Below are 72089 nucleotides of genomic sequence, written 5' to 3'. Positions count from 1 at the left end.
GCGTACATACGAGGTATTTTTATTAAAATATCAGCATTCCACAATAAAAAGAGGAAAAAACAATTGGATGACATTACCACAGAACTGAGAAGTCTAGAAACACAACAAAAAAATAACCCATCATTTCTTACCCACCAAAAATTAACTCATACCAGAGACAAACTCAGATCCTTACTACTATACAAATATAAACATAACTTAACTAAACTCTGTATGAAATACTATAGCCTAAACAATAAAGCCAATGCTTTCATGGCCAAAAGAGTTAAAAATATACAGATGAAAAATAAAATTGCCCATCTGATCTCACCGACCACATCTAAGAAAATTCTTAATCCAAAAGAAATAGCAGATAATTTGAGAGTATTACTCATCATTATATAACTTAAAATCTGACCCTACAATTTCACAACCAACTACTGAAAATATTCAAAAATTTCTTGACAAAGTCAATCTTCCTACTTTATCCAACGATCAACTGAATAACCTAAACAAACCAATCACAAACGTAGAAATTCTTAGAGCTGTCACAACACTCAAAGGATCTAAAGCCCCAGGCCCAGATGGCTATACAAATGAATACTATACGACCTTCAAAGACATCCTTTCCCCTCACATGGAAACCTTGTTTAATAAAGCAATGCAGTCAGGATAATTTCCTAAAGAAATGCTTTTAGCTACAATTACAACCATACCTAAACCTAATAAAGACCCGACTTTAACCACCAATTATAGACCCATCTCTCTGCTAAATGGAGACATTAAACTCTATGAAAAAATTCTATCACATAGATTGGAAACTATACTGCCTGGTCTGATAAACCCAGACCAAGTAGGCTTCATTAAAAACAGACAAGCCTCTGATGCTACAAGGCGATTTATTGACATAATAGATTGGGTGGAGAGGAATAGAACGCCCTCTCTGCTCTTATCTTTAGATGCAGAGAAGGCGTTTGATAGAATAAACTGGACATATACTTTTCAGACTCTAGAAAGGTTTGGGTTTCATGGCCTGATCTTACAAGCAATCAAAGCACTATACTCTAACCCCTCAGCTAGGGTACTCACAAATGGAATGTTATCCAAACCAATTGACATATCCAATGGCACAAGACAAGGATGCCCTCTTTCCCCTTTAATATTTGTATTAGTAATAGAACCCTTTGCAGAACTCATAAGATCACACACTCAAATACAAGGTGTACAAATTAATAATTCTACTCATAAAATTGGCTTATTTGCAGATGACATTATAATAGCCTTGAGAAATCCATTATCTTCCCTCCAAACTGTATCAGAAACAATGAAGATATTTAACTCCATATCTTACTACAAAGTCAATGATAATAAATCATTACTTCTAGGTTTAAACATACAACCGCAAATGAAGGACATTATAACCCATTCCTTTCCATTTAAATGGCACGATCAATCTATCCCATATCTAGGTATAGAACTAACCCCGTCAATCAAGGCCTTGATTGATAAGAACTTTAAGCCTCTAATTGTTCAACTTCAGAAAGATTTAGCTCATATGAGTAAATCTGAACCATCCTGGTGTGGTAGAATTGCGTTATATAAAATGATGACCTTACCTGTTATATTATATAAATTACGAACAATTCCCATTCTTATCCCCCTCCATATAATAAACCAACTACATAAACAAATGACTAACTTTATCTGGTCGGGCAAAAAACCAAGGATAGCTTTAAAAACGATGTCACAACATAAATCTGATGGAAGTTTTAGTGTTCCGAATCTGAAGTTCTATCACCATGCTGCCATACTAGACCAACTCAAAGAATGGTGGCTCCCCCATTCTGATAAGAAATGGGTAGACATAGAAAAAGCTTCCCTAGGAGTAGATAACTTAAAAAATATATTGTACTCAAAAGCCATTAAATATAGGCCAGAACACGGCTCCACATCTACAGTACGCGCTACTTTACAAATTTGGAACAATTTTACTAAAAATAAACATCTTGATATGCCACCAAAATAGAGAAAATCCCATTCCAAATCTTGAATGACTTTCTTCCAGATCTAGACATAAACAGCTGGATAAACGCAGGGTTAACATATATAGATGATCTATAGGTGGAAAATAATCTCTGTTGCTTCTCTGACTTATCATTCAGATACAAACTAGATAAGACTCAATTCTACAAATTTCTGCAGATAAGAACGATTATGAGAGAAATTCCATATCCATTACTCTCCCTACCTATGCCGGCTTCTACGTACTTAAATAACCAATTAAAAACAATTAAAGGTATTCACACGTTTTATCAGATTGGTTCCCAATCACTTACTTTTGAAAATCAAACACATATATCTAAATGGCATAGAGATCGGAACGGCCAATTTTCAAGAGACCAGTGGTTAAGAGCGTTCTCCATCTCTCTTAAGTCCTCTTCCTGTACTAATCATCAAGAATTATATTATTAAATATTCTATAGATGGTATCTCACTCCGTATAAACTTTCCAGAATATATAGTGATGCATCCCCCCAATGTTGGAGAGGTTGTAACCATTTGGGATCCATACTTCACATATTTTGGGAATGTCCTTTATTATTAACCTTTTGGCAATCAATTAGCGCACTACTAAATGAGATTACAACTCAAAATATCAACCTCACGTCGGAACTTGGGTTACTACGGCTTGGAATTGATGTTATTCCCAAACAATTCCAAATTGTAATATGTCATATATTAATATCTGTCACATCAGCTGTAGCGTTCAGATGGAAAACATGTAACGTCCCGACCATCACAGACATCATTAAAAAAGTCAATACAAACTATCAATATGAATATATTTATGCCTGTAGCGTACAGAGACATGACCGGTTCTGTAGAGATTGGATGTGTTGGAATAATTCTATATATGCCGTACCTCTCCCTTTCTAGTGGGAGCTCATACATTGTCTGTTGTATACATTTTATTTTTCTTTATGATGACCTGTATACGTTCTTCACAACATTTATTTTATTTACCTTTCTTTTATTACCCATATTATTTTGAATCCCATTTTCTCAAAATGTTAAAACTTATAGGAATTAACGATTTCATTATTATTTGAGACTAATTATTTACTTCTACCTGCGAGTAGAACTGTTATACACATATATTTTCTGATGTCTCAACTGTTTAATAAAGACATATTGAAACAGAAATAAATTTTAAAAATAAAATTTTGGTTGCCTCTATCCACCACTAGAGGGGGCTTACAATTTGCACATAAAACGCAACAATGCAGTAAGTATGCAGTAAGCTGCTTAGCTCCCCCTAGTGGTGGCTGCAGGCAGACTGAATGTTATCATGTAAGTTTGGATTATATCTCTCCTTCTCTATAATAAAAGAGAACGACTGTAGCACTCCAGTTGAAAACAGTGTTCTTATTTATTCAACAAGCGTGTGGTTTTATCATCTGCAACAAGTCAATTTATGCTTTGGAATCGCCGCTTTTCTGTTGTGGGTTTTCCACATTGAATTCAATGGGAGAGGTAAAACACGCAACAAATTGCAAATGTTTTTATTTTTGCACATAAAAGTTGCGATTCCACTGCAAAAATCACAACACCGAAAAAAAAATAAATACTTTTTTACATTCAAAATGAATAAAATGTTTTATACTTACCACCCGGGCGTTGTCATAGTGAGGGTTTCTTCTGTTCTCCATCCAGGCCGGCCTCCTGGGATGACGTTTCATCGCACGTGACTGCTGCTGCCAATCATGCATATTACGGGCGATTTTGCTGCGCGTATTTGCGTGCGGCAAATCCGCAGCGTGATACAGTACCAGAATAGTCAATGAGGTTCCAGGGAATCTCATGTACACGCTGTGGTATTTTTCGGGACGGAAATTAACCTGCGGTGCGTATTATAAAATCCACAGCATGTCTATTTATCTTGCGATTCCGCTTGCAAATTGGGTTTGCCTAGTGTAGAGGAAAATTGCATCAAAACCCGCAACATGAAAACGCACAGATTTACACAGCGAAACGTAAAAACCGCACCGAAAAACGCGTGATCTCGTGCGTTTTTTACCTGCAAATTTCCTGCGTATTGCTGCGGTTTTGGTGCATACTTTCCACAGCAAAATACGCAACGTGTTCATGTAGCCTTAGGCTACATTCACAGGAGCGTAACAGGTTTACACGCGTCAATAAACGTGTTAAATCTGTCCGTGTGCGTTGCGTTTTGCACCAGTGCGTTTTGCGTGTGGCGTGTGTTTTTCACGCACTTGCAAGAACATGTGCTGTCCGTGGTTTTCACGCACCCATCGACTTCAATGGGCGACTAGGTGCGTGAAAACGCACCAATATAGGACATGCAGTGAGTTTCACGCAACGGACACTCGCTGCATGAAAACTCACGCATGTCTGAATAGCCCCCTTGAAATCAACGGGTCCGTGTGCTGTGCGTTATTTCAATACACAGCACACGGACGAGAGTCACGCTCGTCTGAATGAGCCCGGTCTCCATAACGTTATTATTTCGCCCTCATTGTATGTGCTGTTTGGGCCAGCCGCCATATTGAACAGTGGAACGATATAATCATCCAAGACGTTATTTCTGGAGACTGCTGCAAATACCGCCGTGAATCATATTTCTACATCTCCAGTTTTAGCCTTAAATACGAATATGAAGCTTATATTTAGAACTTGCTCTAGTTCTCGGAACACGTTCAATCATTCTGTCACTGTATAATTAATGGCAGACATCTCCCCTTTAACTTGGATTTATTACAGGCTTTATCTCACCTTTTGATATTTGTAGCAGGAAGACTAGGCTTGAAGGTTTATAAGTGATATTATTGCATCTGCTTTTTACATATGTAGTATATTAACCCCTTCTCGACATTTGACATACATGTGCGTCATAGTCGGGGGGGGGGGTGGAGCTCTCCATACGTGTCAACTGTAAATCCCAGCTGTTATCTCTGATGCCGGCCATTTAACCAGGTAGATTCTGCGGTCAATAGCAGATCCGAACTATTAAAAAATACCATTATTCATCCCGCAGCCTGAAAGCCATAAAAAGAAGGAAAACGAGGAATTACTGTTTTTTGGTCACCTTGCTTCCCAATAAAACGGGATAAAGTGATCAAAAAGTCACACGTGCTCCAAAATGGTACCAATGAAAACTACACCTTGACCGGCAAAAATAAGCCCTCGCTCCATCCATGGAAAAATAAAAAGTTATGGGTCCCAAAATATGGCACCACACAACAAATTTTCTTTAACAAATTGCTTTTATTTCTGTAAAAGTAGTAAAACTTATAAAAACATATGTAAAATTGGTATCGCCGTAATCATACTGACCCACAGAATACAGGTAACATGTCATTTTTACTGCCAGGTTGTAACGCCCATGGATACGGACTGTCGGGATTACTCCGCTTCACTCTGCGGTGTCCTTAAAGGCCCAATGCGCGCACCTGAATAGTATGTAAAATTAGCCCATGAGCAACCTGGACTATAACAAGGGCCCTTTCCCTTCATTCATTGCTTGAGCGTTGTTGTGTTTACCCGTGTTAGTCTTTGCAAATGGTCCCTTAGTGTTTTCCAGTTCCCAGTGTTCCTGTACCTGCTACCTGTATCCTGTGCTACCTTGTTCCTGTGTCATAGAGAGTTGGAGTCGTGTTGTGTTGTATACTACACCTGCTGTGTTACAGCGTGCCTGGTGTCTGCCTGCTGCCAAAGTCCCATCCGAGCCTACCATCGCTACTGTCTGAAGTTACCACAGGTATCCTTATCCGAACTATAGACTGTGACTTGGTATCCTGTTGGCCAGCTGCTATCCTGCTACTGCAGTACAGAACAGTGGGTCCACATACCCACAGATGGTGACACAGGTGAATGCCGATTAATCAAAACCCAAAAAATAATGACGAAATAGCATTTTTTCCATTCCACACCACAAAAAAATGTGTAAACGTTTCCCAGTACATTAAAACGTGCCAATAAAAAATACATCTCATCCCGCAAAAGACAAGACCTCATATGCCTATGGAGGGGAGATAAAACTAAAAACTGGCTGTGGCAGAAAGGGGTTAATAGATGGTATAACGTCCCTTTACTGTATATGATAAGAATATTAGCTCTGTGACCATATAATACCACAAGGCCGGAGGCTGAATACACTTATACAGGTCACTAGACCCTGAGGGGCTCCTAATATTCTTAATAATTTATAGTAGAGGGTACATTATTCCTTAAAATACACATCTGCTGCAGAACCTCTTATCAAAAGGCATTTATTAATTGTTTTCTATGAAGCCTCCTTATCTGCAGCAGCTGAGACACAGAACTGTATAATACACACTGCAGCTGCTGAATAACCTCTTCTTAAAGAAACAGGGAGCACTACATGTCAGTCAATTGGTGATTGGCTCAGGAACTTCCTACTAAAGCAATCTGTGACGGACAGCATCTGCAGGAAAAGATAAGCAGTGTCTACGTAGTGCCGCTCATCTCCGTATAATAATCAGAATGTAATGTTTATACCAATATTATTTACAGCGATGGTCAACGGCCGATTTTAGTGTGAAACGGCCCGCAAAAGAGGTGGCATTTCGGTATATATAAAGGGCATTTCTAAGCAATTATGGGGGTGGAAATGGCAAGATTAGGGCAGGGGGGTATTCCAGTTTTAGCAAAGAATTGTTGTAATGTAAAAGTGACAATCAATATAGGGGCAGACCTAATTATATTTCTTTCCAAAATAGCGGCAGCCACCCCGGGCACCAAATATATCAGGTAGGTGTGCAGTGGTGAATAATGAACCGTGGCTATCTCTATGGCTATTGGTTTTCAGCATGCTACCCTCCAAGTGTTTCGGTCAGAATGTACCAATTTTGATCAATTTGCACCATCCGAAATCAGGAAATGACACTTTTTATTTTTCGTAACTGGCGGACAATCACAGATTGACTAAATTGAAGACACAGACTGAATGTCAGTAACTCTCTGTGATTCAGTCCATAAAGGGTTACTTCCGCCTTATACATTGATGGCGTGTCCATGGGATCTAATATAACTGTCTAAGGTGGGAATACCTTGTGCTGACTCCTACATCACTTAATAATTTGCGCGCTCGTTGAGCCAATCACAATCAAGCTGATATAGTGTATAAACATTTTTTAAGAAATTAGAAATTGCGCCGCAGGGGATTCAGGCAGAGAAACTGCACCAAACTGTGGTGCAGTTTTTCGCCCGGAATGTCCGCTGCGGAAAGCTGCAGCACTTAGCTGCACTAGCAGGCTGGCCTCCGTGGATGATGTTTCATCCCATGTGACCACCGCTACAGCCTGTGATTGGCTGCAGCGGTCAAAGGGGATGAAACGTCATCCCAGGAGGAAGAGACACAGACTTATGGGTAAGTATAAGATTTTTATTATTTGCCTTTTTTGGCGGTAGAAGCCCTGCGAATACACTGCAAAAAAACGCAACAACTGCTATTTGTTGCAGGTTTTACCTTCCCATTGAATTCAATGGAGAAATCCCGCAACAAATAAGCAGCTTTTACGCAAATACAATTGACATGCTGTGGAATAAAATTCAGAAAGTCTGCAGTATTTATGCAACGTGTGAACTGACCTTTATATTATATGAGCCTTTGTGCGTCTCATGACAGGGGAACTTTAAAGAGGCTCTGTCACCAGATTTTGCAACCCCTATCTGCTATTGCAGCAGATCGGCGCTGCAATGTAGATTACAGTAACGTTTTTATTTTAAAAAAACGAGCATTTTTGGCCAAGTTATGACCATTTTTGTAGTTATGCAAATGAGGCTTGCAAAAGTCCAAGTGGGCGTGTTGAAAAGTAAAAGTCCAACTGGGCGTGTATTATGTGCGTACATCGGGGCGTTTTTAATACTTTCACTAGCTGGGCGCTCTGATGAGAAGTAACATCCTCTTCTCTTCAGAACGCCCAGCTTGTGACAGTGCAGATCTGTGACGTCACTCACAGGTCCTGCATCGTGACGGCCACATCGGCACCAGAGGCTACAGTTGATTCTGCAGCAGCAACAGCGTTTGCAGGTAAGTCGATCTTACCTGCAAACGCTGATGCTGCTGCAGAATCAACTGTAGCCTCTGCTGCCGATGTGGCCGTCACGATGCAGGACCTGTGAGTGACGTCACAGATCTGCACTGTCAGAAGCTGGGCGTTCTGAAGAGAAGTGGATGATACTTCTCATCAGAACGCCCAGCTAGTAAAAGTAGTAAACACGCCCCGATGTACGCACATAATACACGCCCACTTGGACTTTTACTTTTAAACACACCCACTTGGACTTTTGCAAGCCTCATTTGCATAATTACAAAAATGGTCATAACTTGGCCAAAAATGCTCGTTTTTTAAAAATAAAAACGTTACTGTAATCTACATTGCAGCGCCTATCTGCTGCAATAGCAGATAGGGGTTGCAAAATCTGGTGACAGAGCCTCTTTAAGGGCTTATGTACACGCTACTGCAGCATACTATGAGCCTGCGCAGCTCCATATGGAGGCACCATGAGCCTATAAATTAACCCATAAGCATTCTGTTTGCCGCTGTAAGGTGCAAAAATCTATCAACGTTTAAATCTCTCATTCGCGGGGATTTTTACGCAAACTATTGCTTTAATTCTCAACATGATTATTTCAGTTCCAGTATTTCAGTGTCACTAAATAAATGTTATTCTTTATATAATGAAAAGTTATACAATATTACAATCCAATAAAATTTAAGCATCACTTCCTCCCAGTTTTGAACATCTCTGCTTGCAGTCAATAAATCGAAACTTCATTATTTACAGGCAGTGTTAAAAAATCTGTCCTGGTCATATGATGGACACACAGAAGCTCAGATCATTACAAGACACAGTTCTAATACCCGGCACATCACAATACCAGGACAGCTTTGTATCCCCTGGGAATGGACAATAATTATTGTTGACTACTAAATGACAGCAGAGATCTTGAAAACTGACGAATTATTACAGAAAGTATATTGCAAAATTGTGTAACTTTTTTATTATATAGGTAATAACATACTACAGCTTTTTATCCCCTGGGAATGGATGATTTTTATTTTTGACTATTAAATGACAGCAAGCCGAGATATTGAAAACCATGAAGAAATAATACAGAAAGTATATTTGAAAATTTTTTAACTTTTTTATTATATAGAAAATAACATTTATTTGGTAAAACTGGAGTACCCCTTTAAGCAGATAAGGGAGTGGCATGATAAGCTGCTATCATAATTGTTTAGTTTTTGTTTTATTAAATCACTGTAAAAAAGTCACTTTTTTGTGTAAAAACCAAACAATTTTTTATTTTTTTTCACTACATGGAGGAAACCAGAAAGTACCGCACACCGATGGAACTAAAAAAATCTTCTGAAGAAACTGGCACCACTGGACAGTGACATATTGTTTTTAACCAGATGAAGAACATTTCATCTACGAAGGACTTTGCCTAAATAATCCTATTCTGTACATATACGATACCCACTTCTGAGAGACTGCGAGACCACCTTATTCTACATAGTTGCATAGCTACTACGGTTGAAAAAAGACATATGTCCATCAAGTTCAACCAAGAGATGGGAGAAATGGAGGGGACATTGGTAACTATAGACTTATTACATTAAACTTCATGAAGACCCATCTCAAAAATATATGAGGGAGTTAATAAGAGGTCTACCTGCAAAGTCTACAAAACATAATGCTTCCCAAAATACACAAGCATGGCAATCCAGGGAGGCCGATCATCTCAGGCGTGGGAGCCCTCACTGATAAAATCTTAGGATGGGTAGAAGGTGTCCTCAAACCATTAGTAAGAAATGGCACCATCGACTTACTGAACAAACTACTATAGGTCCCCTCTCCAATCGTGCCATCCTAGCCACCATGGATGTGGAATCCTTGTATTCCAACATCTCACACGAGGATGGACTAGCCACCTGCCATTGCTTCTGTGCTACAACTCACTAAGTCTCTCCTTACGCACAATTATTTCTCTGTTGGTAAAGAAATATATCTATAAACGCACTGGAAACAACATGGGCAGTAACATGGCACTGCAATATGCAAACCTTTACATGGGAAGACGGGAAAGTGACTTCTTGGCCTCCTGCTCCAAACTCTTGGCCTACTTTCACAACTTAGTTGATACCTTAACTTAGAACAGGAACTAATACAATTCCATGAGAGATTTAATCAAATTCATCCCCCCATAAATCTAATATTGAACTATTCATATATGAAAATTACGTTTCTGGACACCAACAAAAAAAAAAATTCAAAGCAACTCTATACAGACATCCCTGTTTCATAAATCTATTGATCAGCATACATACCTCAGATGGGACAGCTACCATCCCAAACTCATCAAAAAGTTCATTGTCTACAGCCAGGCCATCAGACCATCTCTGCCCTAGCCCAACAGACGGGATAAATGCTTAAACATCTTAAAAGGACATTTTTAAATCAGGGCTTTCATTGATGACCAAATCATCAGAGCCATCAGGATGCTCATAAATCAACTTCTCCAATACTGAGAAAAAGACGATAACAATCCCGTACCTCAGGTAGCGACATACAATCCACAGCTAGAGGTACTAAGGAAAACTGCAAGAAAATGATAACATATCCTACACAAGGATGACCATCTGAAAATATTATTCTCAGATCCTCCCCTACTGTCCTATTAAGGGGTCTCTATGTTGCAGAAACTGAAAGCAACAATGAGGTCTCATCCCCACAATTAAAGACAAAAAACACATTTACCTGTGACTAAACATTTTTGTAGCTTTGTATAAACGAGTCAATCAGTGGATAAACGAGCATTTGTCCATTCATTGGTGAATCATTGCCCTGTTTACACAAGGCAATGATCGGGAACCAGCGTTCGTATGAACGCTCATGTGCTCAAACATTGGCCCATGTAAAAGGGTCTTAATGCATCTGCTCTGTAGATAGTGGGGGCATCAGCTCTTTGATCTAACATCAATTTAGACCATAAAACTTTTACACTGCTTATCTGTGAAGTAATTAAGGGCTTAAAGGGGTTGCACGGGCAACTGATGACCTATCCACAGGATAGGTCATCAGTATATGATCGGTGGGGGTCTGACACCCGGACCCTGCACCAATCAGCTGCTCCGGCTGCCGGATCTTATGCAGGCTATGCAGCATTTGGAGCCAGAAGCAAATTGCTCCGACCACTGAACAGCGGCCGTGCTGCAGAACTGGGAACTTTGCTCCTATTCAATTGAATGGGAGCAGAGCTGCAGCTCGGCTGCTGTTCCGTGACCGGAGCCATCTGCTTCCAACATGGAAATCCGATGCCCGGAAGCAGCCGGAGCAGCTGATTGGTGCAGGGTCCGGGTGTCGGTCCCTCACCGATCATATACTGATGACCTATTCTGTGGATAGGTCATCAGTTGTCCATGCCTGGACAACTCCTTAAAGAGGCTCTGTTACCACATTATAAGTGCCCTATCTTGTACATAATGTGATCGGCGCTGTAATGTAGATTACAGCAGTGTTTTTTATTTAGAAAAACGATCATTTTTAACGGTGTTATGACCGATTTTAGCTTTATGCTAATCAGTTTCTTAATGGACAACTGGGCGTGTTTTACTTTTTGACCAAGTGGGCATTGTGGAGAGAAGTATATGACGCTGACCAATCAGCGTCATACACTTCTCCCCATTTATTTACACAGCACATAGTGTTGTTTAAAACGAGATTACGCTTGCTTTGCTGTAAATCTCACAGAAACGTTAGCGAAGTGTCAGGATTCTGAATAGACATCACGTCCTGGCTGGAGGTAACGTATATTCACTGTCAGGACACTGAGGTAACGTTAATGTGTGTATGTGGCTGCACATAGTGATCTAGCTAGAACACTATGGGCTGTGTAAATGAATGGGGAGAAGTGTATGATGCTGATTGGTCACTGATTGGTCAGCGTCATACACTCCTCTGTACAACGCCCACTTGGTCAAAAAGTAAAACACGCCCAGTTGTCCATTGAGAAAGTCTTTAGCATAAAGCTAATATAGGTCATAACTCCGTCAAAAATGATTGTTTTTCTAAATAAAAAACACTGCTGTAATCTACATTACAGCGCCGATCATGTTATGTAGAAGATAGGGCACTTATAATGTGGTGACAGCCTCTTTAAGGGTATGTGCACACGTAGTGACCAAAAACGGCTGAAAATACGGAGCTGTTTTCAAGGGAAAACAGACCCTGATTTTCAGACGTTTTTTGAGCAACTCACGTTTTTCGCGGCGTTTTCTACGTCCGTTTTTGGAGCTGTTTTCATTGGAGTCTAAGAGAAAACGGCTCCAAAAACGTCCAAAGAAGTGTCCTGCACTTCTTTTGACGAGGCTGTATATTTGCGCGTCGTCGTTTGACAGCTGTCAAATGACGACGCGTAAATGACAGGTTGTCTGCACAGTACGTCGGCAAACCCATTCAAATGAATGGGCAGATGTTTGCCGACGTATTGTAGCCCTATTTTCAGATGTAAAACGAGGCATAATACGCCTCATCTACGTCTGAAAATAGGTCGTGTGAACCCAGCCTAAGGCCCTTTTACAGTGGCTAATTATCGGAAAAACGAACGTTTACAGAACGCTCGTTCCCGATCATTGCCCTGTGTAATTTATTCCAGGTTAACTTCTAGTCTGGAAGTCTGGAAATATTTACTTGAAATACAAAATCTTGGTATTCCAAAATATTAGATTCTAAATGAACAAACTTTTATGCTAAACTTTCCTCCATTGGAAATGATGGTCCTCGTTGTAGTTTGGCTGGCCTCTGAGGCTTAGCAGTGGCTTGGTTATTTTCGTTTCCCTCATCTGTTCTGGAATTTGCTTTAAAGGAGTTGTCTACGTTAGAAAAGACATTTTCATATACGCTATTAGGGAATTTTAAGTTAATAAACAGGGTCCCCTGTTCAGGATCCACATCTCTTGGCCAGAGTGGAGAGCGGTTACAAATAGTGTCTTTCAGTCTGGAGGACCTGTCCTTTATTACACAGCCATCCCATTGATATGAATGGGCACAGTGTAACGCTTAATTTCCCCTGTGGTGGTGCTGCAAGGAAATTGACAACTTACTGCCACGATTTCCCATAGATTATAGCTGATCGCTGGGGGTCCCAGCAGAGGGACACTTTGTGATCGGCCATCATCATCGCATCCTGGCTCTGTGTATCCATGTCTCTCCTTCTCAGCCTCCAAATCTTAATAGGAGGGGAAAAAGGACAGACCATGGCTGCCGGCCACCAAGTAGCAAACCAACCTCTATGAGCCTGTGTTTACCTCTGCTACCCATGAGTCCATCAATATGATAATAAAATGCAGCAATTTCAAGCACTTAATTTTGATTCACTCTCATCATGACACGAGGTTACATAATATTTAACCTAAATTAGACTTTGGATAATAAGTGATCACTAAATGTGTGTAAATGTAATAAAGTGTTAGTATATATTTTATTTTAAAGCATATCCAGTGCTTACAAACTTCATGTCCGGTAGTTCTTTATGTCCGGTCTGGCAAAAAAATAAGTAATTTTAGAATCTTTTTGCCACATTGACTAGTTAATAAAGGATCCAAAAGATGTAACTGAACAGATCACTGGAAAGAGAGACAAGTTATAAATCATATACTTCTGATAGCGAAATATTTCTAGCCTCTTCTTCATTCAGGGACAAGTTAATATATTTAGCAAAATTTTCAATTTGGAAGTGATATATTATTTGGAATTGATTATAGTGTAAAGTCTTTACAATAACACTTAAAGCCTAACTCCCCTACAGTAACTGCGAGCACATAATGAAATCATACTTGTCTACTCTGGAGTCTGAGCGGCTCCATTCGTCGTGGGCACAGAGCTAGGTCAGTATTAAAGGGTAACTAAACGTTCAACAAACTTCTGACAAGTCATGTCAGCAGTTTTGATTGGTGGGGGTCAGAGAACTGAGACCCCCCCACCAATCGTTCAAATGAAGCGGCAGAAGCACCGAGTGCTTAGCCGCTTAGTTTCTGTTTTTTTCCGGAAAGCCGAGGTAGCGGAGTATTGTGCTCATAGAGTTTCTATTGAGTCCGGACACCACTACATTGATTTTCAGAAAAAGCTGAACAGAAATAAAGCGGCTAAGCGCTGACACGAGCGGCTCAGCGCTCACAATGTCATAAGTTAGTTACCCTTTAATTGAATTGTTCTTTATCTTAAATTACTGTGTGGGCGATAAAGAGGGCACTATTACTGTGTAGGGGCACTAAAGGGACATCATTACTGTATGGGAGGTGCATTATTACAGCGTGGGGGACACGAATACTGTATGGGGCCAAAAGGGGGCGCTATTACCGTTTGAGACAAAAAGGAGAGCATTAAGAGGGTCTGTATTTCTTTATACAAACATTGGTAGTTGTATCAGTCGTACTGAAGAGATCAGTGACTTTAAACGAGACATTATTATAGGATGCCAACGTTGCCACAAGTCAGTGTGTGAAATTTCTGATCTGCTAGATCTGTCCTGGTCAGATGCAAATGTTTTTACTGTGAAATGGATGTCTAACAACAGCTCAACCATACAGCAGTAGACCACGTAAACTCATAGAGCGGGGCCACCAAGTGTTGAGGCGCGTAGTGCATAGAAATGGCCTATCCTCTGTTATATCACTCACTACAGAATCCAAAACTGCCTCTGTAAGTGACCGCACAAGAACCGTGTGTCAGGAGCTTCATGACATGGTCGCTGCACACAAGACTAAGATCACCATGCACAATGCCAAGCGACCACTGGAGTGGCGTAAAGCACATCGCCACTGGACTCTGGAGTAGCGTGTTCTCTGGAGTGATGAATCACAGCTCACTATCTGTCAGTCTGATAGATGAATTTGGGTTTGGCTGATGCCAGGGGAATGCTACCAACCGGAAGACATAGTGCCTACTGTAAAAAAAAATTGGAGGAGGGATAATGTTCTGGCACTGTTTTTCAGGGTTTAGTCCCTTATTTCCAGTGAAGAGTAATGATATTGCTAAGGTATACAAAGATATTTGAGAAAATTGTGGCTTCCAACTTTGTGGGAACAGATTGGGGTTCGGCCCTTACATGTTCCAGCATGAAGGTGCCCCAGTTCATAAAGTGAGATCCATAAAGACACGGGGTGAGGAAGTTAAGACGAATTAAAACGCAGACGATGATTTAGAACTTCTCGTCCAACATCAGTGTAATAGGTACCCTGGATGACACAGGTATTAAGCTGCAGCGTACTTTATTTAAGAAAAATGTAAATAAAAGAAGCAGTCCTTAACCCCTTCCCGCTCCTGGACGTACTATTAGGTCATGGCAGCTGTATCGTTCGCGCTCCATGACCTAATAGTACGTCTTGGGAGTAACGGCCGTTTCGGACGTCCTCCCGACACATACAGGAGCTGTGACAGCTGCTGTCTCGTACAGCAGCTGTCACAGCTCCTACAGCGGGGACCGATCGCTGTGTCCCTGCTGATTAACCCCTTAAAAGCCGCGTTCTATAGAGATCGTCAGGACAACGTCAGGACACACTATGCTTGCTGTCAGTGAGTAGCTGACAGCTCTAATACACTGCACTACGCATGTAGTGCAGTGTATTAGAATAGCGATCAGAGCCTCCTGCCCTCATGTCCCCTAGTGGGACAAAGTAATAAAGTAAAAAAAAAGTAAAAAAAAGATGTGTAAAAATAAGAAAATAAAAGTTTTACAAGTATTAAAAGTAAAAATCCCCCTTTTTACCTTATCAGTCATTTATTATTAATAAAAATATATAAACAAACAAACTATACATAATTGGTATCGCCGCGTCCGTAACGGCCTGAACTACAAAATTATTTCGTTATTTATCCCGTACGGTGAACGCCGTAAAATAAAATAATAATAAACTGTACCACAATCACAATTCTTTGGTCACTTCACCTCTCAAAAAATGGAATAAAAAGAGATCAAAAAGTCGCATGTACCGAAAAATGGTACTGATCGAAACTACAGTTCGTTACGCAAAAAATAAGTCCTCGCACGGCTTTATTGATGGAAAAATAAAAAAGTTCTGGCGCTTAGAATAAGGTAACACAAAAAGTGAATGATTTTTTACAAAACGTATATTTTATTGTGCAAACGCCATAAGACATAAAAAAAAACATAAACATCTGGTATCGCCGTAATCGTATCGCCACGCAGAATAAAGTGAATATGTCATTTATAGCGCACGGTGAACGCGGTAAAAAAAATAGAACAAAAAAACAATAGTAGAATTGCTGTTTTTTAGTCACCACTCCACCTAAAATAGAATAAAAACTGATCAAAAAGCCGCATGCACCCCAAGAAAACTACAATGGATTCCTCAAGGGGTCTAGTTTCCAAATTGGGGTCACTTTTGGGGGTTTCCAATGTTTTGGCACCACAAGACCTCTTCAAACCGGACATGGTGCCTAATAAAAAAGAGGCCTCAAAATCCACTAGGTGCTCCTTTGCTTCGGAGGCCGGCGCTTCAGTCCATTACCGCACTAGGGCCACATGAGGGATATTTCTCAAAACTGCAGAATCTGGGCAATACGTATTAAGTTGCGTTTCTCTGATAAATCCTTTTGTGTTATTAAAAAATGGTATAAAGAGGATTTTCTGACAAAAAAAAAATGTACATTTCACCTTTACTTTGCTCTAAATTTCTGTGAAACACCTAAAGGGTTAATAAACTTTCTAAATGCTGTTGTGAATACTTTAAGGGGTCTAGTTTCTAAAATGGGGTGTTTCATAGGGGTTTCTAATATATAGGCCCCTCAAAGCAACTTCAGAACTGAACTGGAACCTAAAAAAATAAATAAATGAGGCAATACTTCGCTTCTCACATTAGACTGATAATGAGCCGTGCCCACCCCGAGATGACCCCAGTTTTGACTGTTTGTATAAACGGAGACCCCTATTAGACCGTTTCAGTGCCCGGTTTTCCCAAGCATACACCCCCGAGAAGTGTATTTCTATTGATGAGTCCCTGGTACATTTTAAAGGGAGGGTTCAATTCCGCGAGTACCTGCCGGGTAAGAGGGCAAGGTATGGCGTGAAGATGTATAAGCTGCGAGAGTGCATCAGGGTATACCTACAGGTTTAGGATATATGAAGGAAAGGCCACCCCCAAACCAGACTGCATCCTGGACTACAATAGGTACATGGGCGGGATGGACTTGTCAGATCAAATCCTCAAGCCCTACAGTGCCATGCTGTGAGGTATAAGAAGCTGGCCGGGCACATCATACAGATGGCATTGTACAATGCGTACGTGCTACATCGATGTGCAGGCCAGAGGGGAACTTTCCTGGAATTTCAAGAGGGGATTATCAAGAACCTAATCTTTAGGGACCAAGAAGGGGGGGCACCCAGTACTTCTGGAAGCGGGGCCACACGCATCGTACCAGGGCAACACTTTCCAGGAGAAGTTCCCCAAACTGGCAAGAAGGGAAAAAGTCAAAAGAGGTACAAAGTCTGCTATAAGAGGGGGATAAGGAAGGACACAATATATCAATTTGACACGTGTCCCGAATAACCAGAGCTCTGTATGAAAGAGTTTTAAAATTTATCATACATCCCTTGGTTTATAATTTACCCCAATTTTACTTACCCTGATGCACTCCGCACAGCTTATCCCCCCTCGTCTTTCCCCTCTGGGCCCTGCTGTGTGCCCAGGCAGCTGATAACAGCCACATGTAGGGTATTGCCATACCCGGGAGAACCCACTTTACAGTTTATGGGGTGTAGGTCTCCGGTCAAAATGCTCACTACACCTCTAGATGAATGCCTTAAGGGTGTAGTTTTTAAAACGGGGTCACTTCTTGCGGGTTTCAACTGTACTGGTACCTCAGGGGCTTCTGCATACATGACTTCGCACTAGAAAATCCCCAGTAGGCCAAATGGTGGTCCTTCCCTTCTGAGGCCTGCCATGGGCCCAAATGGCAGTTTTTCACCACAAATGGGGTATTGCGGCACTCAGAACAAATTGCGCAACAGAATGGGGTATTTTGTTTCTTGTGGAAATAAGAAATTTTCAGCCAAAACTACATATTATTTGAAAAAAATAATTTTGTTTTAATTCCCAGCCCAATTCAAATAAGTTCTGTGAAAAAACTATGGGGTCAAAATGGTCATAACACCCATAAATGAATTCCTTGAGGGACGTAGTTTCCAAAATGGGGTCATTTGTGGTTGGTTTCTATTGCTTTGATACCTCTGGGGCTCTGCACATGCGACACGGCACCCGAAAACCAAACCAGCAAAATCTGCACTCCAAAGAACACACAGCGCTCCTTCCCTTCTGAGGCCTCCCATGGGCCCGAACGGCAATTTATCGCCACAAATGGGGTATTGCTGCACTCAGGAGAAATTGGGCAACAAAATGGGGTATTTTGTTCCCTGTGAAAATAAGAAATTTTGATAAAAAATTACATCTTATTGGAAAAAATGAAATTTTTTTCATTTCACAGCCCAATTCAAATAGGTGCTATGAAAAAACTGTGTGGTCAAAATTGTAACAACAACCATATTTTAATTCCTTGAGGGGTGTAGTTTCCAAAATGGCGTCACTTCTGGTGGGTTTCCATTGCTTTGATACCTCTGAGGCTCTGCAAATGCGACATGGCACCCGAAAACCAATCCAGCAAAATCTGGACTCCAACAAACACATCACGCTCCTTTCCTTCTGAGCCCTCCCATGGGCCCAAACGGCAGTTTATCACCACAAATGGGGTATTGCCACACTAAGGACAAATTGGGCAACAAAATGGGGTATTTTGTTCCGTGTGAAAATAAGAAATTTTGATCACAAATGACATTTAATTGGAAAAAATGAAATTTTTTTCATTTCACAGCCCAATTCAAATACGTGCTGTGAAAAAACTGTGCGGTCAAAATGGTAACAACAACCATAAATGAATTCCTTGAGGGGTGTAGTTTCCAAAATGGGGTCACTATTGGGGGATTCCTACTGTTTTGGCTCCTCAACCCCTCTTCAAACCTGGCATGCTGCCTAAAATATATTCTAATAAAAAAGAGGACTCAAAATGCACTAGGTGCTTCTTTGCTTCTAGGGCTTGTGTTTTATTCCACGAGCGCAGTAGAGCCACATGTGGGACATTTCTAAAAACTGCAGAATCTGGACAATACATATTTAGTAGTGTTTCTCTGGTAAAACCTTCTGTGTTACAGAAAAAAAATTGAATAAAATTTAAATTCAGCAAGAAAAATGAAATTTGCAAATTTCACCTCCACTTGCTTTAATTCCTGTGAAATGCCTGAAGGGTTAAAAAACTTTCTAAATGCTGTTTTGAATACTTTGAGGGGTCTAGTTTTTAAAATGGGGTGTTTTATGGGGGTTTCTAATACATAGGCCCCTCAAAGCCACTTCAGAACTCAAGAGGTACCTTAAAAATAAGGCTTTTGAAATTTTCTTAAAAATATGAGAAATTGCTTTTTATGTTCTAAGCCTTGTAACGTCCAAGAAAAATAGAAGAATGTTCAAAAAACGATGCCAATCTAAAGTAGACATATGGGAAATGTGAACTAGTAACTATTTTGGGTGGTATAACCGTCTGTTTTACAAGCAGATGCATTTCAATTCTGAAAAATGCTATTTTTTAAAAATGTTCTCTAAATTTTGCAATTTTTCACCAATAAACACTGAATATATCGACCAAATTTTACCACGAACATGAAGCCCAATGTGTCACGAGAAAACAATCTCAGAATCGCTTGGGTAGGTTTAAGCATTCCGACGTTATTACCACATAAAGTGAAATATGTCAGATTTGAAAAATGGGCTCTGAGCCTTAAGGCCAAAACAAGGCTGCGTCCTTCAGGGGTTAAACTGAGGTTGGAGAACACAACCACCACGGAAGTCTCACTGAGTTGGGTTGTGTCAAAGTGACCGCAGGCTCCGCAAACTGTACCAACTGTGGTGCTACGAGTCCCTGAGGACTCTCAAGGTATATTCTCTACCACACAGCCTACCTGTGGCACACCATTCACTTTGTATGAAATGGACCTCGCTTCTGTGGGTCCCAGTGGCCACTATGGCACTAGCTTTCATGACATTCGGTGGTGAAGATGATACAGTGCATCGCAAACTCACGCAACCAGGGATAGGAAACGGTCCCAAATCGATGAATAGCCACAGTTCAGCGGATAGTTCAAATCCAGATAGAGTGGGTAACGTCTGTTAAACGGCCACTCAAATGGCAGGAACCAATAAGTTAACAAATAACCAGAAACCAGGAATTGGTACACAAATTAACACTCCAAGATTTCACTTGCTGGCAACTATTCTTCAGCCCAGAATTATAAGAAGGTGGGAGGATTTGAATTGATTATCCTATAACCCCTATTGAACCCACCGCCGAAAACTACTGCCTCTCCTGTTCCCCCTTCAATTTATGTCCTCCGTTCCTTCTACCAGAGTTACAGTGACCACGGCGAACATTGTGATGCCCACTCTGTGCCAGTGCTGGAACCTGCTTAAGCCAGGGCCGGTTTTAAAAAGTGGGGCTCTGGGCAAAGTTAAAAGTGGGAGCCCAAATGCTGAATTATTGTCATTAAATTATTATCATTAATGCAGTCAATTCAGAAGGTGGTGTGCAGAGAACTGCATTGCTGATTTCTAACGTGTCCAGGAGTGTTGCCAGCCCCAAAACATAGGTCCCCCTCTCACACAAACAAAATATTTATATACATATACAGTGATTAAATAATACCACTATACCAGATGAAATAATACCTGCATACGGTTACTGATCACAACTCACTATTATAAGACCAATAATAACACAATATAAGGTCCAAATAATACCGCCACACCATAACCACATAGTGACTGAATAATAAGTCCATACTGTTACTGAATAATACCTCCACACCATAACCACACAATGACTGAATAATACCCCCATACTGTTACTGAATAATACCGCCACACCATAACCACATAGTGACTGAATAATACCCCCATGCTGTTACTGAATACCACCACACCATAACACCTAGTGTCTGAATAATACCCCCATATTGCTACTGAACAAAACCCCCATACGGTTACTGAATAATACCTCCACACCATAACCACATAGTGACTTTATAATACCAACACACTGTTACTGAATAATACCGCCACACCATAACCACATAGTGACTGATTAATACCCTCATTCTGTTACTGAATAATACCGCCACACCACAACCACAGTGTCTGAATAATACCCCATACTGTTACCGAACAAAACCCCCATACGGTTACTGAATAATGCCTCCACATCGTAACCACATAGTGACTGAATAATATACTGTTACTGAATAATACCTCCATACTGTTACTGAATAAAAATCACTACACAAAGACCAATATTACCACCATGTAGTGACCATATAGTGATAGATTCCAGTTATACACAGGAGCTCTGCAGATGCTATAAGGAATTACAGCACATTTATATCTAGTGACTCACAGGTGATATTTTCTCTGATTAGAGTCATTCACATTCCCTTTTTTCCTCCATCCGGCCCAGACCACTGTGACAACTTATTTCAGCCATGACTCATCTCTGCAGAATTTGACACAGAGACATGTTAGTTTCTCGCTTTTCCAGCAACCTCCTCATGTATACCCCATCCTCTAAACAAACTTGTAATCCACAGCGCCCCGGATGGTAATAATGATTGCTTAGTGCTCAACACAATAAAAGTGCCCCATCAGTAACTGTGTCCACACACATTAATAATGCCACCTGTGTGCCCCCTGTTGATAGTGACACAGTGCCAATGTAGATAACTCCACATCTTCCCTTGTAGATAGTGCCACACACAGCCCCCTGTAGATAGTGCCACACAGCTCCGCTTGTAGATAGTGCCACACAGCCCACCTTGTAGGTAGTGCCACACAACTCCCATTGTAGATTATGCCACACAGCCCCCTTGTAGATTATGCCGCACAGCACCCCCTTGTAGATAGTGCCACACAGTCGTCGTCCCCCCTTGTACATAGTGTTGCTCAGCCCCGCACATTTTTTTTATTTTTACTCACCTAGCCCCTTTTTCGCGACGGACGGAGCTGCTCCACAGCCTCGAGACGGGACTCTTGTGTAGGCCAGCAGGATCCAGTGACGACATCAAGCCGGCCTGTGCAGGGATTGCCACCCCCCTAACGCCGGCCCTGGCTTAGGCCCACGTTGATGAACAGCTCCTCCTCCTTTTAGATGTAAACTAGGAAAAATAGTTTCCTAGCAACCAGCAACATTCTGTGCGCTTGCCGGTGCCATTGCAAGCCGCAGCCTTTAGAGCAGAGCCACGGAGAGAGGTAAAAGGCTGCACACGGGACAGACTGGGAGGACACAGACAAATACAAAAGGTAAAGTGGGAAAGACACAGGACACTTAGAATAGGGAGACCTACTTCTGTCCACTAATATACCAGTACATGGAGCAGGGGATGAATCTCTGCATGTCTATAATGCTGCGTGTAAAAATGAGCATAGAGGCCTAATGCACACGTGAACATCACGGTCGTGTGCATGGGGCCATATAAATGAATGGGTCTGTGTGCTATCTGCAAAACTGAGGATAGCACACGGACAAGAAAACCACGGTCGTGTGCAAAGGCCTTAGGGCATAAGCTGCGTAAAAGTACACAGTGTATCCTCCCTGGACGCCGCACGGAATTCCGTACAAAAAACTGTATCAAATTGCGGTGCACTTCTTCGGCTGGAATGTCAGCTGCGGAAAACAGCACGTAAAAAAAAAAAGTCTAACCCGTAGCCATGGCGACTCATCCCTCTGATGTCCTGCAGCTTGGCCACCTGGGATGACGTTTCATCCCATGATACCGCTGTAGACTGTGATTGGCTGCAGTAGTCACATGGGATGAAATGTCATCCCTGGAGGCTGGGCTGGACGCAGGAGCATAGAGATCTGGGTAAGTATAGGATATTTTGTTTTTCCCTGAGCTGCGATTTTTGTGGGGGAATCACAGCTTTTCCGCTGCAAAAATCACATCTGCTATTTGTTGTGGGTTTTACCTCAACATTGAATTCAATGGGGAAACCTACAATAGAAAACCAGCGATTCCACAGCATAGATTGACATGCTGCGGATTAAAATCTTCAAATCTCATCCACTTTGCTGCTACTGTAATACGCTGCGGATTTTCCACAATGAAATCCGTTGCGGGAAATCTGCAGTATTTACGCTATGTGTGGACTTCCCTTTAGGCTAGATTCACATGACCGAGTGCAAACCCGGACGTGAAAAACTGCCATTTTTCACGTCCGAGTTGCACTAACAGACTGGAGCTTATCGAGGGATCCACGAAAACAGAAGCACATAGGACATGTGCAGCAACCACGAGGAAGAGCTTCCCAGGAGGATGGGAGCAGTAGTGAAGTGCACGGTGTATGGCCTGAGGTATCTGTAGGAATCTCTACCTCTCCTCCCTCGCTCCTTCTCGGGCTGGCACAGTGACAGGGGGGCTGCACTATGGATGATGGTGGTGATAGTCTTTTCCCCCGTAGCAACTCCCGTGATGGTGGTAGTAGTATGTGTGCGCCTGGCAAGGTGGTATGTGGGGTGCCCTTGATGTTATGCAGTGCAGGGACCAGACGACACAGGGGATTTGAATAACTCACGTTTACTGAAGAACTTTATACAGTCTTCCAAAATGGAGGCACGTTATCTTCTGTCCACTTCAGCAGTTGAGGGGAAGAAGGGACCAGTGGGTGACCAATGAGGGTTTCAATTGTCCAGCTATATCTAGAAATCATTCACTTTTCCAGCAGCGTGTGTAATAAATGAACTCACTTTTCTCAGTGATGAGGGTTGTAGTTGAGTGACTTGATAGACACTTCTTATATTAATTGTGGCGTGCGGCAGAACCGGTAACAGCGCCAGCAGGAGTTCTGAGGCCCAATATTATATAGACTTCTCCTCAGAAACAGACAGACAGCTTTTCAGCTAAATAATACTTGCTGTGGTGATGATAGAGATGATATGCTGGTTACAATCTCCTTACTGTTCCTCCTCTTGCATTGGGCTGCAGGTGCTGAGACCTGTTGCCAGTTGAAAGGATTGTATTAATCTGCTGTGTCAGAGCAGCTAGCAGACATGTCTGTCTCCTCACAGACACGACCCGACTCCTCTGAGTAGACTGTGAGACAGAGTCAGAGTGAGGCTCTAGGGCTGTAGCCAGGCTCCACCCCCTTTTCAAACAATGCTAGATGTACAATGCACCCTCTAGTGGCTCCCCACTGATACCTTCATCCTTCTCTTCAGCTGGTGAACAGCACACTGTGTGAAAAATAATAAAGACATGTAAAACACATACAATGCATGACATACAAATAACAGGGAACCAGAAGGGTATCTTCGGGGATGCTGCATACTCCCGGACTTAAGACAAGACGTCCTCGTCGTTTTCTTGGATATGAACAGCCTAAAAGATGTAAAAAGGGTTAACATGAAATGCAAACATCTTAATAACATTGTATTCCTGTATTCTTGACTCTCGAAGGGGGAATAGGGGCGAAGATTTCTTCTGTAACAGTTGGAAGATGAGGGGCAGAAGTCTCAAGTCAAGATGAGTGGCAGTGTCCAACAGTTTATGGCACTTAGGATATGAGGGGCTCTGGCACGTCAGAGTCTATGGGGATATTCCCTCTTGAACGTAACAAGGGTTGGTAGGCTTCGGCCTAACTTGGATAGGAATAAATGAAGAAGGGGCTCTAGAACATAAGAGTCTTTCTTGTTCCCTACTTGCAATTATATTCAATCCCTATAGCGAACTGGTTTCACTCCTTTAGTGGTTCTCTCTGATCTCCTGACAGGTTCAGGTACAACAACAGCAGGTACATGATGTGATCTGTCCTCTGTGTGAGTTATAGACACTGTAGGTGTAGGATCAGGTGCAAGGAATGACAAAATTGGGGTAAACCACCAACTCAGTGGGTTCTTTATGTCCAAGTGTTGCTCTTGAGTTGAGGATTCAGTAGTTGTTGCTTCAATAGCTTCAGTTACTTCTGGTAGATCAATTGCAACTGGTTCTTCAATTGATATTTCCTGTTCAATGGTAGGCAACTGTTGATCTTGTAGGCACAGTTTAAGCCTGTTACGGTGGACAATTTGCGGTTGTTTACCATCTCTTTGGATCTCATAGATATCTGTTCCTTGGTATGGGACAGCCTTGATGGTATAAGGGATTCTTTCCCACTTAGTGTCCAATTTGCTGGTTCTTTGAAAGTTTTTCAACCAGACAAGGTCTCCAACTTGAAAGGGTTTAGCATTAGCATGTTGGTCATAATCATGTTGTTGCTTCTTTCTCGCTTCTTCCATCCTAGCTTCAACAATTTCATTTGCATCAGCCATGCGTCTTTGGTGTTCACTCACCCACTCTGTGGTTGGTAGAGGGTTCAAGTCATCTGGAACGGACACATTCAATGAAATGTCTGAAGGCAGCTTTCCTTGTCTTCCGAACAATAGGAAGTATGGGGTGTAACCTGTGGAGGCTTGCATAGTGTTGTTGTAGATGTACACCAACTCAGGCAAATGATTTGGCCAGACAGCTCTCTGATGAGGCGGTAAAGTTCTGAGCATCTCAATCAGAATCTGGTTCATCTTCTCACACAACCCATTTCCTTGGGGATGGTAAGCGGTTGTTCTTAGTTTCTTACAGTTGTACAGCTGACAAAGTTCCTGAAATAGTTGGGATTCAAATGCAGAACCTCTATCTGTCAAGATCTTCTCAGGACAGCCATAGGGTAGAAGGAAAGTTTTTAGGAAGACTGCAGCGGTGGTCTTTGCTGTCAAGTCCTTTACTGGTACTGCGACTGTGAATTTGGTGTAATGGTCGATGATGGTCATGGCATAGGTGTATCCTGTTCTACTTGGCTCCATTTTCACATGGTCGATGGCCACGATCTCCAGCGGTCGATGACTCACGATAGGATGCAGAGGGGCCTTTTGGTTTGGCTTCTCTCCTCTTGCTAAGGCACAAGCAGTACATTCTTGACACCATTTCTCGACATCACCTCTAATTCCGATCCAATAGAATCTTCTGCGAATTGTAGCTTCTGTCTTTTGAACTCCAAAGTGTCCAGACTTGTTGTGGTATGCCTCAAGGACAACTTTGGCATCTCTCCTTGGGATGACAATTTGGTGCAGCCGATTACTGGTGATGGGATCCAGCACTCTCCTCAGCAGCAGACCATTCTCTTCAAAGAGACGTTTCCTTTGTCTCCAAAGGCGAAGTAGTTCTGGGTCTGTGTTGCCTCGGCGGATTCTAATGGGTATTTTTTTGGTATCCAGGTAGTCTAGGATATCTCCAATCACTCTGCTCTCAGCTTGCAACAGGGCCCATTGTTCTTGTTCTGGTGACTGCTTCTTGGCCTGTTGGGAAGAACAATGTACCTGGGTTTTGTTGTTGATAGCATCAGGATCTGCAAAGCGGTTGTAGAATGCAGGCATCTCTACTTCCTCTTTGTGGTTGTCATCATCAGGATTCTCCGGGTCTTCTCCTGTAGGCAGGCGGGACAAGGCATCCGCATTGATGTTGGACTTGCCTGTTCTGTATTTGACCACGAAGTTGTAATTTGCTAATCGTGAAGCCCATCTCTGTTCTAAGGCTCCCAGCCTTGCGGTGTTCAGGTGTGCTAGCGGGTTGTTATCTGTGAAGACAGTGAAGGAAGAAGCGGCAAGGTAGTCCTTAAACTTCTCTGTGACGGCCCAGACCAATGCAAGGAACTCCAGCTTGAAGGAACTATAGTTCTGATCGTTTCTTTCAGCTCCTTTGAGTGCTCTACTTGCATAGGCGATCACTCTTTCTTTGTCTCCTTGTTGTTGGGCCAGCACTGCACCAAGTCCTTGGTTGCTTGCATCTGTGTAAAGATGGAAGGGCAGGCTGTAATCTGGGTAGCCCAGAATGGGTGGTTCAGTCAATAATCTTTTTAGTAACTGGAAGGCAATTTCTTGTTCTTCTTTCCAGTTAATGGGAATTCTCCTCTTCAAGTGTTCTTTAGGGTGCCCCCTCAAGAGTTCTTGTAGCGGTTCAGCGATGCGGGCAAAATGAGGAATGAATCTCCGGTAGTACCCGGCAAATCCGAGAAAGCTTCTTACTTCCTTCACAGTGGTAGGTGTAGGCCAACTGTGGACAGCAGCTATCTTCTCAGGATCTGGCTTTATGCCTTCTGCGCTCACTATATGTCCCAAGTACTGGACTTGAGGTTGGAGGAGGTGACACTTGGAGGGTTTGATTTTTAAGCCATTTTTGGTTAGGACCTGGAACACTTCAGCTAGATGCTTGAGATGATCTTCATAGGACTTGGAGTAGACTATGACGTCATCCAGGTATAGGAGCACAGTCTCAAAGTTCCTGTGACCTAGGCATCTTTCCATCAGCCTTTGGAATGTTCCAGGAGCATTGCACAGTCCGAAGGGCATGCAATTGAACTCGAATAAGCCCATTGAGGTGGTGAAGGCTGTCTTCTCCCTATCAGCTGGAGACATTGGTACTTGCCAGTAACCACTTGTGAGATCCAGTGTAGAGAAGTAGGCAGCTGATCCCAGGGCTGTCAGAGATTCTTCAATCCTTGGAAGAGGATAGGCATCCTTGTGGGTAATGTTATTAATTTTTCTGTAATCCACACAGAAGCGAAGGTTGCCATCTTTCTTCCTGACAAGAACTAGTGGTGCAGCCCAGGGGCTGTGACTTTCTTGGATGACTTTGGCCTCTTTCATGTCGTGGACCATTTGTTTCACGTCTTGGTATAGGGCAGGTGGTATAGGCCTGTGTCTTTCCTTAATGGGAGGATGAGTACCAGTGGGAATAGTGTGCTCAATGTCTTTTGCTCTCCCATGGTCCAGAGGATGCTTACTGAAGGCTTCATGGCTATCCTGAGCCACTTCAAGTACTCCTTGGATCTGGTAGGCAGGTGTTGTTGCAGTTCCCACATGGATTTCTCCCCACCAGGGTGTTACTGGTGCTTCTTCTGACGTCTTTAGTTGCTGTGCAGCCTGTTTAGCGGTGACAGTTGGAATGTCCACCAGGTCTTGCACACTGAGTTGGGACAGCTGTGCTACAGGGTAGTACTTCCTCAGGGTTACTGAATGGTCTCCTAAGTTGAGAAGACGGATGGGTACTTTCCCTTCGACCACAGTCACTAAACTTCGGGCAGCCATAACCATTGGATGTTCATCTAGTGGTATTGGTTCCACTAGGGCTTGGTAGTCAAGTCCTTGTAGGCCTGAACGGGCCCGACACCATAGCAGTGTTTCTGTGCCAGGTTTTAGGGTTACTGGATGGTGGTCCTTGATGCGAGCTCTGCAGATCTCTCCTCTGGCGTTGGTGAATCGCTGTTGGGCAGCCAGTACACGGATGGTCTTGTGTATTACCTTCTGGGCAGCCTGGGAAGCCGTGGGGACGGATTGTCGTAGGGCCTCTAGCATTTCTCCATAGCAGTGCTTTAGGATGTTCATTCCCAGAATTACTGTGGGTTGTCCTTGATCTTTAACTTTGATCACGAGGACTCCTTGCTGAGGTAAGTGCACTCCTCCCATTTGGACAGTAGGCTCCCAGTACCCGTGCAGAGGTAGGGACTGGCCGTTGGTAGCGATGACGTCTAACCAGGCTTCTGGAGGTTGCATCAGGATCTCGCTACTCCAGTGTTGTTCAAAGGCGGCCTCCTGGATGGTTGTCACTTGGGCTTCCGTATCCAGGAGGGCAGCAAATGGTACTCCATTGATGCGGATGGTAACTTCTGGACGAGGTCCGACAAACCGTGGCAGCCATTTTGGATCTTTGGGACCTATTATTTCTCCTCCCGAGGAATGGTCCTCTGCCTCGGGAGATGTCCGTTTAACGCCCAGCATTGACGTTCTTGGTGACCTATCTTATGCCAGTGTCTGCAGGCAGGTCTCCCATGTTCATCAAAGCGATCTGTCGACGTTTTGTTGGGACTATTGCGGTAGCCCTTGCTAGGACTATTTGGATAACTGTCTCTAGATGTTGGCAGCTCACATTTTACTGGAGAGCTGGCTTCTAGATTCTCCAGTCGTTGGCAGACTTGCTCCAGGCTTTTGGCAATGAGTTTCAGTTGATCTTGGTACTGATCTCCTCCAGCTGTGATTTGAGCCTGTGTAGCCTGGTAGGTGATGGGCTTGCAAGGTGTTGGATGTGGTGCTACTGGGGCAGGTTCCTCTTCTGCCTCTTTAAGAGGGGTGGTAGCCCTGACTGTTCTTCTTCTGGGCCTTCTTTCTAGTACCTCTATGGCCAGTTCTTTAAACTCATGGAAGGTGCTGTCAGGGTTCTGGACGGACATCATTTGTAGTTGATGACTCATGGAATCTGAGGCGACTCCTTCAATGAACTGCTCCCTCAGGATTCTGTCTGCTTTTTCAGCCTCATGGGGGTCGGCTTGTATCATGGCCCTCATGGTCTCCTGTAAGGAAAGAGCAAAATTTCGGAGTGTCTCACCTGGTTGCTGAACTCTGTCCATGAACCTCATCCTGAGCTCAGAGATGGATTTGGGCTCAAAGGTGGTACGTAGCTGGACCAGGATCTGATCCACAGCCTTCTTTTGGATACGTGGCCAGGACTCCACTTCTTTTAGGGCCACATCTTGTAGTTGTCCCATTAAGATCTCTACCTTCTGTTCTTCTGGAATGGGGTAGAGGCGGAACATGGCAAGCATTTTTTTTCTAAAGTCTTTTAAGGTGTGTGGTTCACCTTTGTAGTGGGGCAGCCATGGGGCCCCTGCATAATAGGGCATGGACAGCGGCATGATGCAGGGTGCTGCAGCAGGTGTTGTTCTTTCTGTCATGGCCGGTGTAGTGACCGTGCTGAGACCGGGCTCTTCCGTGTCACTTGAGTCCGACATTGTTACTGTCCCTTTAAATTTTTCCAATGTCTATTATTGGCGCTCCCGGACTTTTAACTGAGTCGGGGGTCTTGTTAAAGGTGCTCCCGGACTTTTTATTGGGTCCGGAGTGATGTCCAGGATGCTCCCGGGCTTTTTATTGGGCACCGGTGGTGGTACAGCAGGGGTTGACTTGATGGCCAATTGAATCGGGACTCACCGATGGTATGCTGTTGCTTCCCTCTGGGCTGTACTTTGTTACCGGGCTGTTCCGTTGCTCTCCTGTGATGTTTTTGGGAGAGTTGCTGGTTGCAGGGGATCCGCGGTGGAGGTGCCGTGCAGAGGCTTCACTCATCCAAGATGGCGGCGCCTAGCAGTTTTCGGCCGTTCCCTCTTGCCTGTGCTGGATATTGTGAGTTCCTATAATCATCCAGACGGTGGCGCTAGACTGGCACCGCAGGTTAACCTGTCTGGAGCGGGTAAATGGAACTGTGACGCAGCAGTTTGTGAGGTAAAATGGCGGATTAACCCCTTTTGGGCTGGAACTGCCGGGAAACAGTGATTTTAATCCCTTTTGGGGCTGAAATAGTCTCTTGCAGCTGCGGTTGCAGCTTTGTACGGTGGGGCCCAGGGCTTTGGGACAAAGTCTCTCTGGTTTGGGGCCCACATGAGATTTAAACGTATCCTGTTCGTGACGCCAAAGTTTATATGCAGCAACCACGAGGAAGAGCTTCCCAGGAGGATGGGAGCAGTAGTGAAGTGCACGGTGTATGGCCTGAGGTATCTGTAGGAATCTCTACCTCTCCTCCCTCGCTCCTTCTCGGGCTGGCACAGTGACAGGGGGGCTGCACTATGGATGATGGTGGTGATAGTCTTTTCCCCCGTAGCAACTCCCGTGATGGTGGTAGTAGTATGTGTGCGCCTGGCAAGGTGGTATGTGGGGTGCCCTTGATGTTATGCAGTGCAGGGACCAGACGACACAGGGGATTTGAATAACTCACGTTTACTGAAGAACTTTATACAGTCTTCCAAAATGGAGGCACGTTATCTTCTGTCCACTTCAGCAGTTGAGGGGAAGAAGGGACCAGTGGGTGACCAATGAGGGTTTCAATTGTCCAGCTATATCTAGAAATCATTCACTTTTCCAGCAGCGTGTGTAATAAATGAACTCACTTTTCTCAGTGATGAGGGTTGTAGTTGAGTGACTTGATAGACACTTCTTATATTAATTGTGGCGTGCGGCAGAACCGGTAACAGCGCCAGCAGGAGTTCTGAGGCCCAATATTATATAGACTTCTCCTCAGAAACAGACAGACAGCTTTTCAGCTAAATAATACTTGCTGTGGTGATGATAGAGATGATATGCTGGTTACAATCTCCTTACTGTTCCTCCTCTTGCATTGGGCTGCAGGTGCTGAGACCTGTTGCCAGTTGAAAGGATTGTATTAATCTGCTGTGTCAGAGCAGCTAGCAGACATGTCTGTCTCCTCACAGACACGACCCGACTCCTCTGTGTAGACTGTGAGACAGAGTCAGAGTGAGGCTCTAGGGCTCTAGCCAGGCTCCACCCCCTTTTCAAACAATGCTAGATGTACAATGCACCCTCTAGTGGCTCCCCACTGATACCTTCATCCTTCTCTTCAGCTGGTGAACAGCACACTGTGTGAAAAATAATAAAGACATGTAAAACACATACAATGCATGACATACAAATAACAGGGAACCAGAAGGGTATCTTTGGGGATGCTGCACATGTCCTATTTTTCAACGGACCCTTCACACGGTCCATTAAACAACATATACAACGTTCGTGTGAATAAGCCCTTACACGGTGCTTTTCCTGCCAATATCAGCTGTTAGCAGATGCTCCCAGCAATGAGACCCCCCACCCCACCCCACCCTAATCGGATAATTGCACGGAGAAATGCAGCTTAGGAGCGTCTAACCCCTTAAAATGTACTGAATCCCAGAGCACCGTGTTGCCGTAGAATTACAGCTCAGCATCTGCTATAACATGGAAGTTATACGCAGAAAATATCTTTTAAATGACCTCGCAGGTTCCAGCTATACACGGCACGGAGGGAACTCTGAGTACTCTGCATTCTCCAGATGTACGGAATCGCAGCTGCACAGCTGAATACTAATACAGATTTTCACTTACTCGGTTGCTGTGCTTTTACGCTGCTGAAATACATCACTGAATATCTCATTTACCTATTTCCACTGATTTTTCTTTTTTCGCTATAGGCTCCAAGAGCGACACCGTGTGGACAGAAGGGTAACAGTCACCTTTGGGAAGATCATGCAAACCAAGCGGAATACTGACATGCTTATTCACATACTTATGGGCAGTAATTGATATCAGCATCATATTCTGCAGCGCAGAGCAGTGATCATTGTCATGTATGTTCGCATGCAGTCAACACAAACGTGCTCAATTCTGCAATTCTCGAAAGTGCTGGAAAACTTCACATTTTGCCACTCTTCTAACGCCTTAGGACTCATGCACACGACCATAGTGGTGTGCACGGGCCGTGATTTGCGGCTCTTGCGGCCGCGGTGTCACCCGCAAATCACAGGACGTGTGCATTCATTTCAATGAGCCTGGACTGCAAAATAGGGCCGTAATAAGACATGTCCTATCTTTTTGCGGTCCAGGCTCCTGGGCAATGCACGGACCGTGGAAACCACGGTTGTGTGCATTGGCCCATTGAAATGAATGGGGCCACAATACACCCGCAGATTTGCAGGTGAATTGCGGCCATAAAAATAAGTTTCTGTGCATGGGGCCTAAGACTGTCCACTTTCTAGTTTTTGCCTTGGTACCAGCACGCTACCCATTTGGCCCAGGTGTTTTTAATTAGAAGGAGACTGCATAAGGCTGAGCTCGCATGGGGCGGATACACTGCATAAAAGCAAGCAGCTTATCCGCCCTGTGCGCCGCAGGGAATTCTGGGTGGAAAAAACGCACCAAATTGTGGTGCAGTTTTGCGCCCGGAATGTCTGCTGCGGAAAACTGCAGCACTTAGCCGGCCTGCTGGCAGGACGTCCTCCCAGGAGGCTGACCCTCTGATGTCATCCAGGTCGGGCTCTTGGGATGACGTTTCATCCCATGTGACCACCGCTACAGGCTGGCCTGGAGGAAGAAACAGACTCCTGGGTAAGCATAAGATTTTTTTATTTTCTCTGTGTTGCGTTTTTTGCAGCGGAATCGCTGCGGACCCGCTGCAGAAAAACGCAACTGCTCCTTCTTGCGGGTTTTACCTTTCTATTAAATTCAATGGGGAAAACCTGTAACACATACAATGGACATGCTGCGAAACAAAATTCAACACCGCAGGTCAATTTCTGAGCGTTTTTCCGCTCAGTATCTACGCAGCATGTGGATGAGATTTGTTTTATCTCATCCACCTTGCTTCTACTGTATGTGCTGTGGTTTTACTCCAAAGATTTGCGTTGCGTAAAATCAGCAGTTTTACACAACGTGTTAACTAACCCTAAGGGTATATTTACACGCATTGTTTTTAGGTGTATTTCGGGGCGTAAACGCCACAAAATAAGTCTTGAAAAACGCTAGTGAAACACCGAAAAACAGCTTCCCATTGAATGGGAAAACTGGCGTTTATTTCTGACGGAGCGTTTTTTTACGCTGCTGTTTTTTAAAAAAATGCCACGTAAAAAGGAGCATGTCTCTTCTTGAGCTGCTTTAGGAGCTGTTTTTCATAAGGTCAATTGAAAAACAGCTCCTAAAACAGCTTAAAAAATAGCCTCAAAAAAACTTTTTCTGCTTCAAAAAACGGCTGAAAATCAGAGGATGTTTTCCCTTGAAAACAGCTCTGTCATTTTCAGACGTTTTTACTGGTGCATGTGAACATACCCTAAGGCTGCATTCGCACGAGCGTGATAGATTTACGCGAGTATAATCTGTCCGTGTGCGTTGCGTTATGCATCAGTGTGCTTTGCGCGTGGCATGCGTCTTTCAGGGACTCACACTTTTTTTAATGTAATTGATGCATAAAAGACTGACAGCACACGGATGTACATGCTGTCTGTGGGTTTTCACGCACCCACTGACTTCAATGGGCGCATAGGTGCGTGAAAATGCACCAATATAGGACGTGCAGCGAGTTTCCCGCAACGAACTCTCGCTGTGTAAAAACTCACATGAGTGAACAGCCCCACTGAAATCAATGGGGCCGCGTGGTGAGCGTTGTTTCAACGCACAGCACACGGACGAGATTCAGGTTCGTGTGAATGGGTCCTCGGGGTTTATACTGACATGGCTCTCAGATGTACGCTGAGTCAATTGGGAAATGTTTCTTACATCTGACCACTTGTGTGCGGGGCTGTACGGCAGACTTTTATTGTGGTGCTGTGTTAGTGGGGGGGTTGTAGTCCAGACCCAATGGGCCTTGGGCCTGGTAGTAGGGATGCAGTTAGGCTTCTGTTTTACCCCCTGCAGATGCCGATACGTGGCGTCGCCGGTCAACATGCAGTCCTGCACCAAGGTTAAGCCTAGGAACCCACTTTAATAAAAATGTGTACTAAGAACTTCCTATTTATTTTTGAAAATTATGCTGGGCAGCAATAGATCACCGTAAAATATTAACGTGCAGGTTGTCTTTTTTTTATGGATTTGAGTGGTCATTGTTCTGTTCTTTGTATGCCCTATTGGCTTTTTGTTTTTATGGCAGCTGAGAACTGTGGGAGTTTTTTTTTCCTGCTTATGGTGCTGTTACTTAGTGCTCTCGCGCACGACCGAGATCGGGCCGTAAATAATGGTCCAAGTGTCAGCTGGATTTCCCATCCCGACCACGGTTCAGGCGAACAGGACTGTTGGCATCAGACATTTTATGATGCTAGGAGTCCCTGCCTTCCCGTGGAACTGCTGTTCTGTACTGTATAATTTTGTTCACTACCGAAGCAGGGTGGCAAACACAGGTTGGTTATAGACCTCACTTACCTAAACAATTTCCTTCTAAAGAAAGAATTAAAGGTGGAATCTATAAGGTCAGTTCTAACAGTCAAAAGAAAACGACTTCATGGATACTAAAGATCTCCAGGGCGAATATCTGTACCGTACCTTCATCTTGCCGTCAGAATAAGAAAATAAATTCTTCACCTTGTTTGATCTATCTTCAGCCCAGAGTCTTCACCAAGGTGATCGTAGTTCTTTCAGCGTCCCTCAGAGGCCAGGATATATACAGTATGTCATTCTGTATCAGGACCAACGGTTGATCATAGGCAGATCCAAAGCAGTTTTATTATTCCATTTGCAGATCACAGCCCGGATGTTACAGAAACACAGCTTTATAGTGAACAAGAAGTCTCAAATGTCTCCATCGAGGCAAATCCAAGTCTCTGAGGTTGTATGCCGAGAGGAAGCCGAAGATTGGCTCCAGCATCAAGTTCCTTCGGTCTCATCTGATGACTTCAGTATGAAAAGAGCCATAAAGGGCCTAAGATTACTAACATCTTCTATAGAAACAGTTCCACAGGCAAGGGCTCAACATCAGATCGTTACAAAGGAACATTTTCTCACAAAGGAGGCAATCTTCTTAGGGTTTGGACAAAGATCTAATTATCTACTTCCGGACACTGCAGGATCTGAAATGGTGGCTTTTTCCAGACCATTTTCACCTCTGTCCTCTTCTCAGATAGTCCTCACCACGGATGGGTCAGGCTCCAGTTCGCACGCTCATTTACAAAATTATTGGTTCCAGGTGGTCTGGACAAAGTCTGAAAAGAGTCTTTCCTCCAATATAAAGGAGCTGGCACAATGTTACAAGAAAGGACAGATAAGAGTTGTGATAATTCCATTTGGGCCCTGGAGGACTTGGCTTAAACTTGTTAGCTCTTTTAAGCAGAAACTATTTGAGGTTCTCCCCATCTGTCAAGATCCACTATCTTAAAAGTAATTTGTGCATCCAGACTGAATTTGACAGCCATTGAAAGGAGAATCTTGACTTCTGATAGTCTGCTAGCCTCTAAAAGATGTATGGCCCTACCTACATCTTTTCCATCTGGTGCTCGACTGATTCAGTCTCCTCGCCTTCCATCGCCGCGATCCAGCAGTTTCTACACGAAGGATCTTAGAACAGACTTAAAGGGGTTTTGCAGAAGCAATTAACTAATTTCCATCTTACTTCACATATAAAAATGTCATTTGTAATATACTTACGTTTTGATTTCAACTTCTAACACCCGATTACAGCTCTGGTCACGTGATGCATCTCCAGTAGCAAAATCCTTACTTCCGCTGCTAGGCCATCCATGGGCTGAGCTCTGTTTTCCGGCTGGCTCAATGTACGAGTACATCATTCCTGACGTCACTGTACCCAAGTGGTGGACCGGATACTCCCTTTCTACTGATAGATTCCGGTCTGCTGCGCGGGGAGAGAAACACTGCTAGTCTCTGAGCATGCATGGTTTCTACACTAGCAGTGTTTACCACGCATGCCCACTTCGGCTCGATCACAGCGCCTGTACGTCATTTTCTCCCCCTAGCAGCGGACCGGAGACAATCAGAAGTCAGGCGCCAGTTGCTAGTAGCGCTCTAACAAGGACTCTGGGGTTAGGTGATTCTACTAGCGCGCTGCCCGGGACTCTAGCTCTAGGGAAGCTCTAGATGTCCATATATGGACAGTAATGTCAGGGGATTCCAGAGCCCCGGAGCAGAGCCTATACTAGGCTCTGGGGTCAAATTAAGTGGTTTTTTTTACCATTATGTAAGAGAGTGTTGTTTGGTACAGCACTGATATGTTGCATCTCACTGACCTAACGAGAGCAGTAAAATGGCAACGGAGATTGTTTATAGCTGAGTGTAGTAGGCATGAGGGGATCCCTGCTGCCAGCACACCGCATGACCAGAAACTGTATGACCGGAAAAGCAAAACAACAACCACAGAGGTAAACAAACCTCTCAATGTAAACAAGAGAACAGTGGTAAATTAAAAAATAAAAATGTAGATAACAATATTCAGGGGACATTAATAGATAAATTGAGAAGCGTTGCAGTGATTAAAAAAAAGTTTTGGAAAACCCCTTTACGTTTAATACAAACTAATTTTTTGGGCAACTTCTTCTTAGATAGTAAATCTCAGGTCATCCTCTAATTAAGCTATTTTTTTAGGGTTGTTAAGAATCCGAGACCTGTGTTTCATGCTCCGGTACCCTCATGGAATTTATCGATGTTTCTAAATTGCTCGAAGAGCCATTAAAAGGAGGAAGTCAGCCTCAAGTATATATCCTGCAAGACACCATTACCTTGTAACAGGTCAAGGAAACCCTCAGTTCTTAGCTGTCTGAAGGGCATATTGACTAACCTGCGCAAGGTCCAAGACATTAGAAAGTCAGTATCTGTTCCTTTAACACCAGTGCAGAAATCAGACAAAACACTAGTAAATCTTCACCAGCAAGATGGATCAAGTCACCTGTTTCGACATATTACAGATCGCAAAAAGTAGGCGTCACTTATTTATATAACAGTGCACTCCACACTGTCTATGGCAACCTGTTGGGCTGTTTGATCTAGAGGAATACGGCCAGAAGTGCAAAGCAGCTAGGTGGTCCTCAGCGTCTTCCTTCATTAAAGGGGTGTTCCCATCTTGTAGAATTATGGCATATCCACAGGCTATACCATAAAAGCCTGATAGGCGTTTGGTCCCGCATCTATCTCCAGAACAAGCCCAAAACCCCCCCACCCCATTCTAGCTTACTCAGATCCCGCTGCCTCCCAGACACTTCCTGGTTAGGTTGGCCAGGAGTTACAGAAAAAGCCAAGCTCACTGAGCTACGTGCTTTCCGTAACTCCCATAGACGTGAATGGGAGCTCTTGAAACAGTATAGCACGGCGAGCTACCGAGATCCGGAAACAGCGTATCTCACCATGCTACACTGTTTGCGTAACTCCCATACAGTTCTATGGGCGTTACAGAAACAGCTGAGTACCATCTGAGCTACGCCGTTTCCGTAACTCCCGACCACCTAACCAGGAAGTTAGGCCGGGAGGCAGTGGAGCCGAGTAAGCTAGAACGAGGTTTAGGGGGCTCCGTTTTACAGATGGGTGCGGGTCCCAGTGGTAGGATCCGCATCTATCGGACTTATATGAAATACCCTGTGGATATGCCGTCATTGTCCACGATGGGAAAACCCCTTTAAGCACTACAGGCTATATGTCAATGAACAAAAGGACAGCAGCGCTTGGCAAAAAGGTGTTGGAGAATGCGGCTAGTTTATAAATCCCTTACTTGCATTACTTATGTCCCATTGCGGTGCTGCCTTGGGAAAACCAGAGTATGAACAGTTACTAATCTGAATCAGTCGTTTCCTGGAATCCATAGGAGGCACAAGTTCTCACAAATACATTTATATCGCTGCATACATGACATCTGAGGTTGTGTGGTTAGGATTATAGCGAGCACATGGTAGATTAAGCAATATTGCTTATTAACCTGTCTTCTATCTAATTAGGTCTGAAGAAAACCAATTGCTGCGCTGCCTACAAAACTAAAATGTTAGGCAAGTAAATGTTCATAATTGTAGCCACAGGACACACATATGGCCGTGTGAACACTGCGTTATTAAAAGGCTTTCCCTCACAAAAAATATCAATGGCCTGTTAGTGGGATTACAACCACTGTGTAGCCCCTCCAAGTCCTAGAATAAGACAGCAGCAGCACTGTGAGAGCTGCAGGCCTCTTAGCTCAATTGCGAGCGACGAAGTTGACGCATTATAGTCAACAGCTGACCATATGGCCACCAAAATAAAATCAAGAGGAGCTGCAGGAGCCAAAGGGACATGGCGCTTCCCAGCACCGCTGCCACTTTCTTCACTTTACTGAGAGAAATGCCAGTCATCTTTAGGGTATGTTCAGATGGTTTATTTTCAGGCCGTAAACGCCCTAAACATCGGAAAGCAGAACGCCTCCAAACATCTGCCCATTGATTTCAAACACGTTCTGTTCCGACAGAGGCTTTTTTACGCTGCCGTTTTTCAAAAGCACTGCAGGTCACTTCTTGGGACGTTTTTGGAGCAGTTTTTCATTGACTATAGAAAACGGCTCCAAAAACATCTGTAAAAAACGCAGTGAAAATCGCGAGTGGCTTAAAAAAACGTCTGAAAATCAGGCGCCACTTTCCCTTGAAAACTGCCCCGTATTTGCAGAAGTTTTTTTTGCTAAGCGTGTGAACATCCCCTTAGTGACACAAGCCAGTTAAATAAATTATACAAGAACCAGAAGGTAATTTTCCATCCATACTGCAGATATTTGCCTAAAATCATTCACCGGTCTATCAAACAATAGATGTGAATCATGCGGCAGTGTGTTCATCACAATGACTTTATAGCATCATGGGGAGACGCTAAGATCGACACCACCTACCGCATGTCCCTAATTACGCAATGATTTAATAGAGCGTCAAACAAACGATCGGGACTTCTATAATTAGAGCCCTATAAATATGACTAACGGCTGAAAAATATGACTTTAGCAATTCTATTAATTATCTGAACATTTCACCACGGAGAACCCGGTGGTAACAGACGGGACAAATTCCCACCAGCAAACTGACATATGAAGAATGATATAGGGTTAACTTACTGAAGTCATACCAGTGCTGCATATTTCCAGTGGGATATGTTGGTACCACGTCAGATGATTTACTGCATCGCTGACTTCAAGGGCATCACCCACAGAGATAAGACATGTGTGAACAGGACCTTATATTTCTGCTGCAGATTGGCCAATGGCAGAATCCGCAGCAATATCTAATATGGTGCAGATTTTAATACATGAAGCGCATTCATTATTCCGCACGGGTATTTTCCTGAACAAATGGGGTATGAAATTCACACGCATTGCTGGCAGAACAGGAGTGGATTCGGTCAGGATTTGGCCATCTGTGCCAAAATCCTAATAAAGTCCTGAACATGTGAAAATGGTCTTATAGTGTCTCTTTGTTCTCAGTTTGCATTCATATAGGATATACATATTTAAATTGCAATAAATACAAAAAGAGAGGGAAAGGTTTCTCATGTCCTGACACCCAAAAAAACAAAAAAAAAAAAAAAAAAAGTATACAAAAAGACATATAGGAAGATTTATCAAAACGAGCGCAGAGGAAAAGTACAGTATTTAGAACAGAATTTTCCACAGATCTCGTAAAAACAAAACACAAAAGGTGGAATGTAAATGGTTGTAATTGGGCAACTACGTCATTACCCCTTGCAGCAGTTTCGACAACTCTTCCCAATTAACTCTATAGCATTTTGTATTGACTCAGCTGATAACTGCAATTCACATACATGAGCGAAAATATATATATATATATCTATATATATATATATATATGCACTAAATGTTATTTTATAAAAGAGGATTTCATGATATCAAAATTGAAACATCAGTTTATTTCCACTGCTGAACTTCCCAGTTTGAGAAATGCCAAAACAAGTAAATGTTGTAAAGGAATAAAAAGTTGTTAAATAAACTAAATCCTTTAATATAAAAGAACAGAATACGGTTGATGCCTCAAAAGCTACAAAACATCAGATCTGTGTCGTTACAGACACAAGAGGGCGATAAGGACCATACATGGTATATATTGACAGTGTCGATTTACAGATATATTGGGAATGTCATATACTGTAGAGCATATAGAACGCCTCATACACTTCTATTATCAGAATCTCCCCATTTATTAGCAAAGCATTCAGATAAGGAGGACGGTGATGGGAAAATTTTAATTCTCTGATGTTGCCCTGCAAAACCTCTCACAGAATATAGGCTGTAGGAGGGCAAGGAAGGACTTCCTTGCTTGTCGAAAATGAGTGAATCCAATACAGCTTTCAGGATATGGTGGGAGTTGTAGTTTCACCACAGCGGTAGAGCCACAAGATGGTGATCACTGCCTTGAAGAGACTCTGTCACCACATTATAAGTGCCCTGTCTCATACATAAGGAGATCGGCGCTGTAATGTAGGTGACAGTAATGCTTTTTATTTTTAAAAAAACTATCTATTTTCACCACGAATGATTTTAGATTTATGCTAATGAGTTGCTTAATGCCCAAGTGGGCGTGTTTTTACTTTAGACCAAGTGGGCGTTGTACAGAGGAGTGCATGACGCTGACCAATCAGTGACCAATCAGTGACCAATCAGCATCATGCACTTCTCTCCATTCATTTAAGCAGCGCATAGGGATCCTTTTAGATCCTTATGTGCTGTCTTACACTAACACATTAACAATACTGAAGTGTTTAGACAGTGAATAGACATTCCACGGGATGTCTATTCACAATCCCTGCACTTCGTTACTGTTTCTGTGGTAGTTACAGGAGAGGAAGCGTAATCTCGTTGTAACCTGTCATTTACAGCGTAATGTCGCGAGATTACGCTTCCACTGCTGTAACTACCACAGACAGAGTAATGAAGTGCAGAGATTGTGAATAGACATCCCGTGGAATGTCTATTCACTGTCTAAACACTTCAGTATTGTTAATGTGTAAGTATAAGACAGCACATAGCGATCTAAAAGGATCCCTATGCGCTGTCTAAATGAATGGAGAGGAGTGCATGAAGCTGATTGGTCACTGATTGGTCAGCGTCATGCACTCCTCTGTACAACGCCCACTTTGTCTAAAGTAAAAACACGCCCACTTGGGCATTAAGCAACTCCTTAGCATAAATCTAAAATCGCTAATAAAGTGGTGAAAATAGATAGTTTTTTTAAAATAAAAAGCATTACTGTCACCTACATTATAGCGCCCATCTCCTTATGTAGGAGACAGGACACTTATAATGTGGTGACAGAGCCTCTTTAAGTCCTCATTCAGCCAGCATTAATGCAGCCGCATGTCCTAACCAAACCACGGATCTAATGTCCCAAACTAACAGCATAATATAGATCTCTAATGCCGTTAGGTCAGAGTGAGTAAACCCGCAGTTGGAGTGGGACTTGCGGCAGTAATACGAAAGCTATAATGCAGCCTCGTTAGTCATCTGAATGAGGCCTTAGGAAGGAATACAAATAGCAATCAGCCTGTATGGTACTCCCTCTAGTGGTAACCCTGCTGAGAAAACACATTTCCTTGAGGTTTGGAAAAAGGGACAACTGGTCTGAGCAAATTTGTGGCTTAAACCGTGGTTGTCACTTATCTGTTGGCCTTCTTCACCCCTCCATAACACAGCTCTTTTCAGTGCCAAACGCTGCATCGGATTCACTCATGTATAAAACAAGTTTTTCCTGGGACCCTCTTGGATCAGTTGTAATCATTGGGAAACCAGACAGCTAGTGTTTAAATTTCCCTGCAGCACCACTGCAGGGCATATGAAGTATTACACAATTCTCTTTGAAATCAATGGGCTGTCCATGTAACATACAGGCATGCTAGGTCCTCCAGAGTGAGTAATGTTCTTTGAAATCGCTCTCTACTTTGGCTAATAGATGAGGGTCTTGAACAGGGGACCTACCTCTATTATTAACTAAAGCAGACAACTTTTACCTAACAATATGCGTTAAAGCCCTAATATCCCAATGTTCTGAGACTTCACACCAATATCCAAACTTTCATTTCGGTCACATACCTGTGGTGTATTTGTTCCTAAAGTTAATTTATAAATCGCCTCTAGATGATGGGGAGGTTACATTTCTTTTTTTCTTATAAGGCCAGGGGGTTCATATATATTGTGCATCAAAACTTTAAACACATTACGAAAGCTATACTCTATAGTGTTATTAAAGCAGAAACAAAAAGCAATTTAAGATCCTCGACAAAATGAAGATCAGCAGATTTATATAAAAAAAAAATAGAAACAGAGAAAAAAAAAAACACAAGGAAAAGATGGTTATTTCTAACTGAAATGATGGATGAATAATATATCCTCCACGAGGGACAGAACTGGAGTCTTACTAAAAAGTGTAAATTATCAGTTCATATTCAAAATATATAAAATATATCATGCCGCCTTCCACAAGGGCTCTGGCAAAGAAACTTGTAATACGAAAAATAACAAGTTCCAAATTTATTAAAGTCCTGTAGAAAATCATGCCAATCACTGTACAGTCTGAAAATAAAAGCGCCTGGGGCTCTATGAGACAAGGAACTTGCATGGTGGTAGAAGGCCGTGTGTGCAGGCTGCATTCCCAAGTGCCTAGTGGTCTTTGTCCGAATGTAATGATGCTGTAGCCAGAGCTACGGCTGTGACCGGCTGTCCTATACCGTGTAACTGCAGCTTAGCCATCTTCTTCTGCTCACACTCCGACACCAGGCGGCTCAGCTCGGCCGCACTATATCCAATTAAAGTCTTTAGGTCACAAACAAACTTGTAGACAAACCTTTTGCCTTGAACTTTACAGATCATATCCCCATCGTAGTAATATCTAGAAGCAGAAGAAAAAAAATGTCAAACTTTTTTATAGTAATAGAATATTAACATGTTAAACTTAAAATGTACATACAGAATATATATATAAGGGAAGGTGTCATGAATTTTTTTTATCAAATTGCTTTTAGTATGATATTAAAATACATTTTATTTATTGGTGTTCTTGTGTTCTACTTTTTACTTTTCTCTTACTTCTCTATGAGGGCTGCCATTTTTTTTTCCATCTCTGTATGTGTCAATTAACGACACATACAGAGATGGAATACGGCAGCCACAATGCATAGGAGTCAATGAACGGCTCCCGTCCATTACCTCTGCTCTCTGGCTCTGTACTGCGCAGACGCAGGTCAGAGTCACAGCAGAGAAGCTGTTTGTAGGGAGAAAGCAGGCGCCATCATGAAGACCAGCTGCACTGCAGGTAAGATGTGTCTCTGTCTGTCCCACTCTCTATCTCTCTCACAGACCCCCGTTCTCGTGACCCCCGACGGGCCCCCCTGTATGCAGGAGACTCTGTATAAAGGAAGCAGCTTATCCTTCTATGTAATGTGATGTCTGCCACCCACACATGATGTAACTGTCCCGTGAAAACTGGGTGATAAACAATCTGCCCGCTGTTAGTGTGGTACCCAGCTTTCCCAGACCCCTGAACGATAAATCTCTCTAGTTGTGCTGAGACTGAGAGGTTTATTAGTCACATCCCCAAACAGTCTCAGCACAACTAGAGAGATTTACGGTTCAGGGGTCTGGGAAAGCTGGGTGACAACCATTACCCCTCCTACTGGAGTGTGAGAGGTTCATTAGTCACCTCCCCAAACACACTCCAGTAGAAGGGGTAATGGTGGTCACCCAGCTTTCCCAGAAGCAGATATAACCAGGAAAGGACTGGATGGACGGGCTGAGGGTGCACAGGGTTTTTGGTGATCCCCCTCTGTCATGTGATCGGACCTAGGTTACCGGTTCATCAGATGGGGTTCATGTGACTATAAATCTGTCCATAACAAGAGACCGTGCACTCAGGACAAGCCCTGCCCTCATGCCGTAGTTGTGTGGTTCTGTCTGCAGTGATGGCGGTGGGTGGCTCTGACACCCGCCTGCCCCGTCGGGTCATCTCAGGACAGAAGGGGTGTCCGGATTGGAGACACCGCGCCACACCTGTCCTCACGTTGTGTCTGGTATTGCAGTTCACCTCCATTGAAGAGAATAGGACAGAGCTGTAATACCACACACAACCTGAGGACAGGTGCGGCGCCATGTTTTCCTGGACAACCCCTTAAAGACTTTTCCCATATCTGCAGGTGTGGCTGTGGGGGGGGGGGGGGGTGGGGTGTGTGTGTGTGTGTGTGTGTGTGTGTGTGTGTGTGTGTGTGTGTGTGTAGCAGAGCGGCGTGTGCACGGGCTCCGATGATACTTCATAGCCGCTTATCAGCTGTTTTGAAGAATCAGCGGCGAGCACATTTAACCCCTTCGCCCACCCTGATATGCCATTACGTCCGGGTGCAGGGGGTGATGGTTGGAGTGCGCTCCGTATGCTGCAGGTGTCGGCTGTACTTGACAGAGGACACCCGGGACTAACAGCCAGGAGCAGCGATCGTGCTGCTCCTGGTTGTTTAACCCCTCAGATGCTGTGGTCGCGATTGATAGCAGCATTTGAGGCATTGAAAAGAGCGGGGGGGCCCCCTCCGACAGCCCATCGCCCCCCCCCCAGAGTGAGATTGGGCGGTGACGAAGGTTGTTATGGTAGCCTAAGGGCCTAATAAAAGCCCCCAGAGCTGCCTTCATTCTGCCTCTGCTAAGCCCTGAGGCCTGTAAAAATGACGATTTACTGCAATACGTTAGTCCCCTAGGGGGGCTAATAAAAAGGGGGTGTAAAAAAAAGTTTTTAGCAGTGGAAAAAAAATAATAATAATTTGTATCGCTGCCTCCATAAAAGTCTGAACTATTACAATATAGCGTTAACGCCGTAAAAAAAATAAAACATTTAAGATGCCACAAATCTCAGTTTTTTGGTCAACTTAGCATTAAAAAAAAAAAAAAATTATCCAAAAGTTCTACGTACCAAAAAATGGTATCGATAAAAACTACAGCTCGTCCTGCAAAAAACAAGCCCTCACACCGCTCAATCAGTGAAAAAAATAAAAAAAAGTTATTGCTCTCAGAATGTGACACAAAGAGTTCATGATCAATAAAAGTAGAAAAATATTTTTTAAAAAACCTCTATAAATTTGGTATCACCGTAATTGTATTGAGCGAAATAAAGATAAGATGTTGTTTTTACCGCACGGTGAAAGCCGTAAAAACGAAACCCCAAAAACAATTGAGGAATCGCTGTTTTTTCCAACTTCAGCCCGCAAAAGATTTTTTTTCAGTTTCCCAGAACATTATAAGGAACTATAAATGGTACCAAAAGAAACTACAACTCCTCCTGCAAGAAATAAGCCCTCACACCGCTCTATTGAGTGAAAAATGAAAAATAAAAAAAATGGCTTTGGGGTTAAAGAGGCTCGGTCACCACATTGTAAGTGGGTGTTTTTTAACGTTTGCTAAGTGGGCATTGTAAAGAGGAGTGTATGACGCTGATCAATCAGCGTCATACACTTCTCTCCATTCATGTCCATTTGTACTCAGCACAGTGAGATCACGCTGCGCTGTCACATACACCCACATTAACTTTACTGAAGTGTCTTGAGAGTGAATAGACATCACCTCCAGCCAGGACGCGATGTCTATTCACACTCCCCACACTTGGGTAAAGTTTGTGTGGTACTTAATCGCTGCACAGCGTGCTCTCACGAGATCACGCTATGAATGACAGCACAGCGAGATCACGCTATGAATGACAGCACAGTGAGATCACGCTGTGCAGCGTTCTAACAAACCATTTGGTTAAAGAGATATGTATGGTTCTTTTTTCAAGACTATGGCATCAAATCTCACCTCTGCCCCCTCCCTCACACAAGTTTTCCTTTGTTGAACTTGATGGACATATGTCATTTTTCCACTGTACTATGTAACCTAATTCTACTATATAATCATTAGACTTGCTGACTGCTTTTTTTCTCTTACATACATAAGAATCAAATACACCAGATTTACTCTTACTTATAATAAATACATTTGTTAAAGCAGCATTTTTTCAATCATGGAGTAGGCAAAAAGAAAACAAAAAAAAAACCTTAAACGGCTTCTTACCGAAGTGCACGACTAAGTTTCTCGTAGTTCATGGTGGGTTTATTTTTACGTTGACCCCATTTCTGAGCAACAAGCTCTGGCTGGTTTAATTTAAATTCTCCTTCATCTCCCACCCAAGAAATACAGTCTCTGGAATCTTTGTCTGTTAGCAGCTCTAAGAGGAACTGCCAAAGCTGTATCTGTCCGTTGTTACCTGCAAGAGGAACCGGAAAAATTATTCATCACATCAGTGCAAGTTCTCGTGAACACAAAAATCAAGACCAAACAAAACAGAACACTGAAAAATACACTATTAAAACAATTGAGGCACGCCTGACACCCCTACATTATCTTGTGCCATTTGGAACTACCGGAAAGGAGACCCTTTGATAGTCAATTTTGCTTCTCAACTGTATAATGTATGATTTGTACGGGTTTTTATCTTGTTTATATGGTTACAATGAATAAAACTTTGAATATGAAAAAAATATATATATATTTATGTTAAAAAAAACAAAGTAGCTTATTCATTAGTTTGACAGAACTATGTACATCAAACTGGTCAATGAGACTTAAAGAGGCTCTGTCACCAGATTTTGCAACCCCTATCTGCTATTGCAGCAGATAGGCGCTGCAATGTAGATTACAGTAACGTTTTTATTTTTAAAAAACGAGCATTTTTGGCCAAGTTATGACCATTTTCGTATTTATGCAAATGAGGCTTGCATAAATTAAGCCGGCCATACACAAAGAGTCGCCCAAAACGAGTGGTGTATCTAATGTATATGGGGGCGTGCCGACTGTCCTCAAAGACCGATATCAGGAAAGCGAGGGATTAGGCATGTTGGATTTCAACTTGCCTGATAATTTGTTCCTGCAGGAGACAAGCAGATGCCAGAAGGGTCTTGGCAGATGTGGACTCCCTCGTCCCCTAAACATGCACAATCTGCTGAGCCGAGCATGCATGTTTATGGTGGAGTTGGCAGAAATTGCTGTGGGCTGAACAAGCGTTCGGCTGACCGTTATCTCAGTAGTTCAGTACAACTACAGATAGGTAAATCTTGTTCCAGGACGAGACACAGCATGAAATATTAAAGGGGTTGTCTGCGCAGGCTGATCCGTGCGGGGTCTGGGCATCTGAACCCCAACGATCATATACAGGTGACCTATAATGTAGATCGGTCATCAGTATAGAAACCCGCCCCGTGACCAGAAAAGCCCTTTAACCACGTAGAATTTTGGATGTGGATGATCCACCCAACAGTGTTAAACGCCAGCTGAAGAAATGACATTTACCTGTTCTGTTTCCGGGGGAACTTCTGTCTTCTCCAGATATACGAGGCGCCCGCTGTACTTTCGCTACTTTGGTTTGCGTGTTTATAACTTTTATGGTTGTTGTGGGAGTACTATTTGCCAGTGATGCTGGGATTATCTGAACAGCTGGAAGGAAACACATACATTTACATTGAACTTCTTGACATTACAAATTTTAGCTGAGTAACATGCAGCGACACTTAAAGGGGTATTCCCAACTTAGACATTTATGGCACAGCCATAGGATTTGCCATAAAGGTCTAATAGATGTAGGCAATGGTGGATCATCATATGGGCGTTTTGGGCGGCAGCCTGGGGACCAGGGGCTACCATTGCCGCTCAAAGTATATTCTAATTGTCATGTTTTTTCCGTGAATCGCGGAAAAAACCCATGATAGAACTGCATTGTGTATGTCCTGCAAAAGGACCTGCAGACATAAGGTCACATGACGTCATGTCTGCAGTTCTTGTTAGTTTAGAGACCTGCAGGTCACATGATCGCAGGTCCTAGAACAGCAGCAAGACTCGAGAGAGAAAATGGAGCTTCTATGTATAAAGGGATGGATTCATTTTAAGTGGTCTGGGGTCTGTATTTAGGGGGGTCTGTTCTGGGGTATGTATTAGTTTAAGAGGTCTGTATTTGCTTATGGGGTCTGGATTAGTTTAGGGGGTCTGGTCTGTATTTAGATGGTCAGGTCTGCGGTCATTTTTAGTTTAGGGGGTCTGGTCCGAGAGCTGTATTTAGAGGTCTTGCTGGGGGCCTGTACTGATTTAGGGTGCTTGTTCTGGGGGGGGGGGGGGTGTCTGTATTTATTTAGGGTGCTTGTTCTGGGGGCCTGTACTGATTTAGGGTGCTTGTTCTGGGGGGGGGGTGTGTATTTATTTAGGGCGCTTGTTCTGGGGGTCTGTATTTATTTAGGGTGCTTGTTCTAGGGTGTGAGATCCGAATTTATTAGTCTGAGTAAAAGGGGTTGTCCAGGCACATGGATAGGTCATCAGTATGAAAAACCGGTCTGTGCCCGGACATCCCTTTTAATGTATGGGCCTGGGCTTTGGTGTCTGAATTTTTGTGTTTCTCTAGAGGCTGGAAATGGCTTCAGAAGTGAGGAACATAGAGGTCTCATCAGGAGAAGTCGCCATAATGGTCTGTGTCAGATGGAGAAGAGCACGACTTCCATCAGAGAAGACGTCACTTGTGAGTCACTGGATCTGTCCCCTCTCCTGACAGGTCTGTTGTAAGAAATCCTTGAATTCCACATAAAGTCTTTGTGTACCCAGGACTAATAGACAAATGCATGTTACCATACCCATTGTCAAGAGGAAGTGTCCCTACACAGTGTTATACTGTCAGATATGGTTGGAGACTCAGTAAGGGGAATCATAACGCCTACTTTTCAATGCTCACACAGAAAGGTGGTGTTCACTGTAGACACGGCACAGCAGCGGTGGGGAAGGGGGGGCACAAGTTTGAGGAACAGCCCAGGGCCTATGGTCAACGTAATCTACCACTGGATGCGGTTCCCAGCTCTGGGACTCGCACCTCTATCGAGAACTGGGGTCTGCCGATGTTGTCCCACCTGGTGCGGTGGCCGCAGTATCCAGGCGGAACGGTGGTCAGGAAACCCACGTCCTCGATATAGGTGTGGGTCCCAGAGTTGGGACCCGCATTTATCAGACGTTTATGGCAAATCCTATTGATATGTCACAAATGTCGAAGTTGGGAATACCCCTTTAAGTGATCCTCCTGCGGCCTTTGTTTACTTTTACAGGAGCCCTGACACGTGGTATTGGCACGTGACCGCTGCAGCCAATCAATCTATCTTTCGTAACATTTGCAGCTAACCGTTTTATTTATTTTGTAAAGGCGCTTTGAGACATCTATAAGGCCTAGTTCACACAATTTTTTTTGTAAAAAATCTGCCTCAAAATGCCTTCAGGATTTTTGAGGCGGATTTTGAAATGCAAGCGCTTTGACAGATTTTTTTTAGGCGGTTGTTTTTAAAAGAATCAAATGCAAAAATTGCAGCTGGTTTTTGGTAAAAAAAAGAAATACAAAAAAAACGCTCAAAAAGAAACACCTCTACCTCTCGTTGAAATAACTGGAGGGAGAATTAGGGAGTTTTGTTTGCCGCTGATTTCAACGCGGTTTCCATAAAAAAAAAAAAAACTGTGTTTGAACTAAGCTTAAGATCTGCTTGATTCGTAAGATATAATGTCTGATTGGAAGAATCAAAGTTGGGTTAACACTATACACGTTTTACTCACTGTTAACAAATCATGTATCGTTTTAGTTAAAGTGATAGTGAAGAATTATAGTGAATACTGAGAAGAAAGGAACAATGTGAAGTGTCACAGGAAAGCCCAGTAATAGCCTGGCTTTATAGGAACCATTACTTCTGAAACAAATAGTCGCAACAACTGAATAGAAAAATGCCAATATCGCTGTATGAAAAAAAAAAAAAGTTTACATATCAAACTTTGGCAGAATCTGTCTCAAATTCAAACACATGTGAACGGGGTATAAAGTTTAAGAACTCAGTAGAACACATGGAACTTACGCTGATCAATGGTTACAGTAGCAATTTCTCCTCCATGTTCTTGGCTTGCCAGTACATCTGGAGGGACAGAACACAGTGATAATGCAACATCATAGAAACAACCTTCCAAAAAATGCTCGTTGGGTAACGCAAGTAAAAAAAAACCAAAAAAAAAAAAAAACAACAGGAGGATATGGCCGTGTAGTTTACCAACAATGCACTACATATCTTTATACACACAAGGCTGCCTCCAGGAAGTGATCTATACACGGGCCTTTTTCCGATGACATACATGAACTCGAACCTAAGGGTATGTGCACACACACTAATTACGTCCGTAATTGACGGACGTATTACGGCCGCAAGTATTGGACCGAACACAGTGCAGGGAGCCGGGCTCCTAGCATCATACTTATGTACGATGCTAGGAGTCCCTGCCTCTCCGTGGAACTACTGTCCCGTACTGAAAACATGATTACAGCACGGGACAGTTGTCCTGCAGAGAGGCAGGGACTCCTAGCATCGTATATAAGTATGATGCTAGGAGCCCGGCTCCTTGCACTGTGTTCGGTCCGGGACTTGCGGCCGAAATACGTCCGTCAATTACGGACGTAATTAGTGTGTGTGCACATACCCTAAGGAATAAGTAGCTATTAGAAAACCCCATAAACCCAGAATTAAAAGGGGTTTTCCCACAATTGAAATTAACCACCTATCCACAGTATAGGTGATTAATGCCTGATCGCTGGGGTCCCCACCGATCACTGCACGACCGCAGTAAAGGGAAAACGTTAAATGTAGTGTCGGTCAAGCATGCTAATGTGCTCCTCCATTCAAAATTCTAGGAGACTGAAAGGGACTCCCAAATAGAGCAATTGGGACCCCCATTCTAGTGATCGGTAGGGTCCCCAAAGATCAGACATTTATCACCTATCACGCGGATAGGCGATAAATGTCAATAGTGAGACAGGTGACCTGACAGGTGGTGCAAGGTGGAGTAAGCTGCAGCTAAATTAAGAGGCGCAGGCCTCCTAAAATAAAATTGTCGCATCTTCTGCAGTCCATACGCCAGAAAATGAAATCTACACAAGCTACAAGCAGGCATAGATTTGTACTGTCATTTAAACTGGTTTCTGGCATAAATGATAGTAAATGTGTCAGGCATTGGGTGGCCACAACCCTTCAAAAAGTGCTGAGGGCGGCAGAAAACCATTAAAAGTCGCAAATTACAGAAAGAAGAATCATTCTCTTACATTTCCTGAGAAGCTCAAGATGACTCCATAAAATCTCTCCTCGGGGGACTCTCTGGAAGAAATCTTCTTGACTGATTTGGCAAAGATCTCTCCCAGGAATACTGAGGGCATTCACATTGATATCGGTCATACCGAATTCCTTCATCACCCATAACACCCAGTGCAGCACTTGGTCTGTGGACCACTGGAGTGGATCTGGAAATAGAGAAAGAAGTATATGTTACACGGATAAAGGCTTCTGGAGATTGTACAATGTCATTTTACAGTACGCACCTTGAAAAAAAAAATGTAGGTATGGGTAAAGAGGGAAAAGTAGAGCACGGTGGGTTAAATGTCGCCTTCAATTATTGCATTGATACCGACTAGTGTAGTAGGAGAAAGGTTTGTCCTGTGCAATGTCCCCTTTTGTTGCCACAGTTTATTTTATTTTTGTTATTTATAAAGTATTGAACCTTATTTTATTATATTTCTTGATTATAATATTTTTCAAATTCCACTGATAAGGAGGCTATTGATAGCTTTTCTCCTTCAGTGGAAATAGAAGAGGTAGTGCTGCAAGGGTCTATATTGAAATTGTAATAAACCCTGCATATGCACACCGCAAAGAATCGTAGTCTGTCTCAGTGGACAGCTAACTGGTCACCGAGTGTATTATTGTATATATTCTCCCAGCGTTGCCGCTCCGGTCTTTAATTGATTAGCAGCACAGAGTTACCAGCTGCGTTTAACCAGATAGACAGTCTCCATGAATAGCTGACTGGTCACCAGGTGCGTTTTTATTATATTTTCTCTCCCAGCGTTGCCGCTCCGATCTTAGATTGAGCAGCAGCGCAGGGATAATGACTACCACTGCCGATCTGTAATTGGGTAGCAGCGCAGGGTTAACAGCTATCGCTGCGGTGAGCAGTCTGAGTGAGCAGCTGACTGACCGCCGATGCGTTTTAATTGTGCGTATAATTTTCTCCCAGCCTTGCTACTCCGATCTATAGTTGAGCAGCAGTGCAGGGATAACGGCTATCGCTGTGTTTAGCGAGATGAAAAGTCTCAGTGAGCAGGTAACTGTTCACCGAGTGTGTTTTCTCCCAGCGTTGCCGCTCCTATCTTTGTTGAGCGCTGGGATGACAGCTTTCGCTGCGTTCGGATAGACCGACAGACTGCCCGTTGGCAGTCAACACTACTAAGTAGTGAGACTGAGAAATTGCTAGTTATATTATGCCTGCAATATTCAGAGTCTCAGCCATGAGTGCCGCGACGTCATCGGCACTAAACGGCTAAGTGGTGTGCAGTATTATCACCACTACACTCATTCATCCCCGCTCTGAAAAGAGCGAACCTCTAGATGCGGTAGGATTGGTTTTATATTGTTTTCATTGTGCTAATCTCTCCCTCTATAATCTTTCCCTACTATCAGAGCCGGTATAGTCCCGACGTACGTTTCACTGAACTGAGTCAGCTTCACCTTGGCTGTGCATGCAATATTTCTGTGGTACACCATAAATTGCGAGTGGAAACACAAACACACATGCTCTGTACATAAAATATGCTAAAATGGCAAATAAAAGTAACAATCTGTATATTATGATCACATGGAAGTGGCTTATGGTCTGCTTCTGAAATACAACTGCTATAGTCGCGTGTTCATACCTGGCAGTAGTGGTGTGGCAAATGATCATACCCCCACCACACAAAGACAGCGTAAAACATGAACTTTTGAAACCATTAGAGGGTACTTTTCCTTTTTAAAAGAAGTAATTTTAGGAAACATTTCAGAGCATCGTTACCACAGAAATCAGTATGAAGGGAAGATGTAAAACATGACAAATTAACCTTTAGGCCTCCTTCACAGGTCACCAAGAACCGCAACACAGGTCAGTTTTTGCAAAAACTTAAATCTATAAATTGAAAAAGCTGACAAATGTCCCACAGAGAGAATGCGACCACTTGGAAGAAAAAAGGAATAAAACGGTCACAAACAAAACCTCAATCTGACTTCTCCTACCATATGGTATCCCCAAGCGCTCTTGCTCCTTCCTGTAACCTTCTAATGCTGCAGCCCATCGGGTCACTTGTTCGGAGGTTTCATCAGAAATGGTGACATGTTTTGTGTCATCTAGAGTGATCACCTGGGCCTCTTCTACAAGCTGGGCTTCCACTGTTCCATGATGAGCATCCGGGTCAATCACCACTTCAACAGTTTCGACGGGTTTTACGATCTCAAGAATGTTCAGCTTCGGCTCAAGCCCTATGTATATAGCGACAAAATGAAGCACAAAACATTAACCTCCATGTCTTACTAGACATGCTAGACACTTTCTCTTCCTTATTCAATTAGTGGTTGGCCTAGTTTATGCCGGTTTTTTCGTGACAAAATATTGGCACTTTTTTTTGCACACAGTATCACACTCTAAAACCCGCCTGTTTTGCTAGAACATGGCTAACAACTAATAAAATCACCCAGGGTAGAATGTATTCCATATATGTGGGGTTAGTGACTGCCTCCATTTTTGATCCTGCACTCCTCCCATTCTGCCCGGGGTGATTTTAATTAGTTTAATGCTGGTTCCTGCCATCCCCAGGTATATATGTAGGCTTAGTCTCAGCTCTGGGTGTCCCCACCTTATAGGGGTCACCTTCTCGTGGCAGGTAGGCTCACACAATTTGATCAAAATGTGCGCTAAGAACCTCCCTATTGTAAGTAGATTCAGTTGCAATGCATATTTATTGCGCTTAGGTGGCATTGGCGTTCGCAGTGTGCTGTGGCCATTTTTTTATGCGATAGTGAGATAGATAATGTGCACACGCACACACTTTATGATCATATACAACCGCCGCTACAATTGATTCTTCTTATAAAGTGATTTGGTAGCAGTGACCCTTTTGACCTTTTAACTGTTTGTATCGGCGTCTTGTGTTTTACGCACATGTTATTGCGTAATGGTTTAGAGATACTACCTTGTGCTTTGTAGTTTTGATATACTAATAATGTAATTTATAATGATTTGGATTGTGTTGCTCTATAGGATTATAAGCTAGTAATTTTGGTTTACATATAGGTATGGGAATATGTTTTGTTGAATAGAGATGAATAAGAGGATGTGTCAGTCTACTCTAATGTTTTGTAGTGATTAGTGTGATCGATGATAATTTTCTATGGACAATGGCTCTCCTCTTAAAGGTCTAGTGCCTCCTATAGTTGATTAACCTATTAGTCAATGTCGACCCTTTATAGAGACTTGAAGCATGACTCGGTGATAGCCAAACCAGAGACACCCATCTGTAGACAGCACCGTTTCGGAGTGGTTGCTCCTCATCAGTACAGTGCTGTCTACACATGAGTGTCTCTGGTTTGGCTATCACCGAGTCATGTGTCAAAGCTCTATAAAGATCGGATATTGACTTACAGTGTAGTCACCTATAGATGGCACTAGAGAGACAGATTTCTCCTTTTTGGAGGAGAGTTATTTTGCATTCTTTTTCCAGGGAGCATTGCCCTTAAGACTCCTTACCAGCTGGGCCACTGCGAAGAGAATCAGTACATTCCAAGATGTAAGGATGATCACAAGAAATTGGAATCTAAAAAAGGGGTTGACCCATTAAAATAAACCTGTCTATATGCCCTAATATAGCATTTGGAAGTCATAGCTAGGAGTCTGTTTCGGGACACCCACTATTAGAAAATGTGTATTAGCCACTACAAAGACCAGCTAAGTGATCCGATAAGGGATTCTTAACTAGATCATCCAGCGCAGACTACTAACCTTGCTGAGAAATAACTTGTACACTGAGTTGTACTGATCCATCTGTTTTAACTCCTTGGTCGAATAAACTCCTATCTGGATCAAGCTGTTTTAGGAATAGATTTAAAAACAGATTATAACTATAAAACAAGTTTGTGTTATTGTGGAGAAGTGCAATAGAGAAAAGAAAACAATAAAAATGGCTACTAAAATAAACACTGAACAGTACCGCTGCTTTTTAGTTACGTTACTGCCCAGATAGAACGGAACGAAAAAAAAAAGAAAAAAGTGATCAAAAAGTTGCAGGTACCTCAACATTGTACCAATAAAAGCTACAGCTCGCTCCGGAAAAAAAACTGCCCTCATACCAAGTAATGACTCTTAGAATAGGACGACACAAAGCATTTATTTATTTTTTTAAACAAATGATTTTGCCTTTGTAAAAGCGGTAAAACATATTATATACATTTTGTATCGCCGTAATCGTATTTACCTGCAGAACAAAGTCAACATGTCGTTTTTACCGCACATTGAAGGCCATAAAAACCATAACCCAAAAAGCAAAAATGGACGAATCGCTGTTTTTTCCCCCCGTTCTACATCACAAATAATTTTTAGAAGCTTCCCAGTATATTATATGGTACATTAAACAGTCATTCAAATCTACAACTCATCCCGCGAAAAACACTGAAAAAAAAAAAAAGTTATGGCTTTTGGAAGGCGGAAAGGAAAAAAACAAAAATTAAAAAATTGCTGCTGTGCAAAGGTGATAAATCCGTGGAAGATGGGGATATCGCGAGTGGCTCGTAGCAATTCCACAGGGCTGCAACTTCGCACATGTGTAAAGCCACAGTACATGGTAGAAAAACGGTCAGAAAATCAGAGCAAAAACAAAAAAATTCAAGAACTAAATTCATTATTAGGCAAACAATTTAAACCTTTGTTTTAGTTATTGGTTATCCATGTACTGGGGTTATGTACACTTCTTACATAAGTATGGCAGTGCATTATATGAGTGACTAACCAATCGAATATTCTAGTCCCATAGGAGGAGTGAAAATAATAGATAAAAAAAAAATGTAAAATAAGTTTTAAAAATATTAGAAATAGACGTAATTCCCCTATTAAAAAAGGAAGTACACAATTGATATTGCCATATTCCAAAAAACAGAATAGAACGTGTTATGTACCCCAAAATGGTACCACTGAAAACGTCAACTCATCCTGCAAAAATCAAGCCCTCACACAGCTCCGTCACTGGAAAAATAAAAACTTTATGGCTCTTGGAATGCAGCGACACAAAAACAAAATTATATTTTATAACAGGTTTAATTATAGACCCAAAAGAAAAACTTTGGTATCACCATAATTGTACTGACCCGGAGAACTTCATTTATTTTTTATATATCATGCGGTGAACTCTGTATAAAAAAAAATAAGAAATAAAAGAGTCCGTTTTTAAAGGACTTATCTTGGGACCAAAAATTGCTTTGCATTCATATTTTTATGTAAAAAGAAGTCACTTACTAATATACTTTAATTAAAATTTCGGTACCAAATGGTGGCGTTCAAACTCTGAACTGTTCCCGGAGTCCTGGAGCTTTTCTAATATTGATGACGCGCCCCCACGTGACTGAGGGCTGGTTTCCTGTGCTGTTCGTGACGGTGTGGAGTCCCCAAGCAAAGCATCAGCTAGCGCCTATGCTCTGTACAAAGACTCCAGCACTGCTGCCAGTGTCACTGTCACTTCCCATATATGGACGGTGACATCGGCAGCAGTAGTGGAGTCCCCGAGCAGAGCATCAGCTGATACTCTGCTCGGGAACTCCCGTACTGCTGCCGACGTCACTGCCCATATATGGACAGTGATGCTGGCAGCAGTGCTGGAGTCCCCGAACTCCAGCTATAGGAAACCCCTGAAGTCATTGTCCATATATGGACAGTGACGTCAGCAACAGTAGTGAAGTCCCCGAGCAGATGCTCTGCTCGGGAACTCCAGCTATAGGAAACCCCTGAAGTCACTGACCAAATGTCGGGAGCAGTGCTGGAGTCCCGAGCAAAGCGCTAGCTGATGCTCTGCTCGAGGACTCCAGCAATAGGCAGTGTGACAGCCCCTTGCGGTCATGTCATTGGTAACACGCCGACATGAACAGCACAGGAAGCAAGCCCTCAGCCACGTGGGGCCATGTCGGCACGTCATCAATATTAGAAAAGCTCCAGAAATAGTTCACCGGGTTTGACCGGCACCATTTAGTACCGAGTTATTAATTAAAGTATATTAGTAAGGGATTTCTTTTTACATAAAAATATGACTGCAAAGCCATTTTTGGTCCCCGGATAACCCCTTTAAAGTCATACAATACATTACCCAAAATGGTGCGATTATAAAATACAACCTCAAACTGAAAAAAAAAACAAAAATATTACTTCATCACGAAGGGCAAAACTGTCTGCGACGCCACAAGGTTAAACAAATATCTACATCTGAGGGTGGTGAAATTCTACTAAAATTCGTACCTGGATGTCTTGTAAACAAATTTCATGGGCATCGAGTGAGCACTGGAGTCTGGGCTCTAGCAGCTTCTTAAGATTTCCAATTGGCTCATTTATGTCAATAGACTGGCTGACAAATTCCGCTGTGGTATACGTCTGCTCAATGATGCTAAAGAAGAAGTTTCAGGGGGAGAAAAGCAAAACGTATTATTAATAGATGCAAACATACAGGAAATAAACAAAGTTACATAAGATACAGGAAAGAGAAATAAGACTTTGGTTATTTATAAGGCCCCATTCACACGGCCGGATTCTCATTAATATTTTGAATTAGTATTTGGAAGCCAAAATCCTAATGCAAATAACCGTGGTCATTTTGTGGCCCGCAAAACCACGAATTCGTTGTTTGTATTTGCGGTCCATCTGTCTGCAAAAACCTTCCGTAATGCATCAGTATTCACAGATACACGGGAAAAAAGGCGGCTGGAATTATGTCACCAGTTTGTCCCAACCCCCTGAGTAGGTCACATTGACCCACAAACATGGGCAGTAAAACAACATGTCCTTAGTTTTTCTGGACTGGACTTCGTGCGGGTCCCACACAGATCGCTGTAACATCACGGTCGTGTGCGTAGGGCCATATAAATAAATGGGTCTGTGCGCTACCTGCAAAATTGCTGATGGCACACAAACAAAAAAAACCACAGTAGTGTGCATTAGGCCGAAGCCAGGAGTGGGTCCAGAACACGGAACAGGTGCAAATGTTTCCATTATATTTTTCTCTGTGTTTCGCTCCTGGTTTTGGCTTACAAATACTGAAGCAAAATAGTGACTAGAATACTGCCGTGTGAAAGAGGTCGCAGAGTTGGAATAGTTATGAAGCGTGAGCTAATCCGGAAGAAACGTGTGGTCACTGCTGATCCACTGAGCGGACACTCTGCACCCTGGAGCTTCCGGTCAGAGAGGAGGGTAGACATCTTCCCCTCGTCCGGGAGATCAGGGGGATTTGAGAGATGTAATTACTGTAGGTTAATCACAGTTAAAAGTGCGCCCGCTACACAATGTCTATTGCACCCTACTAAGGGGTGAAAAGATGCATGTGACCTTGCAACTAGGGATGTCACGATACCACAATTTGGACTTCGATACCGATACTTCGTTTAGTATTGCGATTTCGATACCAATTCGATACTTTGCCAACAGTAGTAAAAAAAAGTTCTTCCGTTTTCTGATGTGAGGCGCGACGTGTAATTGAATTATGAACGTGCCTCAGATTAATAATAATTAATTACTATTAATGTGAGGAACATGGAGGTTAAATTCATCGCACCTCACAATAAGTGATAGAAAGCAGTTTTTATTTTTTTACAGCGCACACATCATAAATGATGCAAAAAAATTGTTGTGCAGGTTATTACGGCCGCGCCAATACCAATTATGTGCATGTTTTATGTATTGAGACTTATTTTAATGTTTATTGCAAAAAAGGTGTATGTGTATTTTTTTAATTTAACATTACTTTATGTTTTTGCTTTATTTTTAAACTTTAATGTACTGGCATATATCTATATGTCAGTACATTATCCTGTGTACGGATAGTATACAGGCAGTTGTTAGGACATACCTCAGTATGCCCTAACAGGAAATATGGTAAGACAGCCCTCGCTGGGGTCCTTCAATGGACCCTGGGCTGTCTGCCCATATATGGTATGTCCCTCGATCGCATCACAGGGGTTCTCTGTGATGCAATCCAGGGGCATCCCCCCTTCTCACTTCCTCTTGAATGCTGCGTTCAGCTTTGATCACAGCATTCAGGAGAATAACGTTGGAGATGGGAGATTTCTCTGATCTCCGCCGTTATAGAGCGGGACTGCGGCTATGTAATACAGTCATTGCCCCACTCCTGACGTTAAGTGTGCGCGCGGTCAGCATGAGGTGATGCGGCCGGCGCTGCACTAATGAGCGGCGGTTCAGGCACGGAGGACAGAACATGGGGGTGTTTTGTAATGCGCCCGCCATGTACTGTCTTCAGCATCGCTGCTCATTAGTGCAGCGCTGGCCACATCACCTCATGCTAACCGCGCGCACTCATCAGGACTCCGGGGCGGGACAATGACTATTACACAGCCGCAGCCCCGCTCTCATCCATTTATATGTTACTATACTAAGCCGTGCGGCCGCACAGCTCAGTATGAGAATACATGAAATAACGGTATCGAACCGTTTGGGGAAGCAGAGTATCGAAGTTCCGATGAATCGTGCATCCCTACTTGCAACTATTGTAGAATTCTTGAATTACTTGTTTTACCCCTTAGAGAACAACTGAAGTAGTATTGCAACCATGACTTGATGTTGCCGTGGAGAACGAGCCTTAGGCCGTGTTCACATTATACTTTTAGTTGAGGTTTTCCATACATGCCAGGAATGTTCTCGGAACAAATGGCAAATGAAGCCACAGGAACTCATTGTCCCAACATATGCCCATTGTGTTCTTTTGGTTTGCAGCAGTATACCTTATTTTCTGCTGTATTGAAAAGCACAGTCGCCTACGGTTTCCACAAACCGCAAAGAAGGGACATACCACATGGCATGGTATTTGGTTCTTTAACATGGGTATCAATGTATGTCAGGGTTTTACGTTTGCAGAACTCGCCAAATGTAAACCAGCGTGATGTGAACAGGACTTGAAGTCTTTCTTTAATTTGGATTATAATTCCATCACCCAAACAAAACAAAAACAATGAAAACCAACTACAGTATATTAACCCCTTAATGACCGCCGATACGTCTTTTTACGGCGGTCATTAATGGGCTTTATTCTACAGCGCCGCCAAACTACGTCGCTGCTGTAGAATAAAGTAAACAGAGCAGGGAGCCGTGAAATCTCCCTGCTCTCAGCTGCCAGAGGCAGCTGAGGGCTGGGGGCGTCCCTGCTCTGCCGGGTGAGATCGATATTAGTATCGATCTCACCTGTTTAACCCTTCAGATGCGGTGCACAATAGCGAGCACCGCATCTGAATGGTTTTGGAGAGAGGGAGGGAGCTCCCTCTCATCTCACTGACACCCGGCGATAAAATCGCCGAGTGTCTGTGTCTTCTATGGCAGCCGGGGGTCTAATAAAGACCCCCAGGTCTGCCTGCAGCGAATGCCTGCTAGATCATGCCGCAGGCATGACCTAGCAGATGCCTGTCCGTTTTAAACGGACAGGCAGTAATACACTGCAATACAAAAGTATTGCAGTGTATTATAATAGCGATCGGAGGATAGTGAAGTCCCCTAGTGGGACTAGTAAAAAAGTAAAAAAAGTTTAATAAAGTTAATAAAAAAAAAAAGTGAAAAAAAAAAAAAATGAAAAACCCAGCTTTTCCCCTTACAAAATGCTTTACTATTAAAAAAAAATACAATAAAGCAAAAAAGTTACACATATTTGGTATCGCCGCGTCCGTAACGACCCCGACTATAAAGCTGTTACATTATTTAACCCGCACTGTGAACGCCGTAAAAAATAAAATAAAAAACAATGGAAAAATTGCTGTTTTCTGTTAATCCTGACTTAAAAAAAATGTGATAGAAAGTGATCAAAAAGTCGCATCTACTCTCAAATGGTACCAATAAAAACTGCAAGTCGTCCCGCAAAAAACAAGACCTTACACAGCTATGCCGACGCAAAAATAAAAAAGTTACAGCTCTTCGAATGTGACAATGGAAAAATCTAAAAAATGGCTTGGACATTAGGGCCCAGAATGCCAGCAGGGGGAAGGGGTTAAACAACCCAGGACAGGCTCATCAGCCAGCAGCAACTTTACTGTACACAAGATCAAATATCAACGTCATTCCAGGATGACAAAAAGCAAATATAGGATTTTATTTTCTTCTTCAAACGTTCCGTACCTTTCCTCTGTACATTCTGACTTTTCTGTTCCATCGATTTCTATCTCTATCAGTTCCTCAGCCTCCCTCTTCGACATGGCTGAATTTTTCAGACGCAAACCTATAAGGCCATAGAAAAAAAAATATACACTTAAAAGACTAAACTTAATCATAAACCTTACACGTATACAATTATCAGTAATGCACAAAAAGTATTTTAGCCAAGGAGGAGGATATAATATGTGATAACACAATGTAATAGCAAATAGGCTTAAAATTAAAAACACACACACACAGACACACACACACAGACACACACACACACAGACACACACACACAGACACACACGATTGACTTTCGGGCCAAGGGTGGCAATATGTCTCAAACAGCGCAGTTTGTGAACTCTCCGCATGCTGCAGTGGAGAACGTGTATCGTGAGTGGACAAATGGCACCACTGGGAATAACCAACGTCGAAACTGCGGAGCACCACGTGCCATTTAACTGAAAGGTAAACGTTGGCTACGAAGGTGCGCGAGGGCCTAACGAGAACGCTACAGTGGAGCAGCTCACCGTGAAAATAAACCAGGGGGTACTAGACGTGCGGCTACAACAGTTCAGCGAACCCTACAGCGTATGAGGCTCTGAAGCAGACGGATGGTCACTGCTCTTATGCTAACAAAGGTGAATCGGAAAAAAAGGCTTCAATTTGCACGGCAGTATCGGATATAGACCACCGATAATTGGTAAAGGGTTGCCTTCTCCGATGAATCACATTTTCTGCTTCATCGAACGGATGGACGTTGGCGTGTCAGGCGAGTAACCGAGAACAAACACCCTGCAACCATTGCTGAAAGGACACAAGCTGGTGGCAGCAGCAGCGTTATGGTTTGGGAAATTTTTTCATGCTATTTTCTGGGCCACTCATCCACGTGGAAGACACACTGAACCGATTTGGGTATAAATCAATCATTGCAGATCACATCCACCCATATATGTGGTTTATCTTCCCTGGGGCAGATGGAATCTTCCAGCAAGACAATGCGACACGTCACACGGCTAGAAATGTCCGACAGTAGTTGGAATAGCACGACCAAAACTTCCAAGTACTTTCCTGGCCCCCTAATTCACCAGACTCTAACCCAATTGAGCATTTGTGGGACCCCCTCGATCATCTAGTTCACTCTATGGATCCTCCTCCACACACCCTCCAGCAAATGTGGGATGCACTGCAGTCACCATGGCTCCAGATACCGGAGACAACCGACCAGCACCTTATTGAGTCACTCCCAGCCCGTCTAGCTGCTGTCCGTGCTGCACACGGCTGTTACTTTGGCTATTAGCTGGTGGTCATAACGTGACTCAACTGTGTATATATCTCCTGTACTGTTAAGGTCCTGTTCACATCTGCGTTGGTATTTCCATTGCTCTGCTCCATCAGAGGAGCAGGACAAGGGAAAACCAGAAGAAATGGTTCCGTTGCACCATGGATAGCACCGGCAGCCGACGGAACATATTGATCTTAATGGGTTCGCCGGCTTTTCGACAGGGGTATCTGGTTTTACCAGAAACAAAAGCACAGCATGCAGCGCTATTGTTTACGGTAATCTCTGCCAGATCTGCAACGTAGGCCCCTAACAGAGCCTCCAATGCGAACCGCCCCTAACGCTGACAGATCAGTCTGACCACAGCTTTTGCACTACACTGAACTGAACGCAGCGCTTACAGCAGAAGCTTTACATACAGTATATGTACGGATATATATCTCTCTAGGTCACTAAACAACCAGGGTGTGTAGAGATGGCGTTGTATAACATGGGGGAGCACTTATCACCACAAGTCTACAGGGACACAAGTCTCCTCATACACTACAATTCCCAGTCAGGGGCCACAAATCTTATTATCCCCGAAGGGACCACATTAACTCTCCTGACAGAGTACCCAGTCTGACTATTGTAGGGGACAGAACGGTTATAGTAAGGACTCTATACATATCCTGTCATACTAGGAGTACCATGGTGGTCTCCCCAAGTGCCTTACATGCTTCCTGTTCTGTCCTGGCTCCTCTGCCCTCTCCACTAGTCACTTCAGTCCTCTCAGCAGCAGCGAATGAGCTGAGAGAGTGCAGACCCGAACCAGAGAGGGATCGCCGAAAGGCTCCTAATGACATTACACAGGCGCACACAGAGAACCTTACTGGATCAACGTGCCGCTGCTTAACCGATGTCATCAGGAGCCACTCGGCGGTCCCGCGCTGGCGGCTCAATACGAGCTGAAGTAAAATACACCTTATTTATTAACCCCTTAATGACCAGCCTATTTTACTATTTTAAACCTTAATGGCCAAGCTATTATTTATGTTTTTCCATCGCTGCATTCCAAGAGCTATAACTTTTTTATTGAACAAGTATTTTTTAATAGCTCCATTTTGGGGTACATATAATTTATGGATTAACGGTTATGAACTTTTTTTCTTTTGAGTGGGGGGGGTAATGGAGGAAAAAAAAATTTGACACTTTTTTTGCGTCTTTTACCGCGTGGTATAAATATAATGACTTTATTCAGTGGGTCATTACGATTGCGGCTATACCAAATTGATATAGATTTTATATGTTTTACAACTTTTACACAGTAAAAGCACTTGATTCAAAATTATTTTAAATAATTTTTTTATTTTTACCCCGACGCAGCTGTATGAGGGCTAGATTTTTGTGGGACGACTTCTAGTCTTTATTGGTACCACTTTGGAGTGCACGCAACTTTTTTGATCACTTTTTATTAAAAAAATTTGGAGGCAGGATGAAGAGAAAACAGCAAATCTGGCATTGTATTTTTTTTTTTATGGCGTTCACCGTGCAAGATAAATAATGTAATAGCTTTATAGGTGGGGTAATTACGGACGCGGCGATACAAAATATATGTAATGTTTTGGTTTTTTTTTCATACTAAAGTATTTTATTAGGGGAAAAAGCGGGTTTTTCTTTTAATTCATTTATTATTAACTTTATTAAACTTTTTGATGACTATTTTAAGTCCCACTGGGGGACTTCACTATGCGATCTTCTGATCAATTTTATAATACACTGCAATACTTCTGTATTGCAGCGTATTATTGCCTGTCAGTGTAAAACTGACAGGCACCTGCTAGGTCATGCCTCAGCAGGCATCCACTACAGGCAGACCTGGGGGCCTATGTTAGGCCCCCGGCTGCCATAGAAGCCATCGGCACCCTGCGATTGCAATTACAGGGTGCAGTGGGATGAGAGAGGGAGAACCCTCCCTCCAAAAGCACTCAGATGCGGCGCTCGCTATTGAGTGCCGCATCTAAGGGGTTGAACAGGTGAGATCGATGCGGATATCGATCCCACCCGTTAGAGCAGGTGCCTGGCTGTCTTTAGACCGCTCGACACCCACTTTAGCTGGCACAGGACACCCGTGCCGGGCTTAGGTCACAGCGCCATGAAAAGGCGGCGCTCTGGCATAAATAAGTACTCTTAACGAACGCCATGAAAAGGCGTATTGGCGGTCGTTAAGATGCCACTTAATAAATTAGGCGCATCAGAATATGATATCTGTGCCAGCCATGAACTGGTGTAGATTTGCGTCATAATTGACGTCAGTGTTATGATAAATTTGTTGGGCCACGGGTGGCCTTGCTCCTTCCACTAAGCACAAATGGAACTAAAGTCGAAATCCGTTTGCGACTGGCATCGAAAAATTTATGCATTTCCCCCTGATGTTGTTAGACAAGCAACTTGCAGTCATGTCATACAAGCTAAAGTGCTTTTCAGTTACTAATATAACTCTGATTGTTATAGAGGAAGACAAACTCACCTTTACCATTACCCCGTCACCTCTGCCCGGTGTCACTCTCCCTCATGTTCAGACCCCAATATAATAATGCGTCGTCCACGTCACAACAGTGAGGCAGCCAGTCAAAGTGACAGCACTGTCGCAGAGCGTAATTAGCCAATGCACCCTTTGGGACGACCGGTCAATATACATTGCAGGGGTAAACAGGAGGAGCAGAACTGAGCGTGTTTTAAAAGGCGAGTATATAGCAATATTTTTGCAGCCAATTGGACACAAGCACTTTTGTGAGCAGTTATCCTGGCAGACATTAAAATCAAGGGTTTGTCCGTGAAATTAAACGCACTACAGGCCCTCCATGGTGAAAGCAGCTCTGCACCTCTCCAAGGTCCGAGGCACACGACCGTTGTTTTCATCCGTAATTACGGATGAAATTGCAGATCCATTCATTTCTAAAGGACACAGACATCTTTCAGTATATTTACAGATGTATGTTCGTGCCGTAGAAATGATCTGCAAAATACAGAACATGTCCTATTTATGTCCGCAATTGCGCCACGGACCGCCCATAGAAGTCTATGAGCGCTTCCACAATTCCGGACGGCTACGGAGGTGGATCCTTGGCCACCCGTAATTGCGGAAGCGCTGCTATTCGACACCAGGGACTTACCCAAGATTCCCCGTTTTTTTTTTGTGGATCCATAAATACGGATGAACTATGGATCGAATTTGGTGAATACGGATCAGCATTTGCAGACGATAGAAACCATTACAGTCATGTGTATGATACCGAATAGAAAGAGGGGTTCCTAAGCAGGACCCCCCCCCCCCCCAAACCTAGACACTAATTAATAGAAGAAGCAAATTCTAATAGTAAATAAAACGTATAACCTGGCATTAGTACATGATTGTGGAAGAAACCAGTACAGGAAGAAACACAAACTGAACAGGAAACAGAGAAAACACTGATGAGGAAACTGGTCTCCGGCTCTACAGTGAATGACGGGTGAATGCACAAGCCGGAAAAATATGGTTTTGCAGCAAAAAAATTCCTTGAACCTTGTTTTCTGGAAAACTTCAATCTTGAATATTAAGCTTTGTCCACATCTGTGTCACTGTTTCCACGTATGAGAGAAGCCACGCTGCAGCCCTGGATCCATTATACGAATCACTTATAATCGCTTCCATCATTTTGACAGGAGGAATAGCGCTGCGTGAATTCTACCTGTTGAATCTGATGAAATTTGTGACAGAGCCTTCGATAGGCGTATTCAACACAAATATAAAAATAACACGACGTGTGTTTAACCCCTTAACAACCGCCCAGTCTTTTGCTGTCGCTGTAGAAGAGGCTGATTAGTGAGCACTCATCCTCTAAGCAGGAGGTATAACTTACAGCTCCTGATCTTAGAGCGGCCTGCTGAATACAGCTGGGGTCGGAAAACAGTCGGACCCCAGCTGTTTAACCGTCGCATAAGTCCCTGACCGCGGAATAATTAAAGGGAACTCCCCTCTTTAATTGCGTCACTTGAAACCCGATGACGTGACCAAAGATTAGGGAATTGCTCTGCAGTCAGCCCTGGGGACCTACAAAGGACCCAAGAGCGGTCTGTTCAGTAAGCCTGCTGTTAGGGCATACTATGTGCTGGCCTAACAGCAGCCTGTGCCATAGTGACAGTGTAATGTATTAGCACACAGGAGTATGCTGATACATTAGAAGTCGAAACAATAGCGTTGTAAATAAAGTTATCCCTTAATGGGGTTAAAAAATAGAAAAAAAAAAGGGCACAAAAAAAAACCACAAAAAACTTACACATAAGGGTATGTGCACACACACTAATTACGTCCGTAATCAACGGACGTATTTCGGCCGCAAGTCCCGGACCGAACACAGTGCAGGGAGCCGGGCTCCTAGCATCATACTTATGTACGATGCTAGGAGTCCCTGCCTCGCTGCAGGACAACTGTCCCGAACTGAAAACATGATTACAGTACGGGACAGTTGTCCTGCAGCGAGGCAGGGACTCCTAGCGTCGTACATAAGTATGATGCTAGGAGCCCGGCTCCCTGCACTGTGTTCGGTCCGGGACTTGCGGCCGAAATACGTCCGTCAATTACGGACGTAATTAGTGTGTGTGCACATACCCTAATAGGTATCTAAACGGCCATAATAACCTGAAGAATTAATCGAATAGGTTATTTAGCGTGGAACGTGAATGGGATAAAGAAAACAAACAAGAAAAATGATGAGGAGAATGGCTTTTTCCTATATTCACACCGTAAAAATTATTTTTTTCTAACCCCAAACTGTGGGAAAAAATAAATACGATTTCTCCCACTTAAAACAGGGCCTCATATGACCACGTCAATGAAAAAATAAAAAAAAGTTATGGCTGCCGAAAAGCAGAAAAGTAAAAACTGAAAAATGTAGCTGGTCAAAAAGGCCTTTTCAGGCCCGGTCATTAAGGGGTTAATGCTATTATTATTATTTTTTTATACCACACTAACGTTATTCAGAGGCTAATGTAATACTAATGTAAGATATAATACTTCACACAGCTGAGCTTTTGCTTATAACAGCAGCCATGGTGAGGTCGGATCCATTGTACGACAGAAACTACCAACACCTAAATTGGCACAATTGACTTACATTGTGGTCAGTCGTGTTAATGGGAACAGCAGCACTTCACGCCGTGCTCATTTTCTGATCAAATCTGGGCGTGTTTTACTTTAGACCAAGTAGGCGTTGTACAGAGGAGTGTATGACGCTGACCAATCAGTGACCAATCAGCATCATGCACTCCTCTCCATTCATTTACACTGCACTAGCGATATAGTAATATCTCTATGTGCAGCCACATACACACGCTATAACATTACTACAGTGTCCTGATAATGAATATACATTACCTCCAGCCAGGACGTCATGTGTACTCAGAATCCTGACACGTCTGTAGCGTCTCTGTGAGATTTACAGCAAGGCAAGCGTAATCTCGCGAGATTACGACGTAACCTGTCATTTCAAACGAGATTACGTTTGCTTTGCTGGGATCTCAGAAAAGATTCAGACGTTCCAGGATTCTGAGTACACATAACGTCCAGGCTGGTGGTGATGTATATTCATTATCAGGACACTGTAGTAATGTTATAGCGTGTGTATGTGGCTGCACATAGAGATATAACTATATCGCTAGTGCAGTGTAAATGAATGGAGAGAAGTGCATGACGCTGATTGGTCACTGATTGGTCAGCGTCATACACTCCTCTGTACAACACCCACTTGGTCTAAAGTAAAAACACGCCCACTTGGGCATTAAGAAACTCATTAGCATAAAGCTAAAAATCGCTCAAAGTGGTTTAAAATAGATTGTTTTTCTAAATAAAAAGCATTACTGTCACCTGCATTACAGCGCCCATCTCCTTATATAGGAGACAGGACACTTATAATGTGGGGACAGAGCCTCTTTAAGGGTATGTTCACACAAAAATCAAAAACGGCTGAAAATGACGGAGCTGTTTTCAAGGGAAGACCCCCTCTGATTGTAGCCCAAAAAGTTTGAGGCGTTTCTTTGAAGCAGTTTTTGGAGCCGTTTATCCAGCGACACAATGAAAAACAGCTCCAAAAACAGCGCAAGCGACACGCTCCTTTTTACGGTTTAGTTTATATGGGTAAAACCTGCAGATAGTTTCCCTTTAACGGCTTGTACTCTGGGCTGATACATTTTACCTGTATTGATGTATCAAGATATTAGAGAGATTTGGGAAACTTCTGTCTCCTACACTTGCTGCTTGTAAAGCTGCATCATGTTATTCAGATCATATATCAGACGTGAGGTCTCTTTGGACGAAAGAAACGTAACAGAAGTGGGAGCGCTTGGCAGTTACGGCTGCATCAATACAGAGAACGCAGGTAAGTATATTCTAAATATTTTTCCATATGCCAGTAACCGCTATATACTCACTAGCGCTATGGCTTCCATTTATTTACGACGGATCCATACCATGCCCGATGGACACCATATACTTCGAATAAGTCCCGTCACTATGACAACAAGAATAACGCTACATGCTACACTATTCTTGCTGTCAAAAGTGGTTGAGATTTCAACCGAACGTAATGAATGTGACATAAAACTATAAAAATAAACCCTTTCGCTCTTTGCTTAAAATATACATATTACGGAGGACTCGTCCGAACAACATGGTCCTCAGATGGAAGCATGCGAGTTACCATAGCGATACACCAGTGAGTTAGCAACCTGCGGCACTCCAGTGGTTGTGAAACTACAACTCCCAGCGTGACCTGACAACGTTTGGCTGGAATAATAAGACCTTTGCATGTCAAGGCATGCTGGGAAATGTAGTTTCACAGTAGCTCGAGTGCTGCAGGTTGCGGACCTCTACGGTAAGCCATCTCTACAATAAAAACAGCGCACACAGATAACGGACTAATCCTACCGTCCATTAACAGACCTACAAAAACTACCACTGTACAAAGGAGTGACACCATTGAGACACGAGCACCACTCCTTCATAAAGTCCTAGAGCACAGTGCATGTAACAATAATGGTTTGGCGAGCAGGGGGTGCTGGGACTTGTAGTCCCACTGAGCACCCCCCCACCACACCTGACAACACCATGCATACAACCTAATTATTATCAGTGGGAAATACAGCCCACGGGCAATGACAGGGTTAATAGCAGGCCGCGCCGCGTCTACCGTCATATATACATCTCCGTTCTCTTCTTACCCGCCTCTTTTTCTTGCGCTCTTTTCTTTCCCGGCTTTCCAGTCACGGAAATGAACCGTGGCGTCAACACGCAGCGCGGCCGACGGAAACAAAACACAGCCCGGGCGGAAAAGGCGAGACACTGGCTCGACACCACCGGACATGGAATGACGCACTTCCGTTCGACCTCAACGCTTGGCTAGGGCGGGGATTAGCAGGAACTTTACAAGGAGGGCGGGGCCTAGTGGAAACTTCACAAGGAGGGCGGGGCCTGGGGGGGTCTCAGGAATTCCTGTATAAGTTGGCAGCGCCGTGGAGTGTAAACAGCTGTTGTGATACTACAACTCCCAGCATGCCCTGACAGCCACTGGTAGCGCCACACTAGCTGGAGTGCCGCTGGTTGCTGACCCTAGTGCAGAATGAAGTTCACTGGAGACAATGTCACTGCAGAGTTTTCCCAGGAGTTACATTTATATCTGCAGTATTTGTAACACGAGTGCGTGATGCCGCTTATGTATTTTCATTAAACCTAAAATTCTCAGTCGGGCCCTCATGGTAAATCACGTACTGAGGCCGCGTACTGCAGTCATGTGATGCAGCTGACGGCCATTAGTCACCGGTGGGTTTGCCACTTTCTAACCAAAAACTGCTCGCCACGTTACAAGGCGTAAAAAAAATGTCTGGTTTTGGGGGACGCGGCTTCATACGGAGTGTGATTTTACGCATTAAATTTGAATGCCTTTTTGGTAAGGCCACGTTCACACGGCAAACCAAAAACGGCCGTAAAATCCGGAGCTGTTTTCAAGTGAAAACAGCCCCTGATTTTCAGCCGTTTTTTTTTTGAATCAAAAAGTTTTTTATTAAGTCCGCAAAACATGCAAAATACATAACACAGTAGTGGAATAGTTTACAGTATAGAAAATAATTTACATACATTTATTTGACTGTATGTTACATTCTCATATATTCACTGTGTTAATATGTAAAATCGAAACAGTACATTCTCTTAGTATACTAATATACATATACAAATACATTATATATAATATTATATGTCAAATTTTTAATACATTTCCTTAAGTACTAGATGGTAAAATTTATCTCAGAGCATACAATACAATTTCTTTTCTCGGATCCTTTTCGTTGTATATTGGGTTTTTATTCAGGAACTGCTCAAACCGGATAAGATTCATTATAGTTTATACTGTTTATGCTTTAAGTATCACTGTGCGGAGCAACTATAGTAAGTAACTAATCTAAACCAGTGTTGACTGTATGAACAGGAAAATTAATATTAGGTAAGTGTGCGTTCAGCAGCTATAATATGAGCTATCTGACCATATACCCCATCTTTTAGTAAATTGTGCATATTTATGGTTTTGATTGGCAACCATTTTTTCATATATGTATGTGGTATTAACTTGGGCTATAACTTCTTGTATATGTGGTTGTGTGGTTTGTTTCCAATGTCTAGTAATGATAAGCTTTGTTGACATAAGGAGATGTGCTATAATATATCTGGAGGAGGAGTCGAATGAATTCAAATCTAGAAATAATAAAGCCATTCTTGGTTTGAGTTGAAAATCGTTTTTCAGGAGGATAGAGATTATCCGGCTGGTTGCACTCCAGAGGGGTTGTATTTTGTTACATTCCCACAAAATATGATATAGGGATCCTTTATATCCGCATAATCTCCAGCAGTTATTGGAGCAGGAAGGAAATATTTTATTTAATCTTGTGGGTGTGTAGTACCATCTCAGGTATGTTTTGAAAACCGCTTCTTGGTGGGTTACACATCTAAAGATTTTATATATATTATTGAGTGCTGATTTCCATTCGATTTCAGATATATTAACTTTCAGC

The 72089-nt window shown here is 43.0% G+C and overlaps 1 protein-coding gene across 1 annotated transcript; it reads right to left on the bottom strand.

Moving 5' to 3' along the window:
- Positions 1-42937: 42937 nt before the first annotated feature.
- Positions 42938-70403, bottom strand: GABPA (GA binding protein transcription factor subunit alpha). The gene is made up of 10 exons (XM_075854516.1): positions 70248-70403; positions 61709-61808; positions 57842-57986; positions 55346-55430; positions 53587-53829; positions 51588-51782; positions 50356-50412; positions 47780-47923; positions 46505-46697; positions 42938-43310 (listed from the first exon to the last, which is right to left on the bottom strand). Exons 2-10 carry the CDS (start codon positions 61783-61785, stop codon positions 43082-43084), a joined length of 1368 nt encoding a protein of 455 aa, XP_075710631.1. The 5' UTR covers positions 61786-61808; positions 70248-70403; the 3' UTR covers positions 42938-43081.
- Positions 70404-72089: the final 1686 nt, after the last annotated feature.

The sequence above is a fragment of the Rhinoderma darwinii genome, chromosome 2 (genome assembly GCF_050947455.1).
Source record: "Rhinoderma darwinii isolate aRhiDar2 chromosome 2, aRhiDar2.hap1, whole genome shotgun sequence".
In the NCBI taxonomy this organism is placed as follows: Eukaryota; Metazoa; Chordata; class Amphibia; order Anura; family Rhinodermatidae; genus Rhinoderma; species Rhinoderma darwinii.
Note: the sequence above shows the minus strand (reverse complement) of the source record. Positions and strands in the feature narration are given on the sequence as shown.

What these genes read in the sequence shown, in the direction of transcription:
- GABPA (XM_075854516.1), bottom strand. Translation starts at nt 61,785, where the DNA reads ATGTCGAAGAGGGAGGCTGAGGAACTGATAGAGATAGAAATCGATGGA. An exon ending in TCAGAATGTACAGAGGAAAG is followed by an intron (nt 57,987 to 61,708) that starts GTACGGAACGTT and finishes CTTCTTCTTTAG; the next exon opens with CATCATTGAGCAGACGTATA. An exon ending in TACTGTAACCATTGATCAGC is followed by an intron (nt 47,924 to 50,355) that starts GTAAGTTCCATG and finishes GTTTCCTTCCAG; the next exon opens with CTGTTCAGATAATCCCAGCA.